The sequence below is a fragment of the Malania oleifera genome, chromosome 8 (genome assembly GCF_029873635.1).
Source record: "Malania oleifera isolate guangnan ecotype guangnan chromosome 8, ASM2987363v1, whole genome shotgun sequence".
In the NCBI taxonomy this organism is placed as follows: domain Eukaryota; kingdom Viridiplantae; phylum Streptophyta; class Magnoliopsida; order Santalales; family Ximeniaceae; genus Malania; species Malania oleifera.
Window position 1 is genome coordinate 30,334,695 of NC_080424.1, and position 69,887 is coordinate 30,404,581.

A 69,887-nucleotide genomic window follows, 5' to 3' on the forward strand; every position below is an offset into this window, starting at 1 on the left:
AAATATACTCACAACTCCATCCTCTACCAAACTACCAAATCAGAAAAGAAAACTAAGCCTTATCTCGATTTTAAGCTGAAACCCAAAAACCTCCGAAAACGGGATTCTGATCCGTAGTTTTTGTAGAGAATCCTTCCCCAATCCTCGTGGTAATGTCAGATCGTTGATTCCAGCGACGAATGGTGAAGAAATCTAAAGAGAGGAAGTGTAGGATGAGTTCCAGAGAGAGAGAGAGAATTTAGTTTTCTTAGCTTGGAAGCAAAGAGAAGGGATATTTATAGCCCTTTGACTCGGCCATCCTTGTCGACGAAATGGTGTCCTCGTCGACGAGGTCATATAGATAGCTCGTCGACAAAACGGTGACCTCACGAACGAGTTTGAGATCCTCGATTTCCCGAAATCTTTTGGCTTCTCCTCATTGACGAGCCTCTGAACTTTTTCGACGAGTAGAACAAAGCCTTCGTCGACAAAATCTGGCTTCGTCGATGAAATTTGGCTTCGTCGACGAAGCCTACTTAAATTCCAATTTTACCCTCCTCTTTATTATTTAAACCATATATCCTAGTTTGGGTTCTTACATAATCTCCCTCTTTAGGCCCACGCCTGGAATACAACAAATATGAAAATTTACATACAAGTAAATGCTTCTTACACAAGCAAATATGTACCACTACACACAATCACAAATCAATGCACACCAAACATGTAAAAATGATTAGCTCAGTTATGTATATATGCAATCTACACTCAATACAATGATAATCTCAAGTATGCACAAGAGTGTTCAACCAAGCTAATCTTTGAAAACAAAGTATACCAAATCTCAATATCAAATTAGTGTTTCAAAGATACTAGCAATAATATTCAAACAAACTCAAAAATATTTTCTCAAATTGTATCAAGCACAAGAGTTGTTTGAAATCAAGTTTTGTAAAATATTTCGCACACAAAAAGTTATTACTTGAGGAATCTTGCAATAACAATGTTAAGATCCTCAAGCTAATGAGTTTTGCCCAACACAAGATTTATCAAGTTAAATTTGTGGGTAAACTCTTGCTTAACTCCCCAAAATCAATAACAATCAACAATAGTACAAACGAGAGTATTAAGCAATTTACAATAGAGGACTAGCACAATAAGAACTCTCACAATACTTGGATTGATCAAAGGAAGGAGTGTATAAGAGTATTTGAAGTAGTATAGGCAAAATAGGCTATTTGAATTTGAGATGATTTTTCACTAATGATCTTGCTAATCCTATACTAATTTTCACTAATGAGCCCCTATATATAGAAGTAGGGCAAATTATAGTCAATAAGGATATGTAAGGTATTGTTAAAATTGTTCTAAAATCATTTAACAAAATTAACCCTATTTAACCGTGCTTAACTACGGTAAAAATAAAACAACTCAAGAGTTTTCAAGTGCTCGATCCACGGTTCGGTTGCTTGAATAGCCACAATTGAAAAAGTTATTTTGAACATTCGGGTGCTCGAGTGTATGTTCGGTTTGCTGAACCGAGGCGATTTCCAAAAGGTCCACAATTTGGTCACCTATCCCTAAGTTTGGTAACCCGAACTTGTCAATTCAGTCACTTAAGGGTATTTTGAACATAAGAGTTTGGGATCCCGAGTTGTTGGGAAAAGTCAGAATGGATGTTCGGTTGACTGAGGAAGATACATTCATTTTTGTTCGGTTTGCCGAACTCAAGTCAACTTTTTGATTGATCCAACATTCAGTCGACCGAGGCAAAATACATTGCCAAGTTCAGTAGCCCAAAGTCACAAGATTTTGCATATTAAGCCCAGTTTCAAAACATCCCAGATAATATATGTGATAATGGGGACTTTCCTAAGTGTTGTGCAAGGACCTAGGGTCTTTCTAAGGTCTTTTGAGGATACCGAAAAAATCCAGCATCGGTCGACCGAACCCTAAGGTCACTCTATGGTCTTGAGCTTATCAGTTCCTATCATGCATGATATGCAAATTACATACCATTTCCTATATTACTATTACAGACCTGAATTAATATAGATTATAATAAAAAAGAATTCTTCTGGGTCTTTAGACTTGGAGTCTTCATATGCCATCAAGTGATCTGCTTATATGGACCTGCACACAAACTTGATAGATATTAAATACCTGAGTATTTGTCATAATCAAAACAGGGTATGGCCCGTAAGGTCAATAATTTGGAAATGGAATTAAAAGCTTATGAAAGCTTGTGTTTTATATCTATATGATTATGAATATGGAATTGGTATATTTTTCTCAGAAGATATTATCACTGAAATGATTATATGATATGATATGATGAAACTCATATTGCCACACACTATAGATAATTTATCCCATCTTATTGAGATGTGTCTCACTCAATCATTTAAATATTTCAAGAAACCGAGATAGACCAGGTGATAGAGCTCTAGGATAGAAGGGAACTGATACCCTAAGTAAACAGGGTGAGTGTATTGAGCTAGGGATGGAGGATTCCCCTAGAGCATATTGTGTTTCTTTTTGGGTGATGTGTTAGTCATGTATTTATAGATGAACTAGTACTCTAGTATGTGTATTCGTTGTGGTATGTATATATCTATTATGACTTCTGTTGTTAGGTTTGTGTATATGAGAATGACAGTGCACCCAGTACCCACTTCGGGTCGGGATATGTATAAATGGTATCAGAGGTGTTGACATGGCTGATATGTGATTATTATGTTTTATTAATATTAACAAAAAATGGTATGAAAATTGGGGCGTCACACGTGTCGGGATTAACCACGCTCAGTTTGGACCTCATATGCCCAATTTGGACACTTGAGTGCTTAAAATGAACTAAGTTTATTAAGTTTTTTCTATTATAACTTTGCTTCTAAGTGGGGAAAAAAGCTCTCGGGGAAGATTTTTCGGGGATCATCAAAACCGGCACATCTGGTTCGATGCGATGGACGTTTCGGGACTGACTAAACTCAATTAGGACCTCATATGTCTAATTTAGACACATGGGTGGTTAAATTCAACTAAGTGCACTAAGTTCCACTCTAAGCGTATTGTTTTCAATTGACATGGAGTTTTGGGCACCATCAATTCCGACACGTCCGATTCGATGTGACGGACGTGTCAGGACTGACCAAACTTGGTTTGGACCTCATATGCCCAATTTGGACACATAAGTGCTTAAAATGAGCTAAGTTTACTAAGTTTTTTATTATATTATAATTTGCTTCTAAGTGGGGAAAAAGCTCTTGGGGAGGAGTTTTTGGGGACCCTCAAATCCACACATTTGGTTTAATGTGACAGATGTATCGGGACTGAGCGAACTCAGTTTGGACCTCGTATACCCAATTTGGAAACATGGGTGGTTAATTCAACTAAGTATACAAAGTTTGTCTCTAAGCGTATAATTTTCAATTGGCATGGAGTTCGGGGACTGTCAGATTCGGCGTGTCTAGTTCAATGTGACAGACATGTCGGGATTGACCACGTTTAGTTTGGACCTCGTATGCCTGATTTGTACACTTGAGTGGTTAAAATGAACTAAGTTTACTATGCTTTTTTTCTTTTTTTCTATTATAAATTTGCTTCTAAGTGGGGAAAAAGCTCTAAGGGTTTTTGGAGACTATCGAATCTGGCACGTCTGGTTCGATATGACAGACTCTCCCAACAATGCGCAGCGGAATGAACATTGTATAAAGAATCACACATACATACTTACAAAAAACAAAATGGTGATAAACATAAAACATTCCACAACCATAGCAAGATAAAGAGAATAAAGATAAGTGCAACGACACTAGGAATTACATGGTTCGGCAAAGCCTACATCCACGAGAGCAATCGGCAAGAGATTCATTATGAAAATCAAAGTCTCACAATACAATGATCTTCTCTCCTTCTTTTACCCTCTCTTACTCTATTACATATTGAAATATGCCCAGAATGACATATATAACAACCCCTCAGAGGTTTCCCTCCGAATATCCAACCACTCTAACGTTCAAATTCAAAATTTAAATTCTTTCTCGCAGCCCAGCGACCACCCATCGATGAGAAAAGGGCACTCGTCGACAAGCCATAGAAGGTCACTCGTTGATGATTCTGTCCACTCATTGACCAGTCTTTGAACTCTAAGATTTTCTGGCTTTCGGTTTGCACTCATTGACAAGTCTTTTCTGTTACCCTGCACCAAGACCACATCCATATGTTTTTCCCTTTGTTTATAAACTCCCAAAGTATAAGAGTCACACCATAAACAACATTGCCTATAAATACAAGCCTAAACCACATGAAAAATGTTAGAGAAAGGGATTGGAAACATACTTCATTGTTCTTTGATTCCCAAACATTTTTTTATACTCCATTTCAAGCATAGTCATATTTCTCCTTCTTTTTTTTTTTTTTTTTTTAAAATATTTTTGGGGAATTTATCTTGGGGTTATACTTGCAAGGTTTGAGCATATATTCATATCCATATATTTTTCTTGAAAAACCTTCTTACTATTTTTCTTAAAAGGTCAATCTTGAAGAAATTTTTTTATATATTTCTCCTACTCTTATTATTGAAAATCTCCTTGGAGAATATATTTTTGAGTTATCTTTGAGAGCCTTTAGCAACATATTCACTTTTATATTTTTTTCTTGAAAGGCTACTCACATTTGATTTAAAAAGGTCAATTTGAGAAAATCATTTTCCATACTCTCATCTTTTATTGAAAAAATACTTTTGAGAGGATTACCCTACTCTACCAAAGTTCGCTTGAAAATCATTTGAGAGTGCATCTAGTTTTAATATTGTACATCTCTGCTTATTGAAAAAGCATTTTCTTTGTATGAAAATTTTATTTTATTTGCAAAAGAAGGGCTCTATCCTGTAAGGAGTGCCAAGCATGGGGTATCGCTTGGAAAGAGAAGCTTCGCCCTGTGAAGAAGCGGATGTAAAGGGAAGCTTCGCCCTGTGAAGAAGTGGATTGTAACGGGAAGCTCCGCCTATTTTTAAGGAGCAGATAGTGGAATTCTTGGGTAATTTGCCCAAGGCGAGGATGTAGGTGGGATTTACCGAACCTCGTTAAAAACTTTGTGTTTGCGCTCTCTCTCTCTCCTCACTTTCTTTACATTTCCACACTTATATTTATATTTGATTTGTTGTGCATATTTTTGAATATTTGTATATTTGAATATCTGTGGATTTTGTAATTGCTTAGAAAGACCCTAGGTTGTATAATCCTGATCGTAGATTTTGAAAATACGACATACTTGACCTAAGATTTTTTAAATTCCCAATTCACCCCCCCCCCCTCTTGGGAATACACCAAATCTGTCAGTTCTCTTTGTGGTTTAGATCAAACCGAGTTTGAGCCTAGCCAAAGCATGTAGTTAACTTTTCAAGTCGAGCTCAAACTTAATTTTTGGAACTCTAATTGAACTAAGCTTGAGACTGAGCCTGAGCCTGAGCCAAGCTATTCTTTTTTAAAGCCAAGCCTGAGCATGTGAAAGCTCCACTCAGCTTAGCTCCACTCTTGCTTTCCAAATTTGAAAAGGTCCAATTATGTATGTTTCTATGTACAAAGAAACCTATTTACTTTATGTGCATGGAAACTTTCTCCCATTTCTTCTTGCTTTAAAAGGACTTTCCTTTTTTCCTTTATTTATCACTTTAATGATAACTAGAAACCATAATTAATACTCGAGATAAATCCTAAAAACCCTAGAAACCCTATCTTATTCCTATATTTCAAATCTTTTGTTTTTTTAATTTTGAATTTTTGAACCTATTCTAAGGTCAAACCTATTCTCTAAATACGTCTAGAACTTAAATAAAATGATGAGAAGCTTAATAAAAAATTGTTTTGGTATTTTATTTAAATTTTCTACCTTTAATGATTTTTTAATCAATTAATAACATGAAAAATGAAGCAAGTTCAAATAAATAAATTAAATTAACCAAAAACTATAATAAATCCTAAGCGTAAATGAAAAACTCTAAAATTCAAAGGCGAAAACAATTTTAAACTACTCAAAATAATAAACATTTAACTAAAAGAAATTAAATCAAAGACAATATTAATTAAAATATTAAATAAACAAAACAATATATCAAAATTATTCCAAAATGAAAGATATTTTTTCCTGATATTCTCCAAAATTTGAGAATTTTTCACAAACAAGCTATTTTTAAAATGAATTTTGAAATTTAATAGAATTTAAAAAGAAAAAAAAAATAGATCGATCAACCAATTCGAGTAGACCATTCGACTGGTCTAAAGAAATTTAAAACAAGGTGCACTAAAGGAATTAAAAATGAAAATAAATTGGGGAATTAGTCAACCAGTTCAAGTGGACCAACCACTCGATCTAAAGTAGTTTAAAACAAATGTGTGCTTTCCTTAAGGATTACAATCGTCTTCCTCGGCAAAGATGTTAAAACCCTTGCTATGGCGGCCTTCTCCAATGTTGCTAACCAATTTTCTCAGCAACATTCGAACCCTTTGGCTCCAGTAACTACCCCAACATAATTGTTATTACAAGAAACTCACTAGAATCCCATATATAAGCTTCTTAGGCCATCACCGATGATAATGCCAATGACACTCTTTTCCAACCATCTAAGGATGTTCTCACCCTCAAGTGGCAACATTTTTTAATCCTAGACCAACCCCTAAACCAATGTTTTAGTCACCTTATAACATGCACAAACTACTTCGTTCAGCCATCTCGAAGGTTGTTTGTATGCTCAAAACACCTCCTTTTAGCCTCGTCATGTCAATGTTTCATGTTATAACCTACAACCATCCAAATAAAAACAACAACTAGCCTATACCCGCATAGGACAACCCTCTACCTCTTTTCTTTCTTTTATTCATTAATCACTTATTACCCTTTAAACTTCTGTAGTCTACCCTAAGCAAAAATTCATCATGCATTCTATGGACATAAAAAATATAACAAGTATGGCGAACCTTTCATCTTTCCAACCTTACAAAATCTAAACATATAGAGCTACACCATTTGTGTGTACCTAGCATGGAGTTCCTTGTTTTAAAACATGCAATTTTATCTTAAACACCTAATAAAAATCACAACTTTCATTCACTCACTTTGGATATTTTTCTAAAATCAATGGATACATATAAGAATACATGAAATTAGAAGAGGTTTAGAAGCATACCTTGTTCTTTAATCTTTCCTTTTAACCTTGAATCCTTCAAAGGAGTTGGCGATAGATCTTTAATGTTGAGAATTCTACTTGTGAGCTTGTCCCATATTGGAAAATTAGAGTGGATGATGGGGGCTTATATACATGGTTGGACCCAAGACCCAATAGGCTTAAACTTTTGGGTCAAGTTGGTGTTCACCCATGTGTATCAAGCCCACCCAAGGGCTCCTTCGGTCCTAACAAGTGGTATCAGAGCCAATAGGTAGTAAGTCTGGGTAAGCGACATCGTAAAAAGTCGAGACGGGAAGCTAATTCTCTTGACGTGCTAACAATTGGAGGACCAAGTGTGTGGCTGAGGCCAATAAGGATCATCTAAGTTGGGGATGGATCCAAATAGGGTCAAGACGTGAGAGGTAGGATTGGTTTGAAAGCATGTGGAGTGCAATCTAAAGCACGTAAGATGTCAGTGGTAAGGCCCACTTGAGCAACTGTTGGAGAATTGGGCTTACTCCCAGAAGAGAGACGATTTCCGTTCAAGGGGGAGCAATTGAAACTCACAAGTGAGGGGGAGATTGTTGAGAATTCTACTTGTAAGCTTGTCCTACATTAGAAAATTAGAGTGGATGATAGGGGCTTATATACATGGTTAAACTCAAGACCTAATAGGCTTAAACTTTTGGTCAAGTTGGTGTTCACCCATGTGTATCAAGCCCACCTATGGGCTCCTCCGGTCCTAACATTTAACTTGGGAGAAACTCTTCCATCGAGTCTTCAATTTGTAGCTTTCCTCTACTCTCTTTCAATGAACATGTCTCCCTTGATGGACATGTATGTGTCTTTTTTTTTTTTTTTTTGCAATAGAACTTGTCTCCTCTCAATTCTTCCTTGTCATCGTATCCCTTCTTTTCCACCTGCTTTTAGGGCCTCCTCTTGCTTCCTTTTTATAGAGAAAGGGAAGTAAGGGCCATTGCCCTAAACCCTAATATGAAAAAACACACCTAAGAAATAAGGTTACCTTTTCCTTGTCCTATAAGGGTGCTTGGACACAAGCACATTCAAATCCAAAAATTAAATCCATGTCCATATTAGGAATAGCCCCTATTAGATGAGATAAAGACAATTAAGCATCAAAAATATAAAATTAAAGACCATAACTTGGCTTAAAATTAAATTGCGTAGCAAGGCTTAGAGAAAGGTGACAAAGTCAGAAGAATTCTTTGGGCCTTTGCAAGATCTTGACAAACCATACAAAGGAATCTTGGAGGAAGTCTATCATAAGGAATATATAATTCCTCTTTAATTTGCAGGGAGGTAGCCAAGCAACCAAAGAATGGGCAAGCTTATACGCATTCCTATGCCAAACATGAACTACCCAAAAAATGGTTCTTTCACTCGTCTTAATCACATTTACAATAAGGTTAAAATCTCAAATTTAAGCACTTAGAAGACATGGATATCTCATCAAAAACAACCTTTGCATTTCCTTCCAAAATAATCAAATTGACATTTAATTCTATTGTCTTGTGTCACGAGCTAAACTTGTTCAGGGCATTATGCTTACCTGTGACTGCTTGTCTTGTATACTTGGGATGAGTTTCCATTATGTAAATACTAGTGTAGGGTTATTTTCTGCTAGTAGTTTATTTGTATGTCAAATATGACAATATGACTCCTCAGTCACTTTGATGTTTCCTAGTGTCAGGATGATAATTACATAAAAACCTTTTTAGGGGAGAACGAGTGTTTATCAGTCAATGTAAAACTCACTAGCTATTGTCAACGTGTTTAGCCTACTTGCATCCCTAGCTAAACACACATTGTCAACGGAGGTCTTAATGAATTACGTAGATTCAATGTTTATTGCTTGTTTTCCACTGCTTTCATGAATGCTTATTGTTTCTACTGCTATTTGAATGAATGTTAATGAAAATGTTTCGTGGGTGAATGTTGGTAAATGATAGGCTGGCTAGTTAAGCAAGAATGCTTTAGCTAGCGCCGCACGGACCTTCACAACGATATGAAAAAAGTCGGACCCTGACACCTTGCCTTGTAAATGGCAAAAAGGCAAAGTAAGTTTCTCCCTTTGAAGCATCTAGTGTAGGAATACTTTTTACCCAACTATCAAAAAATTGACCACCCTTATTCCTAGCAACAATAGCAATGTATACCTAAAAGTTGCTGATATTCTATCTCCTCTTGCAAGTTTGCATGGGAAGCAAGTGATTTGCTTCTTGGACATTGCAAATTGCTGAGGAAAAGCATCGTGAATCACTTGTATTTTCCTAAAAACACATTGTTCCTAGCTTCCCAAATTCTCTCCAAGAGCGATACAGTGAATAGTGGAAGGTACAGTCCATTTAAGATGACCAAATTTGACAATGGAATTAGGGTTTAGAATTTCTTCCACTCTCTACCTCAAGGAAGTAATAGGAACCTGATCCATCCTAATACCCCAACAAAGTGACCCAAGCTAGTATGACAAAATGACACTCGAAGGGTAAGTACATATAGCTGGAGTTGCAACAAGAAAATAACAAGTATTAAAAGAGTTTCATGAAAGTTCAAAGGCACAAAAGTACATGAGTAAAAAGGGATTTTCCCTCTAAAACAAGTTTCCTCTAATTTTATTTTTTACCAAATATTTTTTTTTTACGTAATTTTCACTATGGGTTATAGCAATACAAGATACTAGAAATTAAATATTTGCTGAAGTTCAAAGGACAACAATAAATTATTTAAAATTTAATTATAAACATGTAATTAATGTACCAAAACAATAGAATTATATATATTTTTTTAAATTGCATAAAAGTCCTCAATCTCAAGTCTTACATATCCTATTTCCTATTTCTTATAATTGCATTTTCTCATGTGATAAAAAAATAGGAATAATTTTGTCCATAATTTTCCTAAAATATCTTTCTAAAAAGATCAATTAAATAGAAAACTAATAAGAAAATATTAAATCTCTTATAACTAATTTATGATTACTTATGTAAAAATATAAATAAATATCCATATCACATAATTCATTACTATTTTCGATAATTTCTTCAAAATAAAATATAATTTATTTTCATAAAAATAAATTAGATATCAATGAAATAATTTTATATACAAATTTAGCAAAAGGTTCATCATAAATATTTCATTTTTCATTTTTAAAGTCTCATTGCTTTCCAAATATTATTCCATTCTAATACCTTTCAAACCTAGAATAGATAACGCAATAGTCACGTTGGTTTGGGGCTGACTGGACCAAGACTTAAATTTCAACTTATTTAATGACCTAATCAATCTGAAAATTTTAAAATTAAATGGCCTAACAGTTCTAAAATTTCTAAAATGTAATTGCAAGAGCATTGATATTTGATAGTGAAGAGAAAGGTTTCATTTTACAGACGGAAAAAGGTCTAACAGTTCAGTTCGGTCCGCCGAACAAAGTGGACTTTTGGAGATATTTATTCCAGGACTCCATTGTTGGCTGCCATTGATCGTCCTTTCTTCGGATCTTACCAGGTATTTTTACTCGTCGCCTGCTTTTTCAATCAAATTTTTAGGTTAAAGTTATTGGTATAATATCTGCTATTTGTTTGCAAATCTGCGATCATTTGATGTGTTGTTGCCTGTTTGGTTGCTGAAATGGTTTAGGAAAAGAAAATTATTGTTTGTTTCTTTTTTTAATAACTTCGGAAAAGGGGGCCGTCGGGGGGGTGGGGGGAGTGGTGTTGGGCTGTGGAAAGTGCAATTGTCTCCTCAGTTGAACCCAGAACCCAGTGCAGGTATTTGGTTTATTGTTTTCTTTATTTTTATTTTATTTTTTAGAAGCTTAAACAATGGGGAGTGCGAGATATCGAGATCTGATTTTTGTTCCTTTCTTGTTTTGTTTTGTTTTTTTTTTTTTCTTTTTCTGCAATGCAAGAGGGCTTGTAATTTCAATGGTTTTTGGTGTGCTTCGTTTATCTGGTGTTCCAGTGTTTCAATGAATTTGATTTTCGCCGGACAATTGTCAGCCTTTGCGTACGTTTATTAAGACGATTTAAGTTGAAAGGAGGGGTACCGGTGCTGGTTGAATGGGCTTAATTTTTATAATTTTGATAATGTCCATAATCATTGAGAGACATTCCCCCAACTCAAAGAAATTTTTTTTCTAAAAACCTTAATATAAAATAGGTCTTTGATAGTTTGTTTTACACCTTAAATCTTCTATAATGTGTAAATTTTAATTATATATATATATTTAAAAACAATTGCCTAGTGTTTGGAATCTTGCAATTTGGTTATTCAGATTTGTGTGGATGGAAACAAACACTCTACAAAGTTGAATTGAGTTTCATACATATCTAAGTAAATCTAAATTCAAGGCCCAAAATTGATGCTTTGAAACACAACCTTAAATATGTTATTTGAAATCTCTCCCTCTTTGATTTTAGCAATGCAAAAGTTAATTTTTGAGTTTGTATTTTTTATTTTCCCAATCATAAACGAGAAAAATAGAAGGCAACTGTCCTTAATTTGGATTATCATGAAATTCATTATTGATGAAAGAATCAATGTGTTACACCGCACACAGGGTGGTGCATTGCTGGAAACTGAACTAATTTTCCATGATACCAAAATGGGAACAATGTATTATATCTTTGATGATTCGGGAGGTTATATATATATATGTGTGTGTGTGTGTGTGTGTGTGTGTTTGAAGTTAATGATATCTACTGGGGAATCTCTTCCGCTTATATATCACTTCTTCATATGGGATAATTAAACATTGCATGTATTACAAAAAAGACTCCAAGGGGGAGTCACCCATGTGCAAAGACTGTTCAAAGATCCAGAAGCCACAGAAGAAACCATCTACAAAATCAGCAGAGGATCCTAGAATTTTGTATCTTAAAGATCTTAAGTATATTGAATATTCCAATTCTATGGAAGGCATGGGAATGCGTGAGCTGGGATTGTAATTTTTTTTTCTCTTCTTTTCTCATGTTTTTTCATGAAGTTAATAGTGTGTTATTTAGGTTCTAGGAGACATCCAATGGCCTTAGGACATCCATGTAGAAGGTTTCAGGCTCAACTCTTGTGACTGGGTGGAGAGGGATTAGGATCAGGAATGGGTTACCCCAGTTATCTAGCCCTGCCTTGGTGGGCATCCCAATTGACCAAAAAAACATGTGCAGTTGAAGATGATACGTGTACTAAAGTTGTTACTAAGCTGCTCTTTTCTAAACTTTTAGTTTATTTTATTTTTTTGATCGATTCTCAGATTTCTTACTTCATTTACTCTTCTTCCTGTCTCAATTTTTTATGACCCAAAGCCTGCTTTGAGCTTGAAATTGTATGTTATTTTTCAGGCTATTTGTTAGCATAAATTTTTTACTTTCATTTTTTTAACCTCTATCTCTGTAGAGATTGATAACTGAGATTCTACTGATATTGTTCCTTTCTTGCTCCCTTCTTTGTCTTGTTTATTTAGCTTTTGCATTGGTGAACTGCAAATACATGGCATTGTTTGTACCATGCTTGGACTAAAGAGGAATTTTTTGCTGGCATTCTTTCTTATTATCTGATTATAAAAATTTGTAATGGGGGCTTTGTTGAGCTTGGCCAGTACCAAGAGCGAGTATGGCGAAGTTTCTCAAAATGAAAACTGCAAAAGGCAAAAGATGTCATCCAGCCTTATAATAGAGGGCTCAAGATTAATTCCCAGCCTTCCTGATGAGATATCCATTCAGATTCTTGCTAGACTGCCTAGAATTTGCTATTTCAATGTGAGGTTGGTGTCAAAGAACTGGAAAGCAACTGTAATGAGCCATGAACTTTTCAATTTGAGAAAAGAACTTAGAGTGACAGAAGAATGGCTATATGTGTTGACCAAGGCTGAAGATGATAAACTTTTCTGGCATGCTTTGGATCCTTTGTCAAGAAAATGGCATAGGTTGCCACCAATGCTCAGTCTTGCCACTGAAGAAGAATCTGAGAAATCTATTTTTGGGATTTGGAGGAGGAACATGGTGGGACCGAGTAATAAAATTGCTGATGTAATCTGGGGCTGGCTTGGGCGGAAAGATGCAATGGATCAAATGCCATTTTGTGGGTGTGCTATTGGAGCTATTGACAGATGCCTTTATGTGCTGGGTGGGTTTTCTAGAGCTTCAGCCATGAGATGTGTCTGGCGATTTGATCCAATTCTGAATGTATGGAATGAAGTGACACCTATGTCTACAGGTCGGGCTTATTGTAAGACAGCTGTCTTAAACAACAAGCTTTATGTTGTTGGAGGGGTTAGCCGAGGTGCCGGTGGATTGACTCCTCTTCAGTCTGCTGAAGTTTTTGATCCCTGTAGAGATACATGGGCGCAAGTACCAAGCATGCCATTCTCAAGGGCTCAAGTGTTGCCCACTGCCTTTCTGGCGGATATGTTAAAGCCTATAGCTACTGGGATGACTTCATACAGAGGAAAGTTATGTGTGCCCCAAAGTCTGTATTCATGGCCGTTTTTTGTTGATGTTGGAGGAGAGATTTATGATCCTGAAACAAATTCATGGGTTGAAATGCCAATGGGCATGGGAGAGGGTTGGCCTGCAAGGCAGGCAGGTACCAAACTCAGCGTTGTTGTAGATGGTGAGTTATATGCATTTGATCCCTCTAGTTCTCTAGATAGTGGTAAGATCAAGGTATATGACCAAAGTGATGATGCTTGGAAAGTTGTCATAGGGAAGGTCCCATTGTGTGATTTATCTGATACCTCAGAGTCGCCATATTTACTTGCTGGTTTTCATGGAAAGCTTCATGTCATCACAAAAGATGCTAATCATGACATTGCAGTTCTGCAGGCTGACTTGCGCGATAGTTCTTGTTCTTCCCGATCAAACTCTTCATCTCCCGCTGGTCCCTTGCATGAATGCTTTGACTCGTTGGCAGAAACAGAAACAGTTGTTTGGAAGGCGATTGCCACTAGGGATTTTGGATCTTCTGAACTGGTGAATTGTCAAGTTCTGGATATTTAGCCTCAAATGCAGCAAAATGGCTTAAGCTTCTTTAATTGGTGCCTGGGAATCTATACAAGTGGGTTGCGTGGTGGAAAGACTGCTTTTCATATGTGGCTATCAGCAGATTTGATTAATTTGATGGCATATATTCTTACATTTTGAGGAGAATCAATCATGATCTGTAGAAACTTAAATAGGCAAAGAAGAGATATGCATTTTACTTCAAAAGAAAATAATTGCATTTGAAGACTGTTGGCAAGTATGTCTTATGACTCTAATTTTGCCTCCTTAGCAACTAGTATCCCATATTGCATTACCCTTCACATGTTGATTGTACATGCTGTTTAGATTATTTAAGTTCAGTTGGGTGCATCTTAAAGATGAATTACATGTCCTTTACATTGCCTTGATTGGGTAGGTTTTCACCGTTGTGGTTATGAATAATAAATAGTTAGCATTCTCTCGTCAAATCATGTATCCTCTCTGGGCTCTGTCTTTGCAATAAGATTTTATTATGAGATTTGCCAAAAACAATTACAGAAGGATACATCAAACAGTGGGATGCACTTAACTATTTGCCATATTCTTGATATATTTGTGACTTCGATTTTCTGTACCTTCTATGCTGGTATCTGATGTGGCATTTTTCATTTAATTGTCTACGTATCTGTCAGACAACAAAAACAGGTAAAATCAAGCAGGAAGTGTTTAAATTTTAAGCAGCATGACATGGATAACATTACTAACATGACAACTTGTTGAAAAAATTTATTGTAGTTTTGACACAGATGTATTTTTAATGTCTTTGGTCTGCCATTTTTGTATATGCTTTAGCTGATTTTCCTTCAACAACTTCAATTATATTCAACATTGAATAGATTATATTTTTTCCAAATTTTCTTTGGATAAAACCATGCAGAGAATGATCCTGTATTTTTTATTTGGATGTTATTTATATCGTCTTACTGAGGATATAATCCAGATTTAGTTGTCATAGAAACTACCATAATTCAAAGTACTCTGTGTTTTCAGTTGATATGCATCCATGAGCATATACGCATGCACACATCAATCAAAACCTTTTTGTTTGACCAATGATATTTCAAGTTCTTCAAATGGCAAGAAAGGTTGTGTCCATGGACTTGACTGAACCAAAATGTTAAGATTAGTTTTTGTTATGTCAAACAGAGTATGTGGTTTTCCCTCTAATTCATTGTCAACTGAGTCATTCAATTTCTGCTACTCGGGCATAAAAATATTCCAACAAAATCTGCAGATATGATCTAGACTCTAAAACACTTTTAACATTTCCTATTACAGCACTTGAAGGGAGGAAGTATACTTTTGTCCTATACATATGACTGAACTAAGTTAACTTTGTGCTACTCGGTTATAATAGTATTCCAATAATTTGGAGGGAGGCACAAGGCTGAATTCAGTTAAAAACTTCTATTGGGTGTGGAAGTAATTGACAGTGGATATCATGGCTTTTCAAGAGGAATGAGTTTGAGGCAGAGATGAACGGATGTTGGGATTATGAATCATGGTTGTGTTGGAAAAGTTTTTACAGTCGTGTGATGCCTTTGTTGATTCCCAGCTATCATTGAGTGCTACAATGAGTCCTTAAGGCACGTAGACAGCATATTTATCTCGGCGGCAGAAGGTATTGGTTCCTTGTGTTGGAGATTTTTCTGGTTTTATTAATCTAGATGCAGTTTTGAGGAGAAACTGTGTATTGAATTTTTGTGTGGAATGCTTTAAATGGTAGCCGATTATAACATATTAGTATGGGCTAGTTTATTTGTAAGAGTTTTCTGGTTCTCAACTTGCCTGTTGGCATTCAAAATTTCAGCAGAAAGGTATCCCCAAGGGTGGCACACTATTCACGGCTTCATCATTGTTTGTCAATAGGAAAAATAAAAACATGAAATAAAACAAAAGAAGAAGAAGAAGAAGAAGAGCATGGTCCTTACCAAACAGGCCTCCGATTTCCATGTGGCTTGCTTGACACTCGTGAGAGACATTCTGCTGGATATAGGGCTTCAGGTAATGCCTTCCTTCCCAACCCTTCAGTCTTTTTCAGGAACCCAAAAAAATTTTCTCCAAGAAGTATTTTTCAAAATAAAGAGAGTTTGGAGAAATGATTTGATCTTTGAAATCTTAAGAACAAGAGGCCTCTCAAGCAAAGTATTAAATGAATAATTTGCTCAAAGCCAACTTGTATGAATCTCAAGATTTTTTCAAAAATATTTTTCAAATTGAGTATGGGGAAAATTGATTTGATCTTTGATATGGAGTAGAAAAAAAGAGAAAGAATTAAGGAATAAGCAATATATCTTTCAATCTATTTTTCTAACCTTCAAAAGATGTTTTGGCCAAGTATTTATAGACTTCTTCATAATATGTCATTATTTGACTATTGGGCATTAAAATAATATTAAAATTTGATTTTTTCGACTGTTAAAAACCCATAATTTTGAACTTCCGAGAGGTTTGGCCGACTAACCAATAGAGCCAGTCGACTGACCCTAAGGTTATTTTAAAATTTGCAATAAAAATTTAGCTAAGCAAAGGCGCCGATCGATCGAGTGAATAGTGCTGGTTGACTAAGCTATGTATGCTTTAAAGGGGTCGGTCTGCCGAGCTTATGAGAATTACTAAATTTTCCTTAAGCCCTCATCGGTCAATTGGCCCAAATATAACCGTAGGGAGGCCGGTCAGCTGACCTTATATGAAAGTGTTAGTTTTGCCTTTAAGGACACATCGATTAATTGAGCTTGACTGGCTGGTCAACTAAATTTAGCAAATTTGAATTTTGGCCAAGTCTTTGATTCCAAAAATAGCTTAAACCTTTTGTGAAAGTGTTTAACTTCATGTAAACAAGGTTTTAGTCCAATTTAGGGTTCTTATGGTCAATCTATGGTCTTAGTAGAGTTTTAATAGAAATCAAATGAAATGCATGCACATTCAAACCTTAATTACTATTACAATACAAAATTACATAAGTCTTCTATCTTAACTCTCTAGTGTTCATGGAATACACTTTGAAATACGATCATGTAGGAGCTTTTTAAGGCTTCCATATTGCAGCATCATCTGTGCTTTTCTAGGATTTAACCTATTCAACACTAAGCACAAACATGAGATGATATTGTTTGTTATAATCAAAATAGGGATGGAACTCAAAAAATCAATAAATTCTTCGCATCATTACATCACTAAGATGTCCAAGACGATGCCAAAGTATAAACAACTTTGGGTCATTACACTTTTGGTGCAAGACATTATATTATTCAATTGCTTTAATTTTTGTATAATACAATGCAGAAGATAAAGTTGACAGCTTTTCTAAAATTTTTTTCTTCCAAGAAACAATAGAAGTAATATAAAGAAATTATTTGCTATCTTTAATTGTAGTTTCATTGTGATATCCATTAAGTCTTTAATCTTTAAAGCTTAACAAATTTCTTCTAAATCTGTTAGAATATAAAGTTTTATCAATTTGTAATAAAGTACCATTGGGTAACTTTATATTAGCTATTTCAGAGTCTTTAATTAAATTTGTAGAAATTGATATTGTATCAACATTTGTTGAAAATATATTCAAATAATGGAAATATTTCCTATCTCGAAGAATTGTGTGCGTTGTAATACTATCAGCTAAATAAACTTCTTTTAAAGACATCTTAGAATCGATCAAAGTTTTAAGACAATTCACATTACGACATATTTTCAAAACCCATTGTTATAATTTATCATAGTGACAATAATTACAATAATTTATTTATTAAAATCAAAATTTATTTATTACTTACTATATATCTTAAAATATTACATCATTATTTTCATCTTGATTTACAAGGAAATCAGCAATATCAAAATAAATAGAGTTGGATGATCCAGTATTAAGATCTATTGGAATAACATTATCAACAAAATTTGTTTCTACTTCTTTAGTCTTTTCCTTTTCTTTTATAGATGCTTGTTATAAATCTACCAAGTTTCTGGGCATACAATAGGTATGCGACCAATGACCTTTCCCTCTGCTTCTATAACATTTAATTTCATGTTGTCTCGGTCGCTGATTTTGATTATTAATCCGCTTCTGGGGGTCATTCCTCTTCTAGGGGTTATCCCTCTTTTGGGGGATTGCAGTCTCATGTTGATGCCAATAATTATTTTGACCACAGCTACGACCATGCCTGCGGCCTTGTCCTCAACCACGAGATGCATTCATATTCACTTCAAAGAATGAGGTCGAACCAGTTGGACGAGTTTAGTGGGTTTTCATCAAAAACTCGTTATTTTGCTCAGCAACAAGAAGACATGATATAAGTTCAGAAAATTTAGTAAATTTCCTCTCCTTATATTACTGTTGAAGGATCACATTAGTGGGATGGAAAGTAGTACTAAAAGTTTTTTCTAATATGTCTTTATCAGTAATATTTTCACGACATAATTTTAGTTTCGAGCTAATCTTATGCAGAGTTGAGTTATAATCACCGGCTATTTTAAAGTATTACAACCTCAGGTGCAACCATTCATATCGAGATTTTGGTAAAATCACAGTTTTTTGGTGGTCAAATCTATTCTTTAAATTTTTCCATAGGATAAGTGGATCTTTAATAGTGAGGTATTTATTCTTTAATTTTTCATCTAAATGATGACGGAGGAAGATCATAACTTTTGCGCGATCTTGTAGGGATGCGGTATTTCCATCTAAAATAGTATCTTTCAAGTTCATTACATTTAGATAGGTATCAACATCAAGAATCCATGATAAATAATTGTTGCCTTTGATATCAAGGGGAACAAATTAAACTTTGCTTAGGTTCGATATCTGAATAAATTAATAATAATAAGGTAATTTAGAAAATAAAATGTAAAAACTAAAATAAAATTGAGATAATAATATAATATTATTTCCACCATTCTCGGGTACTTAAATATGTTTCTTCAGGAACATTATTTTATTCTTCTCAATTTGTACTTTTCAGGAGTATGATTCCAATTTACAATATTAAATTGGGTAATAATTTACTACTTCTTCCGGAGGTTAAATATACTACCTCATCTGGAGGATAAACGTTTTACCTCTTTAGGAGGTCGATTTTAACATCTCTTCGGGGGGTTAAAAATATACCCTCTTCAGGAGGTCTGTCTCTTTGGGAGATTAAATATATAGACAAGAAATTTAAATATATTGCTGCTTAAGGAGAACTATCTCTTCGGGAAATTTAAATATATTGCCTCTTCAGGAGGACTATCTTACCATCTCGTGCTGATAATGTGTTATAAAAATGCAGAAAAATAAATAAGAAAATAAATAAATAGAGAAGAGACAGAAATTTACATGGTTCGGTTATGCCTGCTCTGCGGGCAGATAAGATCAAAACATCACTATCACAAGAGAAATTACAATATGATATCGAACCAGCCTAAACCAAATATCTTTATCTTCTCTTTATCTCTCATCTTCTTTCTATATATCCTACTTACTTCAAGCATGCAAGTAAGCATGTAATGTTTATACAAGCATGCAAAAATACATGTCTTAAATGAGAGGGGTAGGGTACTCTTTTATATAGCAATATGGATGACATGACATTTATTGGGGTAGAAAAATCGAAGTGGTGGAAGATGGGATGACATTTATATTTTCCATAACCTATTTTTCCTAACAAAGATTATATTTCTTGGGCATCAAAATTTTTGAGTTCTTGATGGGAGAAGACTAAGCAATCTTGACTAAGCAATGACCAAAAGAGTATATTGATCAATAAGTTTCTTTTTGCTTAATTCTATGATTTTCACTATCGTATGCATACTATTTACTTGTATGACCATTGTCAGATTGTAATCACGGTTTTCCTCCACCATAAGTGAGGGGTTTTCTAATAAAGTAAGGAGGTGCAGCCCTCTTTTACCAAAAATAAAAAAAATAAAAATTGTATGACCATCCTAGCTTGTTTAGTATATGAGCTTAGTTTATTTATTTATTTTAAAAAAAAACTCTGTTCAAATATTTTAGTGAATTGAATATTAATTGCCTTTGATTTAATATTTTATTACTGGATTCACATTGAAAACATTTTTAAAAATTTATTTCTACAATAGAAATAGATAAAAAAAATTTAACTTTTTTAAAAACTATATAGAAGGTTTTGTATATATTTACTGTCAAATGTTTTAAACTCTGAAAAAATTTTTGTTAGTTTCTTAGATAAATTTATTGAATTTACATTAAATTATTTTTGAATATATATTTCATTTAGTATAAATTTTTATTTTTCAAAAATTGTAAAAATTCTTACCTCCAATCAAGACTTCTCAATACAATTAAATTAACAAAAAATTAATAAGTATATCGGGTATAATCCTATTAAAGATTACATTAAATCATGTGACCACTCTTTGATTTTCTCAAAACCATAGGGGAAGCTAACTCCCTACAATAATGATCTACCAAATTCATCCTCACTAAATTTCACAAACACACTTTTATACATTTATTAACATTAAAATTTATTAACCTTTTAATTTTTCAAGTAAATCATCTTTATATTAAAAATTAACGAGTTGCACAATTCTCAACTCATAATGTTAAAAGTATGTTTTTTTTTTTTTAAAAAAAAGGAAGGATGTGTTTAGGACCATACATTTTAAATACTAATTTTGGATTTGTATAAATTTAAATATAATCAAATTTAATTTTTCTATGCATTTTATAAAAATTCAATTCATTTCAAATTAAAATCCACAAAACAGATAATTTGTCTCCCTTCCTTAATGCGAGTTTGACCCCATTTTTTTGGTTCAACCTAACCTTTTAAAAGTATAAATTATGTAAAACATGTTCGGTAAATAACTTTTCTAACTATTAAAAAGTAGCTTTCAGTTTTGTTGTTTCTATATTTTATTAAATTTTTTAGAAAAAAATTTAAAAGATTAAAAATATGCTTTTTCTAGCAAATATTTTAAATCTTAAATGTTTTAAAATATTACAAACTTAACAAAATTCGCATTAATCAAATTTCTTAAAAAAAAAACATATTTATTTGTTGAGAAATCCACTTATTAGCTTGTCTCACATTAGAAAATTTTGAGTGAATGATAGATGCTTATATACATGGTTGGACTCAAGACCCAATAGATTTAAGTTTTTGGGTCAAGTTGGTATTCACCCATGAGCTCTTCCTGTCATAACAATGTGTAGTCATTTTAAATATTTTTAAGTACCTACATTTTTTTTTATTAGAATCTAGTTTTCCTTTTTAACCATTCCGTTTTCACGGAGGATTTTATTCATTTACATTTTTTTTTTTAGGACAACTCTCCTGTCAATATCTCCTTACAAAATTACCCTCATTTCTTCTTCTTCTTTTGGTTACTGTCCTTTCAAGGTACTGTTTCAAAATTAACCTATAATGAAAGTTTCAACCTGGTTGACTACAAATAATTAAGAATCAATAAAACTATTCCAATTGATGTACATAAGCCGTATCCGCATCCGGACTTTACCCTAATCAGCGAGACCTGGAGGCGGATGACGCTGATCTGTAGATTTGCTGTCGCATTAGGGGGTCCGAACGGTTTGTTGATGACTAGAGTTCCTATATAATAAAAAAAAAAAAAGAAGTGAAATGTAATGGAATAACACAATATCTAATTTAATAATTGGTAGGAAATAAACTAATGTAAGAAATAGTGTCAAAAAAATCAATAATTGTTCTTTGAATCATTTAAATGATCAATCCACACTTTTTTTTTTGGTCAAAATATTTAAAGATAAATCAATAACTTCAACCTCAAATAGAATAACATAAAAGAAATTGAAGGTCAAATTTTCATATTTGTGCAACCACAACAAATTCATTAGCACTAAATGATTACTACGCTTGTATTGACTTTAATTTTAATCTTATCCATCTCACCAACTTGTTTTGATTATATATATATATATATATATATATATATATATATATATAATATCAAAATATTTTATTTAAGTATATGTGTAATATACAAAAATAAGAATAACCTATATGTAGATTGAGTATTGAGATGGTATAATGAAGCAATACACTAAATTTCTTATATTATTTTTTACGAGTAAAATTTTTAAAAGCTTGCATATACGCAAAGTTTTATCATTTTTCATGCTAAAACTAACAAAGAGGACTCACTTTATGATAACAAACAAGGGAATGATATTACTCAAAATTTAAAACTGAAAAGTTATTTCCAATTACTCTTTGTGTAAATAAAAAAAAAAAAAAGAAACTGGTGAAAAGAGATTCATTTAAGCTGACCACATCTAGTGGGATTTAAAGTTTAGTTGTTTGTTTGTTTGTTGTTGTACCAAAAAAATTTCCGACTATCCTAAAAACTAAAGTACATTTTTATTTTTAGCTAAAAACTTGACTTTTTAATTACAAATATTTCTCACATTATAAGTTACATCTATACATGTACAAAAGGGATTCAAAATGCCCAAATTTTATTTTACTAAAATACTTATTAGTAAGTGCAAAATAACAATAAAAATCTTATAGCTTATGAATAACTCGTTATTTTGATGCATAAATATTCATAATGGGTGATTAATTTATAGTCATTTTAACATTTCAAAATATTGGTGATGAATTTGGCATTTTTTTTTCTCCCTCTATCTTTTTTTTTTTTTTTTATCTTTTCTCGAAAAATATAAGAATCATGAAAGTAGAGTTGTCATTTATAGATTTTCAACTATGTAACTGTGTATGATAGTTATATTTAAGATTTTGACAATAATAAATAAAACATTTAATTGAAAATGTTTCAAAATTTTAAGTTCTTGTGAGTGTAAAAACTTTAAACATGAAAATCAATGTCAAATGCACTAATATAGCGCAAAGCATTCAAAATGTCACAAATAAAATTTAGTGCGAAGTTCATACGACAGCGAGCAACAGCCCGGTGCCAAGTCCTGACTAGTTTGCTCCTAATCAATGTTTCTTAACGAAGACAGAAGATACCTGCCGTGATGTTAAAAATATCGTTCTCCAAATCATTAGATTTTTCTTTAGGATTCAGGCTAAAAATCTCACCTGAAATGTTTCCGTAGGGGGGATGGCAGATGGTTCCTTTCTTTCTAAATCAAGCAACTAGACGGGGTCTCCGCATTCATTCCCTCGGCTTTATGGGTGGCGACCCGTCTTTTTTTTTACCCCCTTACACTGCAAATTTTCCTCATTCTCTGCCAAAATTTCGAAACTTTTTGGATTAGACTTCAATTTTCCCTTTCGGGGGTGTCTTTATATTCATATCGTATTGGTGTCTGGTCAGTTCTTGGGATAAGTTGAAGAACGGTGCTCTTGGTTCATGACCTGTGGCGGCTGTTTGAGTGATTTCTAGAGATAATCTTGTTTAGTTTGATCTGGGTTTCTGATTAGTTCCTCTGTAATGCTGATTTTTGCGCGATAAAGGAGTTCTCCAATTCTCTGATTGTTAATATTTTCAAAAGGGAAAGAAGAAAAAAGCAGAAGAGGAGTTATAAGGTGAATGCTTTTGGGTAGGAAAATCTTCAATAGAATTTAAATTGATCTTGGAGAAGCACAATGAGAATTTGAGGCGGGGTATTCGTTGGGAAGTTCTTTAATGGCAGAAGAAGAATCGATTGAGCTCAAATTCAGACTTTCAGATGGCACTGACATCGGACCCAGCAAGTATAGCCCATCGACAACTGTAGGATCTCTGAAGGAGAAAATCCTTGGGCAGTGGCCAAAAGGTTGATAATAGTTTTACCCGCATTACTTGCACGCATCATGTTTGATTCATTGTCTAAATCTGTTATTTCTATATTTATTTTTATTTTTTAATCTTCTTTCATTTGAATGAAAATCTTATAATGCGTTATTCAAAGACTTTTAGTCTACCTTCCAAACATGAAAACCAAAAGAGTCACCAATTTCAACCCATTATATCTTTGGAGCAAGTTCATCTGGATTACTAGGAGACTTAAGAAGTGGAAATAGAGCTTCTACTTTGACACTTGAATTAGATTAATTTCTCCTTGCATGCTTGACAGATCGAATGAGTTTCGTAGATTTCATTTACTTCATTGTTAGGTGAACTTTTCTTAATCTCCTAAAGCCTTTTTCAGGATGGCTTTGCCGGAGATCCCTTAGCACAATGAACTGCCAAATACATATATTGTTTGGATCCCATTTTATTAATCACCTACGGATTTTGGGGATGCAAGCTCTGCCAATGTTTGTATGGTCTGTTACCTGCAATGGCAACTAATCCAGGCTAGCAGGAAACCAACCAACCACCCTTGCCTAATGCATTAGACTTCTTGTGTACATGCAAATTCTTTACTTATTTATTTATTTGAAAATGACTTAGTATAGGTACAAAGGCAGAAATTCATAATAAGTGCTTCCTATTTAAGTTTATTTGACTCTCTTCATATCTTTAAACAAAGTCTTGGATCTAATGCTGGAAGGAGGTCCTCGATTTGGAAGAACTAATCCAAATAAACATATAAACGAATAATAGAGATGTTGGAATAGAGATCCATGTTGAATGTTTAAATGATTGATTTTGACTAAGAAATTAAATTTTAAATCGTTCACCATGTGCATTTCAAGTTATGTTAAGGCACCCATGCTTTTGACACTACATTTCTTCGAGAGCAATTGGAGTCAATAAAACTTACGAGTCATAATCCTAGAATTATGTGTGTGTGTCTGTGTATTTAGGTCAAACACCCTTGCCAGTAATTTCAAGCTCAGACAAACTGCTCATTTTTTTGTTTACAAGTATATGCTGCCTTGAGATGAGTGTCTATACTTATTCTTTTCTATGTTTAATTGTTATTTTGGTCTGTAATTGGTTTGAAGATCTTATAGATAATGACTGAGCCCATAAACTCAGCTGTGTTTTAATCTGAACCTATGTAAGCTTTGGTTTCTCATATTAGGTGATTCAGCTCCTGTTCGACATGTTATTGCCTCTGTTTACCTGTGTCAAGATGTTTAAATTTTAAAAACATTCCTGGAGTGTATCAGAACCTACTAAAAAGAAACTGTTTTAGCTAGTGCATATATTGATCATCTTTATATGGATCTTCAGAAACACGGTTTCCATACTTCTCTTTTGGTGTGTGTTGGTCCCTTTTGGAGATTATGTTTGTTTTCCATTTATATTGAAACTAATTTTCTTCTGTATTTGAAACCACTTATGGAAATTTTTGCCCTACATTTGAGAGCTTAGAATTCGACCCCTATAACTGGAATCTAAACAAATTATATGAGTTGTACTATTAAGATAAAGTCGCTTTACGGCAGAGCCATTCCTTGAGTTCCACACAGTTACAAAGCCAAAGGTTACTGAAATGTTGATTAATCATGATACCCTTTTCAAATCATTTGGGTTGCTACTGTGATCCTGATTTGCCATTCTGACGTATTAAAAACTATTAGTTCATTCACAAGGCACCATTACAGATTAAAAATTGTGATTAGAACTATTAGATATCTACATTTCTAAGCTCAAAGTTAAGCTTATCTATGAATAATTCACAATATTTATTTATTTATTCATTCTTTCTTCAAACCTTGACTAGTTCTTTTGTTTAATAATTGTCATATTATTGAATTCAATTTCTCAATGATATGTCCTTGTGAAAATTGTCTTACTTCATAGACAAAGAAGATCGTCCAAAGACAGTAAGTGATGTAAAGCTTATTAGTGCTGGAAAAATCCTGGAAAACAACAAGACGATTGCTGAATCCAGACTATCAGTGAGTGAACTTCCAGGAGGCATCATCACTATGCATGTTATTGTGCGCCCTCCTTTAACAAACAAAAACAATGGTAATTCACTGGGCATATTATTACTTTTTTCCCCAATAAACATATTTTTATTTGTGCCATGTGTGTGTAGATCCATGATGTGAATATCTATAGTATATACGGTGAGAATGATTTTTGAACTGCACTGGAGCATATATTAACTTTTTGGAGACAAAAGCAATGGTCTATTTTGAAAGTCATACAAAAAAAAACTCTAAATCTTCATCATGGTTATTAGGACCTATTACACATGCTTTTGTTTAACACAAAAACCCCTGCCCTAGTTATGTCGTTCTGTCAAGACTTAAGAGAGCTTTGACATTTTCCCCAGGCATATGATTTTGATATGGGCTGTTGGCTGCAACCCAATTCTTTTTCTTTGGCCTCCCCTTAACAGTTATACAGCCTTCAAGCTGCATATACTTCTTAAATGGTTGTTGATTTATATGCCCATGCACTGATCATCTTGGTTATCTTCTTTATTGCTGGGAATAGGACCTAGGATGTGCCAACACACACAAAGAAAACCAAAAGAAAACATAAGAAAAACAAGAACAGCAAAACAATTTATGTCATTTTCAGTGTGACTAAGTCCATGGAGCCCTTGCAAAAATCTCCATTATACTGTTAATGAAAGTCGCCTAAGGGTTTCAAAACTCATTTACAATATGAAGACCCCCATTTGAAAACCTCTAAATACCCTTGTATGACAATTGAGTGACACTACGGCGACTACGCCCTACATGACCTCTATGAGTATAAGCCACAATTCAACAATCTCTACTGGGATGATTAGTCATTCCTTGGGAACTTTTCAAACCTTTATCGCCACCCAAAGTGGTTTCTGCAATTTCTTATATGGAGCAACTCCAAACAAGAAATTCTCCTCAATAATGAGCTTTATCAAGATGTTTGATGCATTCTTTTGTTACCCCACTTAACAACCTATATCTCAACAGCAGCAATCAATTCACTTATCACATGATACCTGATTACAATTGCTTTGTCCTAGTGTGATAGACCTGATTCATTACTATGTAGATGGTACTCTATCAAAATGTAGATGAAGAGATTATTATCCTTTGCCAAGTTCAATTACTAACCTATGTAGCTCCTTCATAGCCTATATAATTGCCATATATTTTGTCTGCATGGTGGATAATGTGATGCCCAATTGTGGCATGGATTTCAAACAAATTGGTCCTCCCACCATATTAGAAACATAACCTGTGGTAGACGTCCTATCATCCAAGTCTTCGGTAGTATACAACCCAACTGAGTTCATCCCTACCTTGTACCAAACTCAATGTCAATGTGTGTAGGCACCCTTCAAGTACATGAGAACCCGCTTCAATCCCCACTAGTCCTCCTTGCTCTGATTTGTCAAGAACATATTTACTATACAAACTATGTATGCAAGATGGAGGTAAATACAAATCATACATACATCAGGCATCCGACAACATTGGCATATGGTGTTTGGACATCTCCTCTGCTTCCTCCTTTGCCTGTAGCTGTGCTAAAGATAACCTGAGATGTTTTGCCAATGGAGTAAATGCTAGCTTAGCATTACACATGTTAAATCTCTTTGACACATTTTCTAAATAGGTCTTTTGAGACACCTAAAGCTTTTTTAGCTTCCATCACTATAAATTTTCATCCCTTGGATCCTCCTTATAGCACCAAAATCCTTCATCACACATTCCTTGCTCAATAGAGATTTTAAGTGATTAGCATCAACCCTTTTTTTTATAGCAATCAACTACCATCCACATATAGTGTAGTAAGATAGAACTCTAAGGTAAACGCGACCAGGGGTGTACAAAATTATCAAAAAATTGAAAACAAGACTGAAGCCGAATTGTTTAACATTTCGATTTTGATTTCAATTTCGGTTTTACAAAGAAACCAAACCGAAAAAACTGAAGAACCAATTATGTATACATTTATTTTTAAATTTACTTGTTTATGTAATATATTTTTATTAATTTGTTAATAATTGCTAATTCAAAAATCAGTCAATTTATTGCTGCTTTGAAGAGAGAGAGAAAGGAAAGGAGTTTTATGGAGAAGGGAATGCTATCATAGATTCCTCCTTTTCAATGTGCGACAAGAAGGCTTGCTGTGCTTTGGCTGTTGGGAAGAAGATGTCCCACATCAACCAAGTAAAAGAGCGAAAGATCCTTCCTCCCCTTGTGGGCAATGGGCAACCCTGGTCCCTCCCTATCAACCTTGCTCCCTCATTCATACTTCTCTTCAAACACTAAATCTTTGTTCATCTTCACCTTTTTGTCTTGATTCCACAACTTGAACCCTATAACCCCATAACCCCATAACCCCATTTAGTAACAAGTGAACACACATTTCTTGAATTCAGGTCTAACTTGGATAGGAGCTCACTAGGAATGTGAGTGTATGTTGGGCAACCAAAGATCCTTAATTAGCAGTCAACCTCCTGACTTGTTACTTCCTCAGCCACCATACCAACCACCTTTATTGAAGGTGATCTATTGACAATATAGAGTGTTGTAATGACTTCATTTTACCAAAAGCTCTTATATAATCCTTGGAATCTCATACACCTAGCCTTCTCAAAAAGGTTCTACTCATCATTTCAGCAACTCCTTATTGTGTTGCAGAGTTGTATAAACTAAAAAATGCCTAGCAATTCCACCTTGGATGGAAATTCGTATAACTTCTACTAAAGCTTATCGTCAAACTTGAGTCGCTTTGACACTCCACCAATGCTCAACCTTTTGCATTCCTTTCCTTAAATTTGAAGAACACTTTCGTCTTTTCTTTCATGAAGTAAATCCAAAACTTCCTACTTTGCCTTCTAGAATGCCTTCTCTTTTCTATGTGTCCTTGAGTTACTTCCAACACTATTTACCCAACACACATTATTTGCAAAAGTCAAACTTGCACGACTTTTAACCTTTCAACAATTTCCTTTTGTTCAGTTCTATTATTCCTTCTTCACTCATCTCCTAGACGCATATGCCAAAGCATACTGTCAACTTTGTCAGTATTTGATGAAGCAGCCACAAGACTTCCGCACAATTGTACTATTGGGTAGCCAATACAAACCGTTATCAACTTGTTTGCTCTTTATGACTAACATAGAACCCTTTGACACCTCCAAAATCCCAATACTTAAACATGGATCATACGTTCAAATTCTAGTCTTATCTAAGTAATCGAGGGAAAGAAAATTTTTCTTTAATTTTGAAACATGTCTTACATTCTATAACGTTCTGATAGTACCATCAAACGTTTTTGATTTGACTTTCATAGGACCAACACGAATAATGGATGAAAGATAATCATCCTCAAGAACTACTAACCCACCATTGCATTCTCTATATGGAAAGACTAAAATGCCAATTTCGATGCATGATTTTGAATAGCAGCTGTGACCATTATGTAATGCAACAGTTTTTTGGGTTCTTAATACCGTTGCATATCGCTACATTGGGGGAAGAAAATTCTCAGCCACAGCAGTCATTACAGACCACTACTATCACATAACAGCCTCTACAGCTGTAACGTAACCATTGCTAAATTGTTATGGTAAAAAAAAAAAAGGTCCTTATTTATTTATTTTTTCTTCTAATTTTTTTTTTTTTTTTTCATTTATAAATCATTCTCGATAAGCTATGTGATGAGAGGGGCAAGACTATTATAATAAGGACGACAATAATAGAAAAAAATATTTATTTAATTAATATTCACAAGAGATGCATTCATTAACAATTTGATAAGAACATTGTTTTGTTAATAAATATTATATTACAATAATATTAATAATTTGATGTTTATTTTCTATATTTTTCAACTCCCTTCTTTACTTCTCTAGCTTTTGTTGTGTTTATGATAAATTTTATTGTTGATAAATCTTATGATTATGTATTTTAATTTTAAAGCTTAGGTTATATTTACACAGTACAATTTTTTGGTCTAAACTTATTATATTTGAAATACTTTAACAAATAAAATTATAAAACTTTTTTAATTTATTGTATTCTTCGTATGTCTTGTGTGCCTAAGATTGTTGGAGTGTATAATATATTTTATTCCATTAATTAATTTATCATACATATTATGAATGAAAAAGTGAAAAAATTATAATTTTTTGTGTCAATAACAGTTAAAACAAATGTCAAATCTATTAACCTTATGAAAGAACATGAGTTAGTTGAACTAAAGGATCCAAAATGCACCAAAACTCATTTTAGGAAAGGTTAAGGGCTTAAACATGCGAATAAACCAATATACATAAGATTGTGTGTCCTTGAGAAAAGTCACCCCACAATTCCCACTTCCCGCTAAACCTATTACCGTTACACTACACTACTAGATATCACAGTTATTGATGGAAATTTTGGGAGTCTCAATTTATGAAATTTTCAATGGAAATTTCAATTTCAATTTAAAGTAACCTGGAAGTTTTTAATAAATTATGGAAATTACGCATGCAACTTTGGGGAATCTTAAAATAGTTGATTTTGAATAATTTAGAAATAGAAATTTCAGCTGCAACTTCAGAAATCCTGAAAATTTCCACTGAAGTTCTTCAAAAAAGAAATTAAATCTTGATTTCCTTTCAAAGCCTTCCTAAATCCAAAATTTTTTCCGACACTTCAGCAAAATTTTCAAAATTTTAGACCTTGCCAATAGGTATTGAACATTCCATGTATGGCCAGCAATGAAAGGAGTAGGAAGCCCTAGAAAACTCTTTATAGCACAGGGATGGCTTCCTATAAAGCATCCTTGTAACTAAGTGCTGAAAAGGGCATAACAGCAACAATTCCTTGTTTTCACTTCTAATTTAAGAAAATCAGTAACCATCTGATTAGACTGATTCAAGTGCTAATTTAGGTCTTCAATCTTAAGCATATGATGACAACAAATCCTACTTTGCTGGTGCTGTTCTTTGCCTTCAAGTTTTGACCATAAACCCCTTTGCATCTTCTCTATCATCACATTGTATATGATTCAATATTCCAAACACAACCATATTAGAATACAATTCTACTCTAGTTCCAGCTAGTCTCCCTCATCCATCTCATCTTTAGTTTCCGTCCGATCACTGTTTGTAAACCTTCTATTGAATAAGTAGATTGGTTACCCACATCTGCAAGAAGCTAAAGCTTCACTTTCCATAAAACTTGTCAAACTTTATCTTGCCCCACTTATCCGTGATTTAGAGGCAAACTATAGCACAAAATTGATGTTTTGATATCATATATTGTGAATATGACCTAGGATTGTGCATGCATAGAAAGCAAATCCAAAGAAAACAGAAGAAGAATGAGAATGTAGCAATTTATGTTGTTCTGCAGTCTGCCTACATCCAGATAGCCCCAACATAAATCTCCACAACAAAAGATCCCTAACCTTGTGTTCAGAAGCATGAATTTTGTGGCATGGATTCAGATTTGTGTGGATTTGAGAAAAAGTCAATATAATTTTGTACTATGTTTTATTTAAATCTGCATAAATCTAAATCCAAATCCCGAAATCCATACTCCAAACACTACCAATGGTTTCAATACTTGGCTACAAATAGGTATATAGCCCTTAGAGCATGGTTCTAAATCGTGGTAGTGGGTAGCGTAACGTAATGGTAATGGGTGTGATGGGAAGCGGCAGTAACGGGTGTTACGTAACGGGAAGCAGGTGTAACGGCTATTAATTTTTTTCAAGCACACACAACCTTATGCATATTAGCGTACTTGCATGTTTTAAGCTTTTGACCATTCTCAGAAAGAGTTTTAGTATATTTTGAATCCTTTATGAAAACTAAAGTGTAGTCCCAAGAGGGGGGGTGGATTGGGTTTTTAAAAGTTTCTTTTAAATCTTTTTCTAAATTCACAACCTTTTGTAAGTTTCTTAATCACACAAGAATGATTTGATTTTCAATGCTTAATTAAGCCAATCACAATCTACACTCAATCAATGAATTTATCAAATACAAACCAATGATTCTTAATGTGATACTTTCAACAATGTCAAACAATACCCAATCAACCAACCAATTTACCAATCACAAGTTACTTAACCAATATTTTTGCAGCAGCACTTTCAACGATTCAGCGTATGAATAACTCAAGGTAGAGTTTGATAAAAGCCGTGTATTAATGAACTTTATGCACTTCCTTTTAATCAAGGTTTCCGCAAACGATTAATCAACGTACTCCCTTTAAGGTTTCTACAAAAAAATCAATCAACGTACTTCCTTAAATTAAAAGTTTCTCAATCTCAACTTTCAGCTTCCTGCACTTGGATACACAACCACGCAATTTATATATGCAGAAAAATTAAAGAGTAAGGGTAGAGAGTGAGACCGAGCTTTTACGAGGTTCGGCTTATACCAGCCTACGTCCTCACCTTAGGCAAGACCACCTAAGGATTCCACTATAATGCTTCTTTACGAGCAAAGAAAACCGTTACAATCCCTCCTTCAATTAGGGTGGAGCCCCTTCTCCAAGCGATATCCCATGCTTGGTACAACAATCTAATAACCCTGAATTGTCAAGAAAACAAAGAGACAAGAAAGAATTCTTGTGTACAAGAAGTGGTCTCAGATAAAGCTGGTTAGTACAAGATTAAGCATAGCTTATACTTCAAAGTAAATATCAAATAAGAATGAATTTGAAGCTCAAGAATGTCACCAGGTTTCTTCCTTTGATTTGAATCAAACTTAGAAGTTTTTGCTCTCAGATCAGTGATCAAAGACTCCGTGTATCTTAGAAAATTCTCAGCATGAATATGTGTGCAAGAGGGCTTTGAGAGAGAGTGAGCAATATAGCTTGAAAACTGATTTTCAATTCTTGGTGTATGATTTGATTTGAGAAACCATGTATTTATAGACTCAAAAAGTGATAAATTCGTGTTGCCCTAGTAACTTGGAGTGTTTCCCAAGTTTTTATAAAATTTGGGGCACAAGCAACTCGAATTTGAAATTTGAAAGTCATTTAAAAAACTAACCGTTTACGAGGGTCAGTTGCTTGAACCCTTTGGGGTCAATTGCCTGACCTTTGAACATAGTGTATGTTTTTTTGTTCAAAATAGGGTCAGTCGCCTGAGGTGCCAGGGGCCAGTCGCCTAATCCTTCACTGCCTGTTCAAATTCAATTTAGGAATTTTGTCAGTCGCCTGACCAAGCACAGGTCAGTCGCCTAAACAGATAAAATACTGTTTTTTAGGTTTGTTTTCAAAATCCTTAGCTATCTTGCTTTGATACTTTTAAAGAGTATTTTTCAGGGTTTTGAAAGTAAGGTTTCTAAGTCCATATTAACCCCTAATGAGCTTCAAAGCATTCAAAATGATATTTAAAGTGAAGTACTTACATAAGACTTCCTAAAGACATTAAAAACTCTCTAAACTTTGAAGTCTTCATGTATATCATTGCTTTGAATCATTTTTGCCTCGAGCTTGAGTATTCTTCAAGCTTCATATGTCTTGACCAACTTGGACCTTTTTGAGCTTTCATTTGATCACCTTGTGAATGAAGTATAGCTTTATGGTACTTGTGATCTTTGGACTTTCAATTCTTGCACCCTTTGAACTTGACATACTAGGTTTCCTGAATATCATGACTTAAATCATAACTTGTTAAATTATCCTTTATTTGTTATCATCAAAATAAGATTCGAAAGCCATGTTAGGCCAACAATCTCCCCCTTTTTTACGATGACAAATAAGGAGCAAAGATAAGAGAACCTTGATAAGGCCCCCCCTTACAATAAGCATAAATTTAACAATATGTATCAAAATGAGGATTTTAAATATAAGTTAAAAAAAATCATTATATCATAATCAAGTATAAGTGCATTATAGCTCATTTCAAAATACTAGTATTAAGATCATATTTCAAGTATTTATTTAAAGTATTATCTCAAATAGTTGGCATTATGCTCATTTGTGCTTTCTCCCCCATGCTATGTAATGTTGTCAAAATTATTCTTATGTGATCTCATTATTACCATGCTCTCATTTTTGCTCTCTAAGATATCTCTCCCCCTTTGACATCAATCAAAAAAGGATAAGTAGCATAGTCACAAAGAGGCTGAGGATAGAACATAACAATAAGCATAGTCATATAGGCATAAAAAAAGTCATAATCATAGGGAGTTACAAGCCAAAGCAAAAGAAAAACAAACAAAGAAACACAAGGGCAAAGCCAATACATAGATATTACTGCAATACAAATGACAAATAGATCAATCATCAGAAGCATTATCATCATTTGCTACATCAGCTGCATCATCATCGTCTCCAGTAACCTCTTCATTTCCTTCTTCAGATTCTTCATCAGATGAATCATCACTATGAGGGGCGGAGCTGGTATCCATAGGATTAGCACTCCGAGAAGAACTAGCCCTATACTGCACTGTGCGAGTAAGGCGCTGGTCAAGTGAGGAGCAAGCAGTGTGGAGTGAGGATATGTTCTCCTAAAGTGACTGGAGGCTTGAACGCATGTCTCTGCTAAATGTAGTGAACTCATGGTGGAAGAGTACAAACCAAGAAGGAGGATCAGATGTAGGTCCTTGTTGCTGTTCTGGAGGTGGAGGTACAACTGCTGGTCTTTGTGGTCGTCCTCCTTACAAAAATCAACTCTGCTCATGCTTTTCGTATCCCATTTGCTTTAGGGTCGTAGAATTGAAAAGGTCGTACCGAGTACGCTTTATGAACAGTTTAGTAGGGGGATGGGCAAAGATGAGGTTAAGAACACCTCCATATGGAAGAGTGACTCGTCGAGCTTCTAATTTAGCCCACATTCATTTTAGAATTAAGCTAGATAGATCGAGTTTCTTCCCTTTCAGAAAACACCACAACACAAAACAATCAACGTAGGAGATATGATCATATGAACCGGCTTGGGGTAGGATATTGTTTGTGATTATCTTCTAAAGGATTTGAGCTTGTAGGTTCAGTTGTTTATACATTGGAGGATGTACAAAGTATACCGGTGCTTCTACCATTATTAGCGGCAAAAATTCCTCGGGAGTGAAACCTTGCTCCATAATCCAAGTTTGAGCAAGTGCAGGACATTCAAATTCTCCTGGGCTAATATGCAAAATTGGAGCCAAAGTTTGTGGGTTAGGACTATCCTCTTTCCCCTTACCTCGGTGGTTAGTACGTTTTCTCTATGTATCATATTCGCATAAAAGATTTTCACTAAGTTAGGGTATGGCCCTTTTGATTGGTAAACGACAAAGTTCTTCCAACCAATTTCTTGAAACATTGGCACGATGTTAGGAAATTCGGATCGAAAGAAGAATGTATCAAGAATTTTACCTAAGATTGGTTCCGTAGAACGAAGAAGTATTCGGTATCGATGCTTTGATGGAGGAGTTACGAGCCATTTTTCGATGTTCCCTAAAGAAGCACCTTGGTTTGCCATAGTTTTGGTGTGAGGCATCTTGATCGTAGAGGAGCAAACGAACTAGCCAAGTGAAACCCTAGAAATCGTGGGAAAAGCTGTAGGAGAGTGATTGTGAGGCTTTGATTCGAGGGATTTTGAGTTAAGAATCGAGGGAGACCAAGAGTAGGAGCCTCGGGTGAGTGAGGGGACAGAGGTCAGTAGCCTAGGATCTGAAAAGTTAGGGTTTTTCGCGCTTAAAATATATAGGATCCGCGAGCTCAGGCGCTTGATGATTTGTGCTCAATCGCCTGACAATTTATAAAGATCAATTTGCAACAAGCAGTGCAACATCAGTCGCTTGAGGTCAGATGGCTTAGGCGCCTGACCCTCCAATTGACATTGTTCGGTTGGCTGAGCTTCCAAGCTCAGTCGCCTGACCCCCTTAATCTTTTAAATTTTCTATTTTCACTCAACATGAACTCTTCTTAAACAACTTCCCTACTATATAATAAACGAAGTTCTCTTCTAATTGATATAAATCTCTCTTCGGGAAGGGGTTTTGTGAAAATATCTGCTCATTGATTGTTTGTATTTATGAATTCAGGTAATATGTCTTCTCTTTGTACGTGATCTCTTAGAAAATGATGTCTTATATCAATATGCTTAGTTTTTGAGTGTGATATTGAATTTTTGGAAATGTTTATTGTACTTGTATTATCACACTTAATTGGTATGGCTGAGTACTCTAAATTAAAGTCTTTTAATTGTTGTTTCATATAGAGTGTTTTTGCACAACAACTACTTGCTGTTACATACTTAGCTTTAGCGGTTGATAAAGTTACGAAATTTTGTTTCTTGGAGAACCAAGAGACAAGAGACTGTTTTAGAAAGTGACAAGTCCCTCTTGTACTTTTCCTATCAATCTTACAACCCGCATAATCGGCATTTGAATAACTAATCATCTCAAATCCGGTGTCCTTAGGGTGCCAAAGTCTTAAATCAATAGTTCCTATCAAGTATCTTAGGATTCTTTTCACTGCTATCTGATGGGATTCCTTAGGAGCTGATTGAAACCGGGCGCACATACATACGCTAAACATTATGTCCGGTCTACTAGTTGTCAAATATAACAAACTTCCTATCATACCTCTATAGGACTTCATATTTACTGATTTTCCTTTTTCATCCTTGTCAAGACTTATGGAGGTACTCATGGGGTACCTATGGGCTTACTTCCTTCCATGTCAAACTTTCTTTTATATATTTTGATTGATTTATAAACGTTCCATTTTTAGTTTGCTTGATTTGTAATCTTAAAAAGTAATTTAATTCTCCCATCATACTCATCTCAAATTCATCTTGTATATACTTTGCAAGTTCTTTGCATAATTCATCATTTGTAACACCAAATATAATATCATCAACATAGATTTGTATGATAAGCATGTCTTTATTTTTGGACTTAATGAATAATGTGCTATCCACCTTTCCTCTTGAGAAACCATTTTCTAGTAAGAATCCGCTTAATCTCTCATACCAAGCTCTAGGAGCTTGTTTTAACACGTACAATGCTTTTGTTAATCTAAATACATGATCACGATTGTTTATGTCCTCAAAACCAGGAGGTTGTTCCACATAAACTTCTTCATTTATAAAACCATTTAGAAAAGCACTTTTTACATCCATTTGATATAGTTTGAATTCTTTATGAGACGCATATGCTAACAACATTCTAATAGCTTTCATTTTTGGTACAGGAGCAAAAGTATCATCGTAGTCTATTCCTTCTTCTTGATTGTATCCTTGAGCTACATGTCTTGCTTTATTTCTTACAACTATGCCATTTTCATCCATTTTATTACTAAATGCCCATTTAGTTCCAATTATTGAGTGGTCATCGGGTCTAGGAACTAATTTCCAAACTCTATTTCTTTCAAATTGATTCAATTCTTCTTGCATAGCTATTATCCAAGAATCATCACTTAAAGCTTTATCTATGTTTTTAGGTTCTTCTTGTAATAAAAATGCACAGTAATTACATAAGTTCTTCAATGATGATCTAGTAGTTACTCCTCTAGTAGGTTTTCCTATGATTAGATCTTTACGGTGATTTCTTACATATTCCCATTTCTTTGGCAACTCAGAATTTTCTATAGGATCATCATTTGGAGTTTCTTCATTTTTCTCTTCTTTTTCTTCTTTGATTTCTGGATCTTCTAGTTTTTGTGAAGTATCATCTTTTTCTTCATTCTCAATTTCTTTTATAAAAGGATTTTATTCATCAAAGGTTACATGGATTGATTCAATAATTGTTAGTGTTCTCTTATTATAGATTCTAAAAGCTTCACTATTTGCTGCATATCCTATAAAGATACCTTCATCTGACTTAGCATCAAATTTCTCTAAGTCGTCTTTGTCATTAAGTACAAAACACTTACATCCAAAAACATGAAAGTAAGTTATGTTAGGTTTTCTTCCTTTGCATAATTCATAGGGAGTTTTATTTAGACTTGATCTAATGGACACTCTATTTATTACATAACGTGCAATGTTAACCGCTTCAGCCCAAAAGTACTTAGGTAGTTTGTTTTCATTTAACATTGTCCTAGCCATATCTTAAAGGGTTATATTCTTTCTTTCAAAAACTCCATTTTGTTGTGGAGTTCTAGGTGCTGGAAAGTTATATCTAATTCCATGTTCATTGCAAAATTTTTCAACATCTTTATTATTAAATTCTCTTCCTTGATCACTTCTTATGTTTAAGACACCGTAACCCTTTTCATTTTGAAGTCTTTTACACAAGTTTATTTATGTACTACATGCTTCATCTTTGAGGCTATGAAGAGTACCCAAGTAAACCTGGAGTAGTCATCAACAATGACGAAAGCATATTGCTTTCCTCCTATGCTTTGAGTCCTAGTGGGACCAAGTAAGTCTAAGTGAATAAGCTCTAAGGGCTTGCTAGTGGAGATGTGTTTCTTCTTCTTAAAGCTGGTCTTAGTTTGTTTTCCTAATTGACAAGCATCACAAATTTTATCTTTAACAAACTTTGTACTAGGTAGTCCTCTAACTAAGTTCTTCTTAACTAGTTTTGATAGTAAGTCCATACTTGCATGACCTAGCCTTCTATGCCATAACCAACTTGCCTCATTCATAGTTGCTAAGCATGTGATGTTTTGAGATTTTAACTTTTCAAAATTTATGCAATATACATATCAATTCTTCTAGCGATGAATAGAATATTTTGTTTTTCTCTGTTTTCAACAATACATTTGTCTTGCTTAAAGATTACATCGAATCCTTTGTCACTTAATTGACTTATGCTCGATAGGTTATGTTTTAATCCATCTACCAATAACACGTCATCAATGGCGAGGGAAGATTCTTTACCTATCCTACCGATCCCAATGATTTTGCCTTTGGCATTGTCTTCGAATGTAACGTATCCACCATCTTTTAGCCTTAATGAGGTGAACTTGGATTTATCCCCGGTCATGTGCCTAGAGCACCTGCTGTCCAAGTACCATTTATCTTTAGATGAGGTTGTCCTAAGGCAGACCTACAAAAGGGTTCAATACGTTACTCTTAGGTAGCCAAACTTTCTTGGGTTTCTTTATTTTAGATTTGTTTTCTTTAATTTTCCAAACTTTCTTGGTTTTCACATTCTTTTTTTTAAATGGACAATCAAATTTTATTTGTCCCTTTTTCTTACATAAGAAGCACGTAGTATGTTGATAAATATTAGATGAAGATGTGTTTGCATAATACTTTGATTCTTTAACAAAGTATCCCATATAAAGATTCTTCTTCTTTTTGTTGTCAATTCCATTAAATCCTATTCCTTCTTTATCTAATGACATTTTTTGTTTTCCAAGCAATTTTTCAAAGTTTTCATTTCCTTTAGTAAAATTGCAAGTGATTTTCTCTTTGTCTTCAATTTTACTTTTAAATTCTTTTATTTCTGAGTCTTTCTTGCTTTCACCATTTACTTGTAATTTAACTAAGTCTTGAGAAAAGTCATTTATTTTCTTCATAAGCTTATCAATATGTGAGTCTTTTTCATTTTCAACTGATTTTGATGTATCTAGTTGATTTTTAAGTGATTCATTTTGTTCTTTTAAGGCAATGTTCCTTTTAGTTACTTTTATGAACCTATTGTGTAAGGCAAATAATTCAGCTTGAATTTCTTTGTATGGCGGCATACTCTCACATGAATCCCTACATGATTCATTACTTGATTCTTTAGATGAACTATAGTAGGAATTTATCTCATCATTATGAGCCATGAAGCATACGTTGGTCATCTCTTGTTCACTTGATTCGTTTTCTGATTTGCTTGAGCTTGTATAATCCCATGTAGCTTTCATTGCCTTTTTTTTCTTCTTCTTGTCTTTCTTCAGCTGTGGACAATCAAGTTTAATATGTCCAACCTTTTTGCAATTATAACAAGTAGGTGGTTCATTTTTATTCTTATTTTCCTTTTTACTTGTATATCCTTTTTCAGTTTTTGAACCTCTAAATTTTCTAGTAAACTTCTTATTTCTTTTAAAGAATTTGGCTAGTCTTTTAGTAATGAAGGCTAGGTCATCACCTAATTCACTTGCATCTTTCTCTTCTTCACCCAAGCTTTCTTTGGCATCCTTAAGGGCAATAAATTTCTTGTTTTTGTTTTCAGCATTCCTTTCATTCATAGCCATCTCATAGGTGAGAAGGGATCCAATCATTTCATCTAGGAGGTATTCTTAAGGTTTCTTCCTTCTGTAATAGCTATGGCTTTGGGTTCCCAAATGGGTGGAATACTTTAAGGATTTTTCGAATCATCTCATAAGTAGAGTAAGTTTTTCCTAAGGCATTAAGAGAGTTTATGATATGAGTGAACCTAGTGTACATATTTGTAATAGATTCATCCGGATTCATCCTAAAAAGCTTCATATTCGCTAGTAAGCATGTCAATTCTATTATCTTTCACATCAACAGTACCTTCATAGGTTACCTCTAGTTTGTCCCATATCTCTTTTGCTGTTCTGCATGCCATGACCCTATTGAATTCATTTATGTCAAGAGCACAGTATAAAGTATTTATAGCACTTGAGTTAACTTGCAACATCTTATGGTCGTTTTCGGTCATGTCTTTTTCTTCTTTGGGTATTTTTTTTTCTGTCTACAACTTTGGTAGGGATAAGATCACCATGTGTGACAACCCTCCGTGCTTTCCAGTCCATGGTTTGCAGGTAGATTCTCATTCTTTGTTTCCAAAAAGTGTAATTAAGACCACAAAAGATCGGAGGTCTGGTTGAGGATTGACCCTCCCCAAAAGGAGCTACGCCTATATGTGCCATTTAGATCTTTATATAGCTTCTAATTAAGATTTGCTATAACCCGGCTCTATTACCAATTGAAAACTATTGAAAACTAAGGTGTAGTCCCAAGAGGGGGGGTGAATTGGGTTTTTTAAAGTTTCTTTTAAATCTTTTTCTAAATTCACAACTTTTTGTAAGTTTCTTAATCACACAAGAATGATTTGATTTTCAATGCTTAATTAAGCCAATCACAATCCACACTCAATCAATGAATTGATCAAATACAAACCAATGATTCTTAATGTGATACTTTCAACAATGTCAAACAATACCCAATCAACCTACCAATTTACCAATCACAAGTTACTTAACCAATATTTTTGCAGCAGTACTTTCAACGATTCAGCGTATGAATAACTCAAGGTAGAGTTTGATAAAAGCCCTGAATTTATGAACTTTATGCACTTCCTTTAAACCAAGGTTTCTGCGAACGATTAATCAACGTACTCCCTTTAAGGTTTTCACAAAAGATCAATCAACATACTTAGATACACAACCACGCAATTTATATATGCAGAAAAATTAAAGAGTAAGGGTAGAGAGTGAGATCGAGCTTTTACGAGGTTCGGCTTATACCAGCCTATGTCCTCGCCTTAGGCAAGACCACCTAAGGATTCCACTATAACGCTTCTTTACAAGCAAAGCAAACCGTTACAATCCCTCCTTCAATTAGGGTGGAGCCCCCTCTCCAAGCAATTCCACACTCTTGGTACAACGATCCAATAACCCTGAACCGTCAAGAAAACAAAGAGACAAGAAAGAAATCTTGTGTACAAGAAGTGCTTTTAGATAGAGCCGGTTAGTACAAGATTAAGCACAGCTAATACTTCAAAGTAAATATCAAATAAGAATGAATTTGAAGCTCAAGAATGTCACCGGGTTTCTTCCTTTGATTTGAATCAAACTAAGAAGTTTTTGCTCTCAGATCAGTGATCAAAGACTCAATGTATCTTAGAAAATTCTCAGCAAGAATATGTGTGCAAGAGGGCTTTGAGAGTGAGTGAGCAATATAGCTTGAAAATTGATTTTCAATTCTTAGTGTATGATTTGATTTGAGAAACCATGTATTTATAAATTCAAAAAGTGATAAATTCATGTTGCCCAAGTAATTTGGAGTGTTTCCCAAGTTTTTATAAAGTTTGGGGCACAAGCAACTCAAATTTGAAATTTAAAAGTCATTTAAAAAACTAGCCATTTATGAGGGTCAGTCGCCTGACCTTTGAACACAGTGTATTTTTTTCAGTTCAAAACAAGGTCAATCGCCTGAGGTGCCAGGGGCCAATTGCCTGATTCTTCACTTCTTGTTCAAATTCAATTCAGGAATTTTGTCAGTAGCCTAACCAAGCACAAGTCAGTCGCTTGAATAAATAAAAATACTGTTTTTCAGGTTTGTTTTCAAAATCCTTAGCCATCTTGCTTTGATACTTTTAAAGAGTATTTTCTGGGGTTTTCAAAGTAAGGTCTCTAAGTCCATATTAACCCCTAATGAGCTTCAAAGCATTCAAAATGATATTTAAAGTGAAGTACTTACATAAGACTTCTTAAAGACATTAAAAACTCTCTAAACTTTGAAGTCTTCATGTATATCATTGCTTTGAATCATTTTTGCCTCGAGCTTGAGTATTCTTCAAGCTTCATATGTCTTGACCAACTTAGAACTTTTTGAGCTTTCATTTGATCACCTTGTGAATGAAGTATAGCTTTATGGTACTTGTGATCTTTGGACTTTCAATTTTTGCACCCTTTGAACTTGACATTCTAGGTTTCTTGAAATATCATGACTTAAATCATAACTTGTTAAATTATCCTTTATTTGTTATCATCAAAACAAGATTCGAAAGCCATGTTAGGCCAACACTTTAGTTCGACTAAACTAAGTTATTTGGTAAGGGCAATAAGTTTACATTTGTTTTAAACTGCCATTGATAGAAAATTATGTGTATGTGCGTATTCATATTTCTCAATGTTCTTATCTATGATAAATTCTTATGTATGCTAAATTAATTAATAAAAAAAATACATTATACACTCCATTAATCTAGTAGACACATAAAAGATACGAATAATACAAATATAAAATAACTAGAAAAGAAGAAGATTGAAGTTGAAAAATATAGCACATAAATATCAGATTACTAATATTATAAAAAAAAAATATTTTCCTAACAAGTTAGTATTTTCAAATTTTTAATCAATGCAACTCTTGTGAGTATTAAAGAAATAGTAAATTTTGTATCATTGTCATCCTCATTATAATCTTTTTCCCCTCTCACCACATGGTATATTGAGAATGATTTATGAAAGAGAGGGAAAAATTGAGAAGAAAAAGTAAAAAATAAAATAATTTTTTTTGGCATAGCAGTCCTATAGTGATTACGTAATGGCCGTAGCAGCCTTTACGTAACGGTCGCGGTCCGTAACGGCCGTTACAACCGTGATTTTTCTTCCCACCAATTTCGCAGTGTGTAACGGTATCAGTAACTAAAAAAACTGTTACGTAACTGCGTTACATAATGGTCGCGGCTGTTGTTTAAAACTATGCCTTAGAGAGAACCTCAAAACATCCTCATATAATATTATATTGTCATGACTCAAATAACTTACTAAGTCGTGCTGCCATAAGAGTTCATTCTCCAAATGGGATGGGGCCAAACCTTTAGGTTGTTTAACTAGGTTGGGTGATAGATCGGCGATAGGTGCTCACCACGATATTAGCCAAGGCAACAAATGTCAAGCATGCAACGATACTGCCCATTTTCATTTTGTGGATTTTTCCATGTTGGAGTGAACAACACACAATTGACAAGCCAGAAATTATTTCCAATGCAAAAAAAAAAGGAGAAAAAAAAAGACAATTTGAAGGAGAATACAATGTCCACAGAATTCTCTCGATATTTCCAGAGTCACCAAACCCCCCCCCCCCCCCCCCCCTACCCTTTAAAAACTTCTAGTGGACTACCTTTTTGAATATGAGCGACAATTCAATAATTATTATGTAGGATTTTTGACAATCTTGAGTCATTTCTTTATGCAGTACTTTTTTGCCACTCACCCATCGTTATGTGGTCAACTCTGCATTTTGGCTCCCTTTTTTTTCCATCTGCAATAAAATCTTGTGTACATTTTTTTTGGTCCTACAAAATATTTTGTACTGGTTGCACTCCTTGGGTGTGATTGCCCGTTTCTTATGATTTTGAGTCATTGTTTATGTTTTTCTTGCCCCAATATTACTTGTCATTATGCCATCAATTTTGCTCAATTTATGAACATTTTGGCTTTTGTTGTTCAGTCTGCCATTAAATCTTTTTCCCTTGTTATTGACAAACATTATTATGCATCAGCTGGCCCAGCTCTTTGTGGGCTCTTAAGGCTAACACTTGGTGTATTTTGTCACAGAGAAAGTACAGGAAGATTCTTTAAAGAAGAGCAGATGTCCATGCTCAATTCTATAACCCTGGTAACAAGATTCTCAATGCTTCTTCAATTGGGTCTCTTTTTCTGTCCACGTGTTCCGCGTTACATGGTTGCTGAGATTCATTTCAGAGACACAATTTGAGGCATTGCCGACTGGGTGCAAACCTGTTGCTACAATACCATCTGTTTCTTTCATCTCGTGGTTTGTAATTGTTGCACTGTAATACTTTGGAGTTCATCAGTTGACTATTTTTGAACGGACAGCGAAATAATTCTTTCAGTGGGATGTAATAAACAACTCTAATGTGGTTATTTCAAACGTACCAGTTGCATCTGAATTTTATTTGCTCTACCTAGTCAATTCTGGGTAAGTAAATGGCTTCTTTCTTCTTTGTTTTTTGTCTTCTTTTGTTTTTTTAATTTATTTTTCTTGGTTATGGGTTTGTCATGCCCATCAAATGGAATAATGAGCGAATGTATTACCAGAAAAATTATGTTTCAGGTGGCCCTTCTGGAAATGTGAATTTCTAGTTGCGGCATTGACGCTCATTGCTTGAGCCTTCGATTGTCCTGCCAATTCCCTATGCATCAAGTTGGTTTTTGCCAATTACGTTTTGGTGAATTCCTATTTGGTGTGGATTGTTTTAGCGCATTGGTGATCTCTCAACACTAGTGGCAACGTGCAACTCAAAAGGTCTAGTGTCTCTCAACATCAGGGCATTCTGTGAATGGAAAGGTTTCAACCAAATAGCAATCTAAAAGGTAAACAATGGCGATGTAAAATATAATGGGTCTATAAAACTAAAGAATGACCGTTAAATTATTGTTTTGATATAAATGTAGTTAACTCACTCATTTAAAATAGTACTAAGTTAAGCTTAGGTCCTATAGAAAGCTAGATGTCGGTTTCAGCAGTTGAGATCAAGTTTGGAATTATAATTATGCGAGGATACGGTATTTGTGCTTTTACGCATCTGTTTAATGAATAGTATTAGAATAATTTGAAATTTCCTCAAATTTAATCAATGGTGACATTGGATCAATTATTTTAAAATTATCAACCATTTAAGCACATAATTCATCTTACTTCAAAAAGTCTCAAGATTATGTCTTTGTCCTACTTTAGAGCTCCATCATCAAATTGGTTTCCGAATATGTATCATGATAAGTGACATAAAACAATTACAAGATAGAAATCATAAGGTAAATAATAAAAAAAAATTGAACAAAAGGTAGCGGGATACACAGTAAGAGAAAATGTCTTTAAAGAGTAAATTTATATTTTGCTGGAATACCTCAAATTTTTTGCAATTTTATGGATTTTTTTTTTTGGAAATTTTATTTTTTTGGATTTTTTAAAGAATTTAATGAAAATTTTAAAACACATTTCTATTTTAGGATTTTCAAATTTTTAAACCTCCTCCATCGCCTCCCCCTTTTTCAATTTTCAATTTTTAAATTTTTGTCTTTTATGATTTTTTTGTTGATTTTATGGAATTTTTATAATTTTAAAATAACCTAAAATAAATTTTTTAAAACAAAATTATTTCTAAAATTATCTAGTTGGTATTATGTAACCCAGTCAGATCAAGCCAGGAAAACTAGCTCCATCTAGCTACTACATTGGTGTTAGACCCTTAATTACTTGACAATGCAAGGGCATATGAGTTGTCAACTCATATGCTAAGAAAATGTTATAAAATGACATGTCATGGGTTGTCCTATGGGATGAAAATGATTGACATTTTTTTTTATTGTTGAGAGGCATATACAAGTTGAGGTGTTTGATAACATATTCGACATGGTCAGAGAAGGTTACGATTTGGGATCCTGGTCTTTGACAACTTCACTATAGTGACTAGTTTTAGATAGTGTTATCGAATGGTTAACTTGGGTACATGTCAATTGCCTCAATGTCATGATGCATGCTCAAGTGCAAGATATGTCATGGTTAAAGGGGAATTGTGCATATCACAATACAATATGCAGTATCAATAACAAAGGCAAAAAGTTGACATGTTGATTAGACACAACAATTACATGATAGTTTTCTTTATAAGGATTAACATGCATGCTTATCTGAAAGTCTATCTAGTGTGTTGGGGAAGTGGCTTATATTTAGAGCAGATCACATGTACTAGAGAGAGTTTCATGAAACGAGGGACAATTGCATGAGAAGAGATTTTAGGCAGTACGTAGGAGGTCTTTTGCTCATACAAAATTGTCAATGGTTTGGTCAAATCGTCAACGGTTTCTGTCGGCGTAGATTACGTATTTTCAAATTGGAGGCTTGCAGATTGGGCTTATCTGGAAGATTTTCCTTCGGGGGATTGCTACATATGTAGTTTAGGTTTACAAGAACACTTCTGTATGCATTAGATGTTATATAAACATTATTACGTAACCCTACTAGGGTGAGAGACATTGATCATAGTGAAACTGAGGTTACTGCTCCTATGAATGTAGGCTATTACCAAATGACATAAATCTTGTGCGTTCTAATTGTATTTTTGATTCTTCTTATTATTTTTTGATTTCTTCTTGAGTATATTTCATCATTGAGAGATGTAATTAGTGGTTGTTGATTGTTTCATGATTGATTGTGTGTTTCCGTTGCGCATGTTCAAGTTGAACGAACATCAACAAGTGGTATCGGAACTATTGGTCTAAAATGGATGAGATCTCTTCGATTAAGTTTCATGTGAACAAGTTTGATGGCATTGGTAATTTCAGGTTTTGGCAACGAAGGGTGAAAGATCTACTAGTGCAGCAAGGGATGGTGAAGGCATTATACGGAAAAAAGTCAGACAACATAAATGACGCAAGTTGGAAGGAGCTTGAAGCAAAGGCAGTTTCCATGATCAAGTTATGTTTAGCCGACGAGGTGTTGTATCACGTCATGGATGAGGACTCATTGGCGGCGGTTTGGTTGAAACTGGAGCGTCGATACATTTCCAAGTCAATTTTGAACAAACTGTATCTTAAACAAAAACTTTATTGGCTTAAGATGGCGGAGGGTTCGGACTTGACTCAGCATATCAACATATTTAATTAGATCATTAGTGATCCGGGGCGAGTTGATGTGAAGTTTGAGGAGAAGGACAAAGCGTTGATGCTGCTAAATTCCCTACCTACGTCGCCTACTTATGAGAATCTGGTTACGACATTGACTTGGGGGAAAGAAATCATAGAGTTGGAAGACATCATGAGTGCATTGCTGGGGTTCCATCAAAGAAAGAAAGTTAGCAATGAGGGTTCACATGGTGAAGGGATCGTGGCGAAGGGTAATCAGGATCGTGGGAGAGGCAAATCTTGGAGTGGACTGAGTGGTAATAAAACTTAGTCCAGGAGGAAGAAAGATGCTTGCTGTTTTATGTATGGGAAACTAGGGCACATAAAATCAGAATGTTTGGAGTGGGAGATGGGAAAGGCAAAAGCACAATAGGGTTCATCAAAATCCTTAAATGTAATTAAAGAAGGGGACTCGAGGAGCAGTGATGGTGAGATGCTTACTGTTTCATCAGGTTTAGAATGCCTCACGAGTTCTTGGATCTTAGACTCGGGATGTTATATTCACATGGTGCCCAACAAAGCTTGGTTCACCACGTACAGATTGGTGAGTCTTGGTTCCATTTTGATGGGAAATGGTGTGGTTTGCAAAGTTATCAAAATGGAGGATATCAAGATCAAGATGTATGACGGTGTGGTAAGGACATGATATGGGGTAAGGCATATACCCAATTTATGGAAGAACGTGATTTCATTGGGTGCTTTGGATTGTGATGGGTATAGTTACAAGTCTAAAGGTGGGACGATGATGGTGTGTGATGACATATTGATGGTGATGAAGGGACAAATGATAGTAGGGAATCTCTATGCATCGCAGGGTAACACAATTATAGACACCCCAAATTGTTCGGAGTCTTATACAATAGAGTTTTTTCTTATTTCATACAAAAAAAAAATACAAACAAAAAAAATAAAAGTATAGAAAAAAAAAATATTTTACAATGAAATTTTTTTATAAAATAAAAAAAAGGAAAAATGAAAGTGGGCCAGCAATCTTGAATCTTTAATTTGGACTTGCAAAAAATAAAATAAAATAAAATCAAAGACGTGCAAAAATCAAAATTTAAAGTTGATGTGCCAATAAAGCTTAATTGAAAATTAAATTTGATTAATCAACTTGATTTAGAAAATTAGTTTTATTTTGATTGTTTGATTTGAATTTGATTGATTAATCAAATCACTCCTCAAGCCTATAAATAGAGAAGTTTGGAAGCAAGAATAGAGAGGAAAAAGAAAACAAGAAGAGAGGAGGAGGAAATTCGTGTTAAGAAAGAGTGAGAGAGGAAAAAAGTGTTTTTTTTTTTTTTTGGTTAAAAAAATTTAGGATTAGGGGTGTCTACGCAGTCAGCTTGCGCTACACTATCGGAGAGTGATTTCTTGTCCGATTGAGTTGATATTTTAACACGTGGTGCCTAAATAATCCTTCTTCACTCTGGACATTCTGATTGTCATTTGGAGCTTAGAAAATGTCGGTTTTTTGACTTAGATAGCAGCCTTGTTTCAGCAACAGGGGTGCCTACGCAAGTCAGTTTGATCCAGACGATCGAGTGGTGATTTCTAATTTGATGAAATATTTCCAAGTTGTATACTACTCAACCTTCTTAATTTTAATCGGTTAGAGTGTTATTTAGAGCTTTTAAACTATGATTTTGTGCCTTGGATATCAACCTCATGGCAGTAGCAGCTTTAGGATTGGAGGTAGCTGCCCAGTCGATTTGATCTAGACAATCGAATGGCGATTTCTCCTATGATTAACCTGAAATTTTTATAGGTGGTGCACGAATCATCACTTACAATTTTGATTGGTTAGATTGTTATTTAGAGCTTTGATACTATTATTTTGTGGCTTGGACAGTAGCCTCATTAATACAGTAGCTTCAGGATTGGCGGTACTAGCACAGTCAACTTGATCAAGATGATCGGATGGTGATTTCTCCTCCGATTGAATGGAAATTCTTATAGGTTGTTTAGGACTCATCCTTCGTACTTCTTATCGATGTCAGTTTGTTATTTGGAGTTTTATAATTTCAGTTTTCTGATTCAGACAGCAGTCTCATTGCATCAATAGCTTCATATAAGAAAAAGTCTTTAAAAGTCCTATAAATTTTTAGAATAAATTTTAAAAATAAATGAAAGGCCCCAAAGAGTGACATGTGTCATGGTGACACGTATCAAGGTGACGTTGTGCTAACGTCACCCTGCTGCAGTACTTTCAAATTTTTTCTTTTTAAAAAATGCCACGTGTTACCTTTGTGAGTGGACACATGGCACCCGCTGGTTTAGCTAGATTCATTTTAAATGAACCGATTGACCCCGTTCACTATTTATTTATTTATTTAATTTAATTTTATGCATTATTTTATTTGATATTTTTAATTTGTTTTTAATTTTTGAAAAAATAGAGAAAATAGTAGAAAATTGCAAAAAAGTTAGGAAAAATAGAGAAAATTTGGGCAAATATTTTTGAAGTCAAGAAAAATATTTTGACTCGAAATTTTTGGAAAATAAAATTCCAAAAATGAGAAAAAAAAAATCTTCAAAAACCCAAAAATTTTAGAAAAATGTGGGAAAATTTTAGAAAATTTTTTCAAAGATTTTGAAAAATCTGGGAATATTTTTAAAGATACTTTTTGATGATTTTACTTATTTTTGTATGGGTGCATTCCAATGATTTCAAAAAGGGTAAAGAGGTATTTTAGACCTCACTTGTATAAGTTCTAAGGGGGGGATTTATCTAACAAGATTCCCTCATTTGGAGGCATTATTAGACATTCCTAAATTACACTTTAATTTTTATTTTTCTTTTTAAATTTATTTTATTTTCTTATTTATTTATTTAAAAAAATTAATTAAAGACCATCAAATTCAATTTAGGGATAATTCATAATTAATTAGGAACCCTTCGAAGAATGGGTGTGTAGGGGGTGTTAGTACCTTCCCCTTACATAGTCGAACTCCCAATCCCAATTCTATTAATGTAAACTAAGACTACTAGTTCCTTAACCTAGGAATAGTCTAGAGACCAACCAATGAGTAGTGAATAAGTGTTCTAACCGCACCAAGATAAATAATAGGTTAGTAGCGATTCCATTCAAATTTCAATATCTATTATCCCTCGCCATTTCAGACCCTTTTCCGGGATGTTGCGACAACTTGACGACCCCACTGGGGACATAGAGAGTCGAGCCATCAATTAGTTTTGAATTATCCCGAATATGAATTTAATGGTCTTTTGATTGCTCCTTGAAGTTTTGTCGATAAATATGAATTATTGTGTACCTGTGGATATTTTACTTGTATATAATTCTTATGTGGTTAATTCTTGTATGTATAGAATAGATGGATAAACATGTGTAAGGTCTGATGATATGTGGGGGTTAAGGGGATAGGCTTTTAAAATTTATGTGAGCACACACATTTTCACGAGCCTCCTTACCTTTTAGGAATACATAGGAGTGTAATATTGTTAGCTCTCATGAGACAATGTCTTTGGGGATACACGAACCACTTCGCTCAGTGTGAACTTTGTCCAAACCCATTGGGTAATAATATGGGACATGTTGGAAACCTATTGTTAATTAGGAATAGAGCTTGAACCACACCTATTTTAACTCTTCCCCTTAAGATAGAGCCATGGTGAAAACCTATAAGTGATAAATCCACCTGGGGTTGGGACAAGAGCTTCATCCTTATTCACATGACTTAGTCCAATCTTTGTTGTGTCTGATTGAACTCCTTTGTGTGGTTTCATATACTTTGGATCCATATTAGGCATACATGCCCCTTAGTCAAAATTTTGGAAAATCTTGGAATCACCCTATGGACAACTCAGTAGTGGTATACAACAGAGGTTCAGCAATGTTTTGGAGTCCAACATAATCATCAAAAAGTAGTTAAAGTAAAGGAATTGAGGTGATTGAGGAAAGACCTGAGAGGCAATCTTGTAAAGACCCGAAAAATTAAAATAATTAAAATAATTAGGAAAAAAATAAATAAAATAATAAATAAATTTAATTAATTAATTAAAATTATTAATCAATTAATTAGTTAAATGTTATTAAATTGATGTATTAAATAAATAAATAAATAAATAAGAAATAGTATGAAAGAATTAAAAAATAATAATTGAAATAAGATATATATATATATATATATATATATATACACACATATAGGTAAGTTATTATATAATATATATAATATGTGTAAGTTTAAGTTTAATATATATATGTAAAAGTTAACTTCTTGAAGCTTTGCTTCAGGAAGAATCTTGTTTTTTACAGAGGAAGCCGCCCCCTCCTGCACCAGCTCACCTTCCATCTCTCTCTCTCTCTCTCTCTCTCTCTCTCTCTCCTTCCTCTCTCTCTCTCTCAATTTCTCCTCCCCCCCCTCCACTCCCTTCTCTCTCTCTCTCTCTCTCTCTCTCTCTCTCTCTCTCTCTCAATTTTTTGATGGGTTTGCGGCGGATTGGGAAACAGAATGTGCCGTTGGATTCCTGGTTCCACCACCGACATTTCTACTAGAGCAGATTTGTTGTGGGAATGACTTAGGCACTACCCCTGGGGAAAGGTAACTTTTCCCTATTTTCCCAAATTTTCTTTAAATATACTGCTAAATCGGCGATCGGGCACCACCACATGGTCCAAGTCACGATTGTCGTCATTTTGATGTAGGCAAACTTCCAATTGGGGTTTTCTAGACTCCACTCCAAAGAGAGAGTGAGATTTGGAAAATTTGGCAAATTGGTTATATTTGCAGGTATAACTATTTATTTGGAAATTATGGCCCTAGGAAATATTTAAATAGTATTTTATTTAAGAATAATTTAATGGAACTAAGGTTTTTGAATCAAGGTTCGGGTAAGCGCCGCGGGCATTTGTGTGGGATTCGTATTGGTATAGTTCGAGAATTCAAGTAAGGGAAAATTATATAGTAAATCATATTTTATGAAATTAAAGGTAATAATTTATGTTATATTATATGTAGGTTTTGGTGTGAATTATTAAAATGCCAACCATGTAAAACTATGATTTTTGAGCTTAGAACCACTTATTTAGTTATGTATTTGTGGAAATGAACTGAAGAAAGTGGAAGGAATTTTATGGATAATTATATAAGAAATGACAATTGTATTTTAAGTAATTAAATACTAAATGTGGGTTGGCCTACTTTACAGGAATATGTGTGAATTTTATTGTTAAATTGTGTGACATGAGATTCTGTGCAAATATATGTTAAATCTATGAGATGCAGGCTAAGTAAGTAAAGTATTGAGAATAAAATATGATATAGACAATGTTGTCTGTGTATGTTAAATGCAATTATATAAATGTAAGACAACTGAAAGACAGTCATGTTAGCATATTCTAGCGCATTTCTATGTGGACTAACTGTTAGTATATTCTAGCGCATTTCTATATGGACTAACTGATGATGGCTAAAGACCAGCTGTTGTGCGAAGGAATGAAATGAAAACGTTATGCAATGGAATGACAAAGTAATGAAATGAAATTTGAAACATGAATGATACAAATGGGAAAGAGTCACTTAAAGTGAAATGCAATACAGTGTTAAACTATGAACATGAATGGATGTGTATAATTAAATAAAGACAGAAAGAATGATGCATTATGATATTAGAAGTACTTATGTATGTAGAATGTACTATGATTTGGGCGAGGAGTACTCTTCGCCCTTAGGGCTTGCTGAGAAAGGCGAGTGCACTAGTAGCTTCAGATGTGGTAGTAGCTGCATAACGTACTAGGGCAAAGGGAACCTACTTGTATGGGCGGGTAGATTTCCCTATCCTTATGGCCTTTGCCGGTAAATTATTGTTGAACTGTGTGAGTACGAGATTAATCTAATACTTGAGGGCTTACTAAGTAAGGTGAGTGCCCTGGTATGCTTCAATTGTGACCTTAGAGTTACCTAAGTGTCAGGGCAGAGGGGTGCAACTTGTATGGGCGGGTAATCACCTCTATCCTTGGGTAATCTCATGGGTTAAATATTTGCATGTGAATTAGGTTTAGAAAACGATTTCAATGTTATGATAATGATTTTTAAGCGTATTTAAAATGATATCTTTATACCTTATGTTAGCGACACGCTATTTTAATATATATGTTTCTTCCCTTACTGAGATGTGTCTCACCCGAATATGAATGTTTCTTTTTCAGGACATCCTCGAGGTCGGGCTTAGAGAGCTCGAGGGTTTTTAGCCTTTTGAGGAACATGAAGAGAAAGGGTATATGTTTGATAATACTTGGGGATGTATATATTTTATGTTTTATGTCGTTATGTTTTATGTTAGTTATGAAAGGAATGATTGTGAAAATACTGAAATGTTTGGAGAGGTATGTATTTATGGTAATGCAGGTGTTGGATGGATAGTAAGGATGTTATATAAGGGTAGTAAACACTGGTATTATTGATTATGGTTTTTATATTATATAAAGATTATGTTTATGTTTTCTGATGCGTATATCATGGATTATGGATTATCAAGGATTTTATCAGGTATAACGCGTCGGACCCGGGTTTAAGGATTCGGGGTGTTACAAATCTAGTTAACTCAGTGCATTCAGTGATTTAATCCCTCCAATCATTGTGCCTTTAAAAAGTTCCCACTCTTCATATTGGATTTTTTGTCAAGTCTTACCTTAATAGGAATTGAATGATTGTAGGGAAAGGTAGGACTACATGCATGAATTCTTAGCTGAGGAAAAGCAAGTACGAAGTATAATACTTAGCAAGTGGAATAATTCTTAGAAGTCAGCAAGGGAAAATAAATAGGTCTACAAGTTTAGGTAAACAACCAAGTTTTAAGTTAAGGAGGGTATATCAAGAGCTGGGTTGAATTGAGAATTTTTGTTAGATGATGAAGTTTTTCCAAGAGTTTTGGCAAAGTAATCTAGGTTGCGTACATGTTCATGCATTTGTGTGCATATTCATGCATTTGAGTACATGTTCGTGCATAATCTTTTTTTTTTTTTTATTTAAAGTCATTTGCAGAGATTTGAACAAAATTTGGGGTGTTTCAACATTGAGCAACAAAATCATCTTTATAATACCAGAAAAAAAAAAAAGCCAAAATAATAAGTGAGCAAATGGAGAACTGTGTGAGAGGTTTGGAACAAGGCCAGGAGGGAATGAGTCAGGATATAAGAGATATTAAAGAACAAATTAGTTGGCTAATGGAAATGATGACCATTATGAACAAGGGAAAAGATGCATAAGTTTTAGAGCCTATAATGGAAGAGGATACCATGTTTCCACCCTGGTTTACACCTGTCAGTAATTGCCCTCCAACACAACCTATGAATACAACAACTAGTCCTAGTCCAAATGCACCACCATTCATCCCAATGGTACCAGTGTTAGGAAAAATCACCAAGTTTGATTCCTGATGCTGGAGAAAAAAGAGCAACTAAGGAAATAGTCAAGGAGCAAACTCCAAGCTCGGAGTTCAACCGTAAATATGAGGTGCTAGAGGAATGCTTAAAGGCAATAAAGGGAACAAATATGTTTGGATCAGTTGTTGTGTTCGATCTGTGTTTAGTGCCCAATGTGGTTTTACCCGCAAAGTTTAAGGTCCTGGATTTCAAGAAGTTTAGTGGCTCCAAATGTCCATTAACTCATTTGAAGATGTATTATTAGAAGATGGTTGCGCATTCTAATAATGATAAATTGCTTATTCAATGCTTCCAAAATAGTTTAAGTGGGGCACCTATGAGATGGTGTGTTCAGCTGGACCAAGCAAAGATTCACACTTGGAGGGATCTTGCTCATGCTTTCATTACCTAGTATAGGCATGTGATCGAAATGACTCTTGATAGGTTAACTCTGCAGAATATGGAAAAGAAAGTAAGTGAGACATTTAAGGAGTATGCTTACCGCTAGAGAGAAATGACAAGACATGTTCATCCTCCAGTTGAGGATAGGAAGAAATTTCTTTATATGTCAACACTTTCAAAGATTCATATTTTGGTCATCTTATCAAAAGTACTCTCCAGAATTTTGCTTATTTGGTAATCATCGGAGAGCGAATTTAAGGGGCATTCAAGATGGGAAAAATAAGCAATTCTAGAATTTCCAGTATTGGGTTGGGAACTGTGAGGAAAGAAATGGACAAAAACAAAGATGAGGAGGTGCAAGCAACACACGAACATCCTTATGGAAGAGGTAATGCTAAAAAGAAAAGGATGCTCCTCTAAATAGAGTTCCATGTTGGGTTATAGGATTGGTTGGTTGTCAACTTTGGAGGTGAATCAACATAATACAAAAGTGATGGTGGATAGCTAGACATGTGCTCAAGTACCCAGTGGTGATGAAATCAAAGAAACCTTCAATAAAAGGACAACACTCATGAATTCTTTTTGTTGGATTATTTTGAATTTAAATGAAAAAAAAATACACTACTTATAATTCAAGATAGAAATTTCAAAATAGGAATACAAATCAAGAAGGTATCCTTAAGTGGTGATGCAGTGGAGGAGTTATGTTTTTTTCCAAGAGAGACTAATTAAAGGGAAAAAGGAAGAAAGAGCAGTGGGGCTTACCTATTGATGTGACTCTCTAAGTTAGCAACAGAGTTACACCAGAATCAAAGTACTGGTGGGGTTGTTTCCTGTTAAACAAGCATAGAAATCAAGTAAAAGCAAACAAATTTGAGCATTCCATTCATATCCTTAATGAGATTATGGTAATTGATTGCATATCTATTCATTTAAATTTCAAATTGATTTTAAAGCATTAAGAATACAATTCCAAGAAAATATTTGTTCAGAAAGTACTGAAAAAATATTTTCAAATCTCAACATGAATATGATCCATCACAAGTGAATTGGGGTAGATGACATGTGAAGTTAGATGTTGTAATTGATATCTTTTGCTTAGTAATATTGCGGCACCATTGATAAAGCATGAGTTTCTTTCCAAATTAAAATTGGTGAGGGAAATGGAGATACTTCTGGGCTAAATATCAGAGTCTCGTCTGTTGATTAGATAGGGTATTGGCATATTTGAAGAAGGACGTTCATGCATCTTCACGCATTGCATCCATACATCTGTACGATGTAAAAATCATGGCATGAGTAGAGTTAAGAGATGTCCTCACATCATGCATCTTCATGATCATATCATACAAGTTTTCGTGTGTAAATTTTGTTTAATCCAATTCTTACCCATCCAATTCATTTGTCTTTTAAAAATCAGAACAGTTTGCGTTCTACTAAGGGCATGGGGCATCCCAAATCCAGGTAGTCACTTAAATCCATCTCATGATATTGGGGGCATTAGTATCCAAACCCAAACAATCATTTTCAAGTTTCCTAGGCTACCTTGTTAACTCAAGTAGTCATTTTCAAGCTGCTTTGACTACCTCGTTAAATCAAGTGGTTGTTGTCAAGTTGCTTTGGCTATCTCAGAGATTAAGTATCCGAATAGTCATCTTTAAAGGAAAAATACTTTGGTTATCTTAGAGGTTAAGTATCCAAATAGTCATCTCTGAATAAATGTTCTAGCTATATCGGAGGTTAAGTATCCAAATAGTCATCTTCAATTTATTTTGGCCATTTCAGACTTTTTCGGCGATTATAGTTCCAAAAGTCTGAATAAATGCTCTAACTATCTTGGAGGTTAAGTATTTGAATAGTCATATCTTCAATTTATTCTAGTCATTTAAGACGTTTGCGGCGATTATAGTTCCCAAAGTCTGAATAAATTCTTTGACTATCTTGGAGGTTATGTATCCGAATAGTCATCTTCAATTTATTATCGCTCTTTCAGATGTTTTGTGGTGATTACAGTTCCTAAAGTCTGAATAAATGCTCTAGTTATCTCAGAGGTTAAGTATCCAAATAGTCATCTTCAATTTATTTTAGCTATTTCAGACGTTTGCGGCGATTATAGTTCCTAATGTTTGAATAAATGCTCTGACTATATTAGAGGTTAACTGTTCGAATAGTCATCTTCAATTTATTCTAGCCATTTTGGATGTTTACAACGATTATAATTCCCAAAGTCTGAATAAATGCTCTAGCTATCTCGGAGGTTAAGTATCTAAATAGTCATCTTCAATTTATTCTCGTCGTTTTAGAGATTTGTGGTGATTACAGTTCCCAAAGTCTAAATAAATGCTTTGACTATCTCGAATGTTAAGTATTTGAATAATCATCTTCAATTTATTTTGCTCATTTCAAATGTTTGCAGCGATTACAATTCCTAAAGTCTAAATAAATGTTCTGGCTATCTCAGACGTTAAGTATTTGAATAGTCATCTTCAAATTGTTCCGGCCATTTCAGACATTTGCAACGATTACAGTTTCCAAAGTCTAAATAAATGCTTTGGCTATTTCAGAGGTTAAGTATTTGAATAGTCATCTTCAAGTTGTTTTGACCATTTCAGATATTTACGGCGATTACAGTTCCCAAAGTTTGAATGGTCTCATCTAAAATGCTCTGGCTATTGCAGAGGTTAGTGGCAATTAGAGTTCCCAAATCCGAGTAGTCATCTTCAAGTTGTTTTGATCATTTCAAATGTTTGCGGCGATTTTAGTTCCCAAAGTATGAATGGTCCTATTCAAAATGCTTTAACTATCTCAGAGGTTTGCGGCGATTAGAGTACCCAAATATGAGCAGTCATCTTCAAAGTTGTACTAACCACGAACACTCCAAAGTTGTACTAACCATTAACACTCCAAAGTTGCTTTTCCATCTTAGAGGGTTTTGGCATTTATAGTTCCCGAATATGAGAGGTCTCGCCCAAGTTGACCATATTTGGCCCTATCCAAGTTGTACTAACCACTAACACTTCAAGTTGCTATGACCATCATGGAGAATTTTGGCATTTATAGTTCCCGAATCTAAGAGGTCTCATCCAAGTTGATCATTTTTTACCTCATCCAAGTTATACTAATCATTATCAATCCAAGTTGTTTTGACTATCTCAGAGGCTTTTCGTATGTATAGTTCTTAAATCTAAAAGGCTTCATCCAAGTTGATCATTTTTGGTCTCATCCAAGTTGTACTAGTCACTAACAATCCAAGTTGTTTTGACTATCTCAGTGGGTTTTGGCAATTGTAGTTCTTGAATCTAAGAAGGTCTCCTCCAAATTGTTTTAATCATTTTAGAGGTATGTGGCATTAGTTCCCTAAATTTGAGCAGTTGTTTTCAATTGAGAGTTACTCACGTGGTGCAGGTTATGATTTCCACACTCGTAGTAGTAATATTTTCCATCAACTATGTAACGCCCCGAACCCTTAAACCCGGGTTCGATGCGTTATACCTAATAAAATCCTTGATAATCCATAAGTCAACATATACGCAGCGGAAAACATAAACAAAATCTCCATACAATATAATCCTATAATACCATAATTTCATAATACCAGAGTTTACTAACCCTATCTAAATTTCACAATATCCATCCAACACCTGCATTTCCATAAATACACAAATCTCCAAAGCATTTCAGTATGTTCACAACCATTCCGTTCTCAACAGACTTAAAACATAACAACATAAAACATAAAATATATACATCCCCAAGTATTAACAAACATATACCCTTTATCTTTATGTTCCTAAAAAATGCTAAATACCCTTGAGCTCCCTAAGCTCGACCTCGAGAATGTCCTGAAAATAAATCATCATATTCGGGTGAGACACATCTCAGTAAGGGAAGAAACATACATATTAAAACAGCGTGTGACCAACATAAGGTATATAAATATCATTTTAATAAAATTTTTCAAATCATTAACATAACACTGAAATCATTTTCTAAACCTAATCAATCACATGTAGAGATTTAATCCACGAGATTACCCAAGGATAGGGGTGATTACCCACCCATACAAGTAGCACCCATCTGCTATGATATTTAGGTAACCCTAAGTTCACTACTAAAGCAGACTAGGGTACTCACCTTACTCAGTAAACCCTCAAGTGTTAGATTGATCTCGTACTCAAACTGTTCAACAATAGCATACCAGCAAAGGCCCAAAGGATAGGGGAATCTACCCGCCCATACAAGTAGGTTCCATCTGCCCTAGTATGTTATGCGGCTACTGCCACATCTGAAGCTACTAGTGCACTCACCTTTCTCAGCAAGCCCCCAGGTGAAGAGTATGCCCTGCCCAAATTATAGCATATTCTACGTACATAAATACTTCTAATATCATAATATATCATTTTTTCTATCTTTATTTAATCATACACATCCATTCATGTTCATAACTTAACATTGCATTGCATTTCACTTTAAGTGACTCTTTCCCATTTGTATCATTCATGTTTCATATTTCATTTCATTGCATTGTCATTTTATTGCATAACGTTTTCATTTCATTCCTTCGTACTACAGCTAGTCTTTAGCCATCATCAGTTAGTTCACATAGAAATGCGCTAGAATTTGCTAACAGTTAGTCCACATAGAAATGTGCTAGAATATGCTAACATGACTGTCTTTCAGCTGTCTTACATTTACATGATTGCATTTAACATACACAAGCAACATAGTCCATATCATATTTTATTCTCAATACTTTACTTACTTAGCCTGCATCTCATACATTTAACATATATTTGCATAGAATCTCATGCCACACAATTTAACAGTAAAACTCATACATATTCTAGTAAAATAGGCCAACCCACATTTAACATTTATAAATTGAAAATACATTTCATTTCTGACATATTTCATCAGAAATTACTTTTCACTTTCATTCGTTTACTTTCACATATATATAGCTATATAAGCAATCCTATGCTCAGAAAAACATAATTTAACATGGTTGGAATTTTAACCCCACACCAAAACATACATATCAGTATAACATAAATCATTTCCGTCAATTTCATAAAATCTGATTTAATATGTAATTTTTTCTTACCTAGTTTCTTGAACTACAACAACAAGAATCCCACACAGATGCCTGCGGTGCTCACCCAGACCCTGGTTCCAGGTGTTCAAACCCTCCCGAGCTCGTTTTCGCCCCTGGACTCCTGAATTTACCCTCCCTTTGGAGTTGTGGGGTCAACTTCAAGGGGCGCAGGATTAGTCACGTGGACCGTAAAACAGACGCGTGGATACCCGGTGCGTATTCCAAAAAAAAAAAAAAATCCTAGTTCCATTAAATTAACCCTAAATAAAATACTATTTAAATATTTCCTAGGGCCATAATTCCCAAATAATAGTTATATCCGCAAATATAATCAATTTGCTAAATTTCCCAAACCCCACTCTCGCTTTGGAGTGGGGCATAGAAAACCCCAATTGAAAGTTTACCTATGCCAAAATGACGACATTCGTGACTAGGACCATGTGGTGGTACCCGATCATCGATTAAACAACATATTTAGAGGAAAATTGGGAAAATGGGTAAAAATTATCTTTCTCAGGAGTAGTGCTTAAGCCGTTCTCATGACAAATCTACTCCAGTAGAAATGTCGGTGGTGGAGTTAGGAATCCAACGGCACCTTCCGTTTTCTGATCCGTCGAGAAATTGAGACGGGGAGAGAGACAGATTCGGAGATGGCCGCGACGCGTAGAAGGAATTCCAGGGGGGGAAGCGTGAACTCTCTGTTTTTTTTTTTTTTAGGATCAAGTCATCTCCTGAAGCTTAGAAGCTTCAGGAGGCTTATATATATATATATATATATATATATATATATATATATATATATATTATATGTTATAATAATATATTATATTATATTAATATGTTATGTTATGTAATTTAATTAATGATTAACATTACTTAATTAATTACTTCATTTAATTAATTATTGAATTCAATTTAACTTAGTTTTAAATTTTATTTTATTTTTTATTGATTGATTGATTTATTTATTTATTTTTGGATCACCACAAACTAGGATATTTTACATCTTGCCCTGTAAGTTTGTGAGTTAGCCTAGAAATCCATACATCTTTTGTAAATTCATATATTTTCTTTTGTAGGGGTTTTTGTTATATAAGACCCAATCCAAAACTTATGTCTTTTGTCTTTATAGATTTGTTACTAAAAGATGACAAGAGACATCTTTGCTGTCACCTTCAGTAGCAAACCTATAAAGAAGGGCAACTGTAGACTCCCCAAATTGTCTAAGGTCTTATACAATAGAAATTTTCTTATTTCATACAAAAAAAAAAAAAAAAATACAAAAAAAAAGAGAAATAAAGAAAAAGAAGAAATATATTTTACAATGGAAATTTTTTATAAAAAAATAAAATAAAAATGAAAGTGGGCCAGCAATCTTGAATCTTTAATTTGGACTTGCAAAAAAAATAAAAATAAAAATAAAATCAAAGACATGTGCAAAAATCAAAATTTAAAATTAATTTGTCAATAAAGCTTGATTGATAATTAAATTTGATTAATCAACTTAAATTAGAAAATTAGTTTGTTTGATCTGAATTTGATTTAACAAATTAGTTTTATTTTGATTGTTTGATTTGAATTTGATTTAGTAAATTAGATTTATTTTGATTGTTTGATTTAAATTTGATTGATTAATCAACTCACTCCTCAAGCCTATAAATAGAGAAGTTTGGAAGTAAGAACAAAGAGGAAAAAGAATACAAGAAGAGGGGGAGGGAACTCGTGTTAAGAAAGAGTGAGAGAGGAAAAAAGTTTTTTGTTCTTCTAAAAATTCAAGATTAGGGGTGCCTGCGCAGTCAGCTTGCCTTGGACTATCAAAGAATGATTTCTTATCCGATTGAGCTGATATTTAAACAAGTGGTGCTTGAATCATCCTTTGTCATTTTAGACAGTCTAATTTTCATTTGGAGCTTGGACATCTTCTAATTTCTGACTTGGAAAGCAGCCTCATTTCAACAACAAAGGTGCCTGTGCAAGTCAATTTGATCTAGGCGATTGAGTGGTGATTACTAATATGATTGATCTAAAATATTTACAGGTTGTATATGACTCAACCTTCTTAATTTTGGTTGGTTAGAGTGTTATTTAGAGCTTTTAAACTGTGGTTTTGTGCCTTAGATATCAGCCTCATGGAAGCAACAACTTTAGGATTAGAGGTGTCTTTGCAATCAAGTTGATCTAGAAAATCAGATGGTGAGTTCTCCTCCGATTAAGCTGAAATTTTTACAAGTAGTGCATGACTCATCCCTTTTAATTTTTATTGGTTAGATTGTTATTTAGATTTTTGAAACATTTATTTTGTGGCTCGGACAACAGTCTCATTGCACAGCAGCTTAGGTACTTGCGCAGTCAGCTTGATCTAGATGATCAGATGGTTATTTCTCGTCCGATTGAACGGAAATTCTTATAGGTTGTTCAAGACTCATTCTTATTAATTCTTATTTGTTAGCTTGTTATTTGGAGTTTTATAACTTTAGTTTTCTGACTTGGACAACAGTCCCATTGCAGTAGCAGCTTTAGGTAAGAAAAAGTAAAGTTTTATACATTTTTAGAATAAATTTTAAAAATAAAAGGAAGGTCCCTGAGAGTGACACATGTCATGGTGACACATTATAAGGTGACATTGTGCTAACGTCACCGTACTACAATACTTTAAAAAATAAAAAATAAAAAATAAAAAAAGAACAAAATGCCACGTGTCACCTTTGTGAGTGGACACGAGGCACATACTCGTTTAACCATATTCATTTTAAATGAAGCGATTGACCCCGTCACCATTTTTTGTATTAATTTATTAATTTATTTTATTTTATATATTATTTTATTTGATATTTTAAATTATTTTTTAATTTTAAAAATAGAGAAAAATATTAGAAAATTGCAAAAAAATCATGAAAAATAGAGAAAATTTTGGAAAAATATTATTGAAGTCAAGAAAAATATTTTGCGTCATTCTGACTTGAATTTTTTTTAAATAAAAATAAAATACCAAAAAGAAAAAATCTTTAAAAATCCTAGAACATTTTAGAGGAAAATTTTAGAAAATGTTTACAAAAATTTTGAAAAATCAAGGAATGTTTTTAAAGATACTTTTTGATTATTTTACTTGTTTTGGGTGCATTCCAATGTTTTCAAAAAGGGTAAAGAGGTATTTTAGACCTCACTTGTATCAGCTCTGAGAGGGGGTTTATTTAACAAGATCCCCTCATTTAGATGTCTTATTAGACATTACTAAATACTTTAATTTGTATTTTTCTTTTTAAATTTATGTTATTTGTTCAATTATTTATTTTATTTATTTGTTTCTTTATTTATTTTTTATTTTCAAGAAATTAATTAAATACCATCAAATTCAATTTATGGATAATTCATAATTAATTAATTACCGATTGTAGAACAGGTGTGTAGGGGCTGTTAGTACCTTCCCCTCGCATAACCAAACTCCCGATCCCAATTTTGGTAAAGTAGACTAAGACTACTGGTTCCTTGGCCTAGGAATAGTCTAGAGACCAACCAATGAGTAGTGAATAGGTGTTCTAATTGCACCAAGATAAATAATATATTAGTGGCAACTTTATTCAAATTTCAATATCTATTATATCTCGCCATTTTAGACCCTTTTTCGGGACGTTGCAACAAAAGTTATAGGTGAAGCTACAACTGAGAGTTCTGAGTCAGGAAATATTTTTTTGTGTAATGCAATCACACACAAAATGGTGGATATTCTTAACTACATTGGTGTGGATGTTTGGGGACCGGTGAGGGCAGTATCATGAGTTAGACATAGGTATTTTGTTAGGTTATCACGAAAGGACTGGGGGTATCTCATGCAGCACAAGTTGGAGTTGTTTGTCAAGTGTAACTTGTGGCTAAGGTGGAGTACCAGATCAGGAGAAAGTTCCTCAAGTAAGACATTATTGCTGAGTACGCTAGCATTTAAGGAGTTTTGTGAGCAAGACATGTTGTTTGCAGGGCTTGCAAGGGACTTCTTGGTAAAGTCAATGAGTATGGCATGCTTTTTAGTTAATCGATCGCCAAAGGTATCACTAGATGAGAGAGTTGTAGGTGAGGTTTGGATTGGTTATGCGGTAGACTTTGGAGGTTCAGCAATGCACGTTTCTAGTGAGGTGGAATCTAGGCTCGCTGTTATACCCGGAATTGTATCTTTCTGGTATATAGGAAAGGTGGGTTCAAGCTAGGTGATCTAATGGCAAATAGGGTTGCAATTTGTGGAGACATGGTTTTAGGTTTTAAAGTCATATGACAACGTACTCAGGTAGATAAAGAGAAACAGATGCCGAAAAGCTGCAGCAGTAGCAATGAGCATGTCCTGCAAATGGAGTTGGAGACTTAAGGCAACAGTGTAGGGAGTTATAACTCATGAGACTTGCAGTATCACATGATAAATTGAAGCAAAAAGAAGATTATGATGCAGGGGAATTTCAGACTCAGGGCAGAAATGATGTTGGTCATGATGCAAAGAGTTCAAGCTCAGGGACCAGCAGGATCACAATGGGCTCAGACGCGCTATTAGGCCACCGCCCAAGTGTGATTTGATGTCTTATGCAACCATTACTACGAGGAAGGATCTTACTACCTTTTAAGAGGCAGTGCACGGTCAGGAGAAGGGTAGATAGACAGGTGCCATGGTGGAGGAGATGGAGGTATTGTATAAGAATTACATAAGGGGTTGGTGGAGCTCCCAGATGGGGAGAGGGAGATAGGTCTCTAGTTTTATGTGAGTGACATGTTAATTGCTGGAAAGGTTCCGACTGAGGTAAATCAATCAAGAACTTTGTTCAAAAAGGAGGTTGACATGAAAGTGTTGGGTGCTACCAAGAGTATTCTTGGGTTGGAGATTTGCAAGGTTACGAGGAGATTGGGATTATCTCAGGATGACTTTGTAGTTGAGGGGAGATTGGTGTTATCTCAGGGCAGCTGTGCGGACAAAACTACATGGAGATTGTGATTATCTCAAGGTAGTTTTGGGGATCAAGTGTTGGTGAGGTTTAGCATGGTTAGTGTTAAACCCGTCACCGGTACACCATTGATGAATCTAAGTAAACATTATACCACTTAGTACTCGAAGATAAACATTAATGTTTGGGGTGTGTCAAAGGTTTCTTATGCTAATGCAGTTGGGTACTTTGACAGGCAACAGAGGGTTTTGTCAATTTTGAGGGTCACAGACGGAGAATACACAAAGGGATTGGATGACAGGAGGCATGCAACGGGGTACGTTGTAAGAAGGCCTAATTATTGGAAGTTCGGGGTACAGTCTCAAGGTGTGCTAGTTACAACTGGATCAAAGTTCTTGGTAGAGGCTGAGGTTGCCAAGGTAGTATTGTGGTTCGGAGGATTGTTCAAGGAGCTGGGTGTTCAGCTAGGTGAAGTTCCTGTTACCACGATCAAGTTCAAGTGTGGCTTGGACTTGGTTTACATCTACAGGCCCAAGTAGAGCAGCAGTTATGCTTTCATATTTCCAAGGTGGTGAATATTCGCCAAGGTAGAGATTGTTGGTGATATGGATCATATTCAGAGTGGACACATGTACCGGAGAAAGCTTCATGAAGCGAGGGAAAATTGCATGAAATGAGGTTTCAGGCAATACGCAGAAGGCCTTTTGCTTAAAACAAAACTGCTGACAGTTTAGTCAAACCGTCGATGGTTTTCGTCAGCGTAGATTACGTATTTTCAAATCAAAGGCTTGTATATTGGGCTTATTTGGAGGATTTTCCTTCGAGGGATTGCTACATATGTAATTTAGGTTTACTAGAACACTTTTGTATGCATTAGATGTTATATAACATCATTATGTAACCCTATTAGGGGTGAAAGACATAGATTATAGTGAAACCGAGATTGCTGCTCCCATGGACGTAGGCTATTGCCGAACCATGTAAATCTTGTGCGTTCTAGTTGTTTTTTATATTCTTCTTATTATTATTTGATTTCTTCTTGAGTATATTTCACCATTGAGTGATTGCATTAATGGTTGTTGATTGTTTCGTGATTGATTGTATGCTTCCACTGCGCGGTTCAAGTTGAACGAACATCAACATAGTGGTTCAACCTATTGTAATGCTGTAACAACCTGCTTAATAAATTGTGATTTTTTTAAAAAAAAAAACACTGTAACAATTAACATACTCTGATACCACAACATTAACATAAGCAGCGAGAAGCAAAATTCACATAAACATAACCATAAACCATTATATACAATACAATACTAGAGTATTATCATGTTTCCCCAAAATATACACATATCATTGTTCCCTCAACATCCTCAACCAGTAAGGGGGATATACAAAAATACTTTAAAAAATGTACTCACTCTGTCTTTAACAGGGCAGTACTGAAGCCCCTCTATCTGCGAGCTTGATCCGCTCGCCTATCTGGATCACCCGAAAAACGATTCAACACTAGGGTGAGCCAAAGCTCAGTAAGAAAAAATATGCTATCACTAGTGTGTGGAAAATAAGTTACAATACTATGCAAATCTATTTTCATATAATCATGTAACAATGAATCTGTAAAGCACAATGATAGAAATATAGTCTTCATCTTTTCCTGTTGCTTAACATTTCTGTACTTTGGGTTTCTATGTAAAATATTGTTGATATATATATATATATATATATATATATATATATATTGTTTCTGTAAAACTGTATAAATATAATAGTAACTATAAAATTCCCCCTGTGGATAACTATGTGTCATGATTTAACGCCTCATGACTAGGTTGTGCAGTCCGTAGGCGGGATTTACCTTGGTTGGCCAACCAGGAATAAATCACTATACTCCATGGTCTGATCAGCCCTCCTCTACCCATATCTGATGGGGCCTGTCCACTCGCGGGCTCTATGAGATCGACCTTTATACCACGTATTATCTGAATAGGCGGTTGCACTCTATAAACTATATGTAGCTACGGTACCGTGCTCTGTAACTGTATGGTCCAACAGGTTCTGATACTATATAAACACTTCTATATATAATCTATCTATTTTACCATGATTTTGTATGACTATATTAACCACGACGCTGTAATAAACTGTATTTTTGTATCAACTGTATTTATGTATAAACTGTGTTTCTGTATGTCATGGTTCTATAAAATTGTATAATCATGGTACTATGAAAACGGTAAATTCATTTCTCTGTCTGTATATACTATAAATATGATCCTAAAAATACTGTAAAACATCATTCTGTTTGAATATTGTAAAACATAATTCTGTAAGAAACTGTGTAAAATAGTGTGCTATATCAATATTCTCATGCCACACAATTAAAATTCATTAAACATAATTTGATAAGCTATATATTTTCCTGCTCTGAAAACCCATGAACATATACTATATTTTACTAAAAATCTCTACTTTAACTAGCATAACATATTTCTCTTACCTGTTTCCTACTAAAAGTCCCCTTCTATAACGGGTCCAACACCCGCAGGGTTCTCCACTCAACACCCTGAAAACCATAAATCTCAGAATTAAACATCAATATTTTCTGGCCTACATCATTTCCTCTAACTGCCAGGAAGCCAAAAATTGGATAAAAGACCTTATCCTGGATTTGAGATGAAATCCAACTTCGTTTTCCTGACTATCCGCTCCGGCAGACTTCTAGAGAACTCTGCCAGAAGCGTCGTGGTAGCTTCAGATTGTTGATCCAGTGACTGGTGGGGCCGGAATCGAAGAGAGAAGGGAGAGGGAGATGTAGAGAGAGAGAAGAGAGAGAGAAGCGCCGGAAAATGTGATAAAAATCTTATTTTTCTTTACTTATAGGGTCAGATTCGTCGATGAGATACGTCACTTTGTCGATGAATCCTTCAGTAAATTCGTCGACGAAACCCTGTATTCGTCGAAGAAATTCAGAGTATCCTAGATCGTCCGTCGGTATTTTCTCATCGATGAAACCCTGTGTTCGTCGATGAAATCCTTTAAACCTTCGTCGACGAAACCCTGTGTTTGTCGACGAAGCTTGGCAATTTCTTTGAATTTATTTTCTCCAAAGTGCAATGTCGTCGACGAACGCTATGGCCTTCTTCTGTTCATGTTTCCATTTTCTCTCCCCCTTTATTAAAATACTATTATTCTTTTTGGGTCACTACAAATGTCCTAGCATATATACAAACATAGTTAAGTATGCCTTGTGGGCAAATGCTAGCTACATCTAGCACAACTTGTATATATTTAGGATTTCCCATTGTATAAATTTAACATGTGGTGTGTCATGGGACATAAGGAATTTTGTGGTTAATGTTCTTGCATATATCTTGAGTATGTATACCTTGCTTTGAATAAAAAAACAAGGTTGAGAGGTGTAGCTCTTGTAAACTTGGTGCCTTGTATAATCTTTTTTTAGACTTGCGAGATGAACAACGAATTGGATTATGTGTGTCATTGGCTTAACCAAGTGAAACTTGGTGCCGTCATAGTGTCAAGAATTGGTGATAGAATCCTAGACCATGTGATGTAAGGGCCCAAACCCGAATGGGTTCTTAAATATAAATTTTCAACGAAAGCAAATAAAACTCAATTATTATTTTATTATTACTAGAGTACTAATTGATCCCATTATATCAATATTTTCAATTTCAACAAAAAGAAAATATTTAAAACTTAACCATTTAATATTACATCAATATTTATTCTAACAATTCTTTCTAATCTCTGCCCATGCATTTGTTACTCCTGATTTTTTGTATGCTCTTCAAAGTTATCTGAAATGTAAATTAATGATTGGTGTGAGATGACGCTCAGTAAGTAAATAAGATTATTATTAGTGTGTGATCAAAATTAGTTTTCATAATATTATATTTTCATAAAATAAAATTTAACATTGAAACTTCAAGACTGCATTTAAAATAAATATAAATTTAAAAATTTCTATATAAAACTTTTACCATCAACTATAACAATAAAATTTTTATAACTATATGCTGCAACTGTTAAACTAAACTTGTTAACTTTAACAACTGTAACTATAGTACTTAATTATATATATATATATATATATATATATATATATATATATATATATATACTTTTCCTTATACGTTTCCTTTAGATCATCATTTAAGCACAAAAATGGTCCTATCCACATAAACATATACTTTTCCTTCAAATCTTTAATACATAATTATATATATACTATAAAAACCTCCCTTAGGTTGTTAATCATAAGTCATGTTTACCCTCGTGACTAGGTTGTGCGGTCCGAATACTAGACTTAGCTGAGTGACTGGCCAAACTAAATCAACATACGTCATCATTAAGTGAGATTTTCCCTATTAAGTCCTGACCCGGAACCAGGTGTGCACTCAGGAGATATCCACTACCATATATAACCACTCTGTAAATAATGTGGGTGTACTCTGATCTGCTTAAACTTTAGGCTACGTTACTGAGCATTCGTAATTTTTTGTATCCTTCAAGTCATAAGGGGTTTTGAAAAAATCTTTTTTTTTTTTTTTTTTTAAGGAAGGGCGGTACCTCCATTTATTTATTGATAAACCCTCACTTTTGGCGGAGGAATACCGTGGTTACAAAACAATCAATGAGAGATAACAAAAGACAAACGTTAAAAATCTCCCAAAGAACAACACCAACATCCAGCCAAAACCGGGTTACAAGTCCAAATAAAACAAAACAAATTAGGACCTACAAAACAAAACTCACACAACATAACAAAACAAAAGAAAAACAGAAAAAAGCATAAGCAAAAACCAAAAGATATCAGCTAAACATACCTCATATAAGCCATACCCATCTTATCCAATTTATACAA

The 69,887-nt window shown here is 34.3% G+C and overlaps 2 protein-coding genes across 2 annotated transcripts; both read left to right on the top strand.

Moving 5' to 3' along the window:
• The first annotated feature begins 10,459 nt into the window (after window positions 1-10,459).
• On the top strand, window positions 10,460-14,612 carry LOC131162082 (F-box/kelch-repeat protein At1g22040). The gene is made up of 2 exons (XM_058118218.1): window positions 10,460-10,672; window positions 12,627-14,612. Exon 2 carries the CDS (start codon window positions 12,736-12,738, stop codon window positions 14,158-14,160), a length of 1,425 nt encoding a protein of 474 aa, XP_057974201.1. The 5' UTR covers window positions 10,460-10,672; window positions 12,627-12,735; the 3' UTR covers window positions 14,161-14,612.
• An 8,416-nt stretch (window positions 14,613-23,028) lies between these two features.
• Window positions 23,029-44,464, top strand: LOC131162310 (membrane-anchored ubiquitin-fold protein 6). Its single transcript, XM_058118641.1, has 3 exons — window positions 23,029-23,911; window positions 25,834-26,004; window positions 44,109-44,464. The coding sequence occupies exons 1-3, from the start codon at window positions 23,782-23,784 to the stop codon at window positions 44,162-44,164; spliced, it is 357 nt and encodes a 118-aa protein (XP_057974624.1). The 5' UTR covers window positions 23,029-23,781; the 3' UTR covers window positions 44,165-44,464.
• The last annotated feature ends 25,423 nt before the right edge of the window (window positions 44,465-69,887 follow it).

Bases quoted from the DNA above. Each gene is read 5' to 3' on its own strand.
- LOC131162082 (XM_058118218.1), top strand. From the start codon at position 12,736: ATGGGGGCTTTGTTGAGCTTGGCCAGTACCAAGAGCGAGTATGGCGAA.
- LOC131162310 (XM_058118641.1), top strand. From the start codon at position 23,782: ATGGCAGAAGAAGAATCGATTGAGCTCAAATTCAGACTTTCAGATGGC. The intron at 23,912-25,833 runs GTTGATAATAGT...CTTACTTCATAG, and splicing joins CCTTGGGCAGTGGCCAAAAG to ACAAAGAAGATCGTCCAAAG. The intron at 26,005-44,108 runs GTAATTCACTGG...ATTTTGTCACAG, and splicing joins TTTAACAAACAAAAACAATG to AGAAAGTACAGGAAGATTCT.